Source organism: Neophocaena asiaeorientalis, unplaced genomic scaffold, assembly GCF_003031525.2.
Source record: "Neophocaena asiaeorientalis asiaeorientalis breed wild unplaced genomic scaffold, Neophocaena_asiaeorientalis_V1.1 scaffold14, whole genome shotgun sequence".
Classification (NCBI taxonomy): Eukaryota; Metazoa; Chordata; class Mammalia; order Artiodactyla; family Phocoenidae; genus Neophocaena; species Neophocaena asiaeorientalis.
Genome location: NW_020175192.1, coordinates 6913470 through 6985558, shown reverse-complemented (window position 1 = coordinate 6985558; position 72089 = coordinate 6913470).

The window sequence follows — 72089 nt, the reverse complement described above, 5'->3', positions numbered from 1 at the left end:
TTGCGGAGCACCAGCTCTAGGTGGCTAGTGGGCTCTAGGGCACAGGTTCAGTAGTTGTGGCTTGTGGGCTCTAGGGCACAGGCTCAGTAGTTGTGGCGCACGGGCTTAGTTGCTCTGTGGCATGTGGGATCTTCCTGGACCAGGGTTTGAACCCGTGTACCCTGCAATGGCAGGCAGATTCTCAACCACTGCACCACCAGAGAAGCCAGTCTCAGATAATCCACAGATGTGATGAATGTTAACTTTTTTTTTTTTTAAATCAAGTCATTGTAGAAGACAGCCTGTCCGATTCCATGAGAAGTCCCCTTCAAGTCCATAACGGCTCAGTTATCCAATGGGTCACAAATGTAAATAGCTGCCCAAATATCCCTTTTAGGCTGTGATTACCTTTAAAGCAGGGACCAGAACTTACTCATCTTTGCCAGATGTTGGGAATGCAGAGCATCTGGTTCTCAGTAGGAACCAACAGAATGTTTAATGCACTGGTCCTCCACCCTGCCAGTCTATTAGCACAGCCTGTGTAGCCTTTAAAAAATACCTGTGCCTCACCTTAGTCCAACTGAATCAGATTCTTTTAAGTGTTAGGCCCAGGTACTGATAATTTTAAAAAGCTCCTCAGGTAATTATAATGTATTCCTTTTTTTTTTTCCTGTACGCGGGCCTCTCACTGTCGTGGCCTCTCCCACTGCAGAGCACAGGCTCCGGACGCGCAGGCTCAGTGGCCATGGCTCACGGGCCCAGCCGCTCCGCGGCATGTGGGATCCTCCCGGACCGGGGCACGAACCCGCGTCCCCTGCAGAGACAGGTGGACTCTCAACAGCTGTGCCACCAGGGAAGCCCTATAATATATTCTTATAGTTCCAAACCACTGATTTATTGAATAATTATTGTGTGACTATGACTCAAATTCTTTTAACATGTCCATAAAGTTATCGTATGTTAAGTATACTTTCTGTGATTTTTCCTCCGTCACATTTTGTTTTTATTTATAATGTATGTAAATGTCTGCCTCTCTTCTTACCTGGTAAATTACTTAGGATCTCAGACCATAGTTCGTTCCACATTACAAAGAGTACAGTACCTTCCATGCAGTAGCTACTCAATAGAGGCTTAAACAGAATTAAAGAATGATGTTTATGAACACATATTGGAAGTGATTTGCCTGTTCTTGATAGAGGTCACTGATGCTCTACTGTTTTTATTTTGGTTTTAGTGACAATACACTCCTTTTGGAATTTATTTCTTTGGTGGTGTTTTAGATGGCTTTCTATTAGAGTTTTTTGTTTTGTTTTGTTTCTTGTTTGTTAGCTTGTGCTCCCAGCCTCTTGCTAAATTGATGGGGAGAGAACAGAAACTAGCCAGTATTTGGCAGAGCTATTTTGAAGACAGAGAATTTCACCATGTGTTTGTCATATGCACGTCTGGTGTTTATATAGTGGATATTCTATGTAAGAATTAAGATTATGTCCTTGCTGTGAATCCTTCTTGGCCATGGAAATTGTGAATATCAGGGTGTTTGAAGGCATATAGGAAAGTAAGAAATGCTACAGGAACGTATCAGAATGCTACAGTGACTTAGAATCGGGGAAGTCCAGAGTAAAATTTTTTCAGTAATGGAGTCATACATAGTTGATGCCCTGCTTGCTTTCTCTATTTTGTTATTACTGACCCAAACATCTGGTTGTTATGCTTAGATGCTCTTGGATAACCTGACCACAAAATGTGGAGTAAAGAAAATTCTCCATATTTCTGACAATCAGTTGAAAATTGCCCTCATGTTGGAACCAAATAAGTTTTCTATATAAAAGGGCTTGCTGTGGTATCTATTGAAGAACGTGATGTCATCAAGCTTGATCTCCTGGATTTATGTGTTGACAGATTTTTATTTTACCTTAAAAGAGCAGAATAATAATGTTGGAAGACACCATTTAACCTCACTTATCCTCATTTTCCTGATTAAAATGAAGGAATTCAACTAGGTAAGTGACTTTCCAAGGTCATATACCTCCTTAAAAGCACTGTCAGAGTTAAATCTGCATTTTTATATAAATATTTTTCCATCTACATTATGTGGTTTGCTTTTAGAAAAGAGGACAGACCTTAAAAGGAGGCATATAATGCTCTGTTTAGTTTATGAAATCCTCTTCAATGCCATATTGAGATATCTATCTTTTCCTACTTTCCTTAGATTTGACATTTGATTAACTTTTGAAATTACTGAAAATGTCCTCATCCTCAGCATGAAAATTTATATTATACAAAAGAAGTCATTCACATGGACAAGACTTTGTTTCTTCTACTGCTGGGGCTTCTATCAATACCAAAATTGTAGTGGTTTCTTGAATGGCATGTTTTGGGATCACAGGTTGTAACCAAAGCCACGACAGTCTTTTTTTCATAAGGTTCATAGACAAAATAAACAGTCAAACAACTTTAAAAAAAAATCACTGTCAAGATGATATCTAGGGCCTCCCTGATGACACAGTGGTTAAGAATCCACCCACCAATGCAAGGGACACAGGTTCAAGCCCTAGTCTGGGAAGATCCCACATGCTGTGGAGGAACTAAGCCCGTGTGCCACAACTACTGAGCCTGCACTCTAGAGCCTGTGAGTCACAACTACTGAGCCCTCGTGCTGCAACTACCGCAGCCCGCATGCCTAGAGCCCGTGTTCCTCAAGAAGAGAAGCCACCACAATGAGAAACCTGCACACCGCAACAAAGGGTAGCCCCCGCTCACCACAACTAGAGAAAGCCTGCGTGCAGCAACGAAGACCTAATGTAGCCAAAAAATAAATTAATTAAAAAAAATGATATCTGAGCTTTAATCAATCATAATAAGAAAAGCTGTAATTATTCAGTACAAAACACATATGCTGGATGAAATTTCCATGCCTCTTCCAAATGATATAATAGAAGTGAAACAATGAAACATCTGCTTTGAGCCAAAGTTATGTTATGTTGAAGGCAGCATGATCCAGTAGAAAGACTGAGAAATTCGAAGCCAGATTGGACTTCAGGAATCCAACCTGCATACTGCCACTTTCCAGCTATATGACATTGGAATAGTTGCTTGACTTTTCCAAGATTTACTTTCTTCATCTGCTAACTGAGAATAATAATACCAGGGTTATATTTAAAGTTAAAAGAATATACAAAAAATACTATGCATGGGGCTTCCCTGGTGGTGCAGTGGTTGGGAGTCCGCCTGCCGATGCGGGGGACGCGGGTTCGTGCCCCAGTCCGGGAGGATCCCACGTGCCACGGAGCGACTGGGCCCATGAGCCATGGCCACTGAGCCTGCGCGTCCAGAGCCTGTGCTCCTCAACAGGAGAGGCCACAACAGTGAGAGGCCCGCGTACCGCAAAAAAAAAAAAAAAATACCATGCATGAAGAATTCACTCAATGTTTCCCCAGAGAGACTTGATAGATTCATATTGACTATGACCAACTTCCAGGAAACAGATTCTGATAAGATTCTATGCAGGTTCCATGAATGCCTTATTATATTCATCAGGCCCAAGAAGTAACTTGTTCAGCAAAACAGTGGTTTTTTGTTGTCCATTCAAAAGTTCAAAGAACGAGTTGCTTTAGTTGCAACCTACTTATTTTTTGTACATGTCCATCTCATGTCACACATAGGCATGCTGACAGAACAAGCTTCTATGACTGAGAAAAGGCAGGGAAAGAAGTGGCTAGTGCTTTCCAAAACTTAGTTCCCTTTCCGTGAAACTAGGCTGACTGAAAATGTATCTTACATTTCAGAAAGTAGAGAAGAAAGCATCTTAAGGATTAATGACATTTTCATAGTGACACCTAACTCAACCAATGTATTCACTAAATGCTTATGATGGAGTTACTTAAGTAATTTGAAAATGCACTGAGAGAGATTATCTGAATTCCCTAAGTGTTGGCTTAGTATCTAAGAAGATGGACATTGGCCCTAGAGCCATCTATGCTGGTGAAGAGAGTCAGGACTCTAGGAAAGTTCAAGCCATGGACAAAAATTATAGTTACTTTACACAGTAGAGGAAATCCTCATCTTATCTGACTTATTTTTTTTTTTTTTTTTTGGTTACGAAGAATATTACTAAAAAGGCCACATGCCAACGATTTCTGTTTGTGGTCAAGATATAGTGACAAGAACCAGATTTACCCTCCTGCCTGAATCAACCAAAAAATGAACAAAATATATGAAACAACAGGTAACGAAGTCCAGGGATGAGGTAAACTCTACAGTTGTCCCAAATCATTGCCTAGAAAATGTTTTCAGGCCACGGTGCTAGAGGAGGAATCCAGGCAGAGCCTAGGAGAATCCCTGAGTTGAGGAGAGAGAGCTGCAAGTCTGGAAAGACAAAAGCAACTGAACAGAGTTCCAGAAAGGTAAAAACGGCATAAGAAAATAATTTCAGAGAGCTGGAGAGGGTTCCAGTATTCAGTGGAGTACTAATAAAAACGTGTTTGAAAAAACTACTCAAGTTTGGAGAAAGACCCACCCGAAATGATTAGAAATAATAGAACTTCAGACAGAACCAGAAATAGCGCCTGTTTTCAATAGCCAGATTGGAAAACTTCATAATCCATGAGGCACTGAGGAAAATACACAAAAGAGTCTAGCCTCGGTCATGGAGCATAAATTACCCCATACTAAGCACTGCTCTTATCCAGTCTTACATCTTAAAATGAAGACTGAAAGAATCACACTGATTCCAAGGAAATTAAATGCATTTTAGAACAAAGCTTTAAAATATTTGTAGGAATACAAAAACAACCAGCATGTAAAATATGCAATGTCTGGCTTCTAATAAAAATTCAAGGCATGCAAAGGAGCAGGAATATATAAAGAAATAACAATCAAAATTAACTCCATGCAAGCACAAGTGTTAGAATTAACAGAAAAGAACATTAAAACAATCATCATAATTTTATTCCATATGTTCAACAGTTCAGCAGAGTCATGGAAGATACATCCAAGTCCCATAATGAATTTGTAAAGACTGAAAACTTCAATGTGTAAGATAAAAAAATACACAGGATAGGATTAATGCCCAATTAGACAATACAGAAGAAAGTATTAGTAAAGACACAGTGATAGAATATATTAACACTGAAACACACAAAGAAAAGAGAATATTAAGAAAAAATAATAACAGAGCATCAGTGAGCTGTGAGACAACTTCAGGCAGCCTAATATACATGTAATTAAAATCCCCCAAAGATAGACTGGTGGGTGGGTGGATGGGTAAGCAAAAAAAGAAATAATTCAAGAAATACGAACAAAATTTTCAAAATTTTATAAAAGCTATAGTACAGATCCAATACACTTAATGAATGCCAAGACAAGAAACATGGATAAAACTATACCAAAACAGATTATAATCAAATAGCAGAAACCAGTGATAACGAGAAAATTGTAAAACAAATCAGCAAAAAAAGATATTATATATGGATTAACAAAGATATTTATTTGCAAACAGTGCAAGTGAGACAACAGTGAACCAACATTTTTAAAGGAAAGATTTCTATGCCCAGCACAACTTTCTTTCAAAAACAATGGCAAAACCAAAAAGTTTAGACATACAGTAGCTGAAAGAATTCACCACCAGCAGACTACTACTATAGATATTTTAAAGGAAGTCCTTTAGGCTGAAAGAAAAAGATAGAATGGAACCATGATATTCACACAAAGGAATGAAAAAACACTTAAAATGGTGACTACATGGATAAATATAACATATTTTATTATTATTTAAATATCTTTAAAAGATAATTTTAAACTGTTTAAACAAAATAACAGTATCATGTGTGCTTTATAATTTACATAAAATTAAAATATATGACTACAATAGTGCAAAAGTCAGGACAGGAGAAATGAAAGTCTGCATTTGTAAGGTTCTTATAATACAGGTGAAGTGTTATAGTGTCACTTGTAGGTAGACTATGATACATTAAAGTTTTATGCTAAAAGGCAACCTAATGAATGGGAGAAAATATTTGCAAATCATGTATCTGGTAAGGGGTTAAAATCTACAATATATAAAGAATTCATACAACAATAGCAAAAAAACCCAAAAAATCTGATTTTAAAAATGGGCAAGGACCTGAATAAACATTTTTCCAAAGAAGACATAAAAATGGCCAACAGGGACATGAAAAGGTGCTCAACATCACTAGTCATCAGGGAAATGCAAACCAAAGCCACAAGGAGAAATCACCTCACATAGAAAGATAGATAGCTATCATTGAAAAGACAAGAGATAATAAGTGTTGGTGAGGATGTGGAAGAAAGGCAACTGTTGTGCACTTTTAGTGGGAATGTAAATTGGTGCAGCAACTATGAAAAACAATATGGAAGTTCCTAAAAAAATTAAAAATAGTGCTACTACATGATCTAGGATTCCCACTTCTGGGTATATATCCAAAGGAAATGAAAACAGTATATTGAAGAGATGTCTGCACTCTCATGCTCATTGCAGCATTATTCACAACAGCCAAGATATGAAAGCAATGTAACTGTCAACGGATGAATGGATAAAGGAATGTGGTATATACATACAATGTAATATTATTCAGCCATAAGAAATAAGGAAATTCTGCTATCTGCAGCAACACAGATGGATCTCAAGGGCAGTATGCTAAGTGAAGTAATCCAGACAGAGGATGATAAATACTGTATGGTATCAATTATATATGGAATTTAAAAGTCAAAAAAAAGTCGAACTCATGGAAACAGGGTAGACAAGTAGTTGCCAGGGACCGGGGGTTGGGGGATTAGGAGAAGTTGGTAAAAGGGTGCAAATGTTAAGCTGTAACATGAATAAGGTCTGAGGATCTAGTGCAAAACATGGTGACTATAAATGATAACACTGTATTGTATAAATGAAATTTCTAAGAGAGTAGAATTTAAATGTTTTCATCAGAAAAAAGAGATAAATATGTGAGGTGCTGGACATGCTAATTAATCAGATGGGAGGAATGTATGTCAAGTATGTCAATGTATATGTATGTCAAGTCACCACAATGTACATTTTAAATATCTTACAATTTTATATGTCAGTTAAACTTCAGTAAAGCTGAAATAAAAATATATATACTATAAACGCTAAAAAACACTAAAAATTATTTTTAACTAATAAGCCAAAAATGGACATAAAATGAAAGAAAAAAGTCCAAAAGGAGATGGGAATGAAAGGAAAAAAGGGAATAAAAACAGTGGGATAACAAACAGATGGAGAGATATACCATGCTCTTGGATTGGAAGAATCAATATTATGAAAATTGCTATACTACCTAAAGCAATCTACAGATTCAGTGCAATCCCTATCAAGTTACCAGTGGCATTTTTTTACAGAACTAGAACAAAAAATCTTTTAAAATTTGTGTGGAGACACAAAAGACCCCAAATAGCCAAAGCGGTCTTGAGGGAAAAAAATGGAGCTGGAGGAATCAGACTCCCTGACTTCAGACTATACTACAAAGCTACAGTAATCAAGACAATATGGTATCAAACGTATGGACACCAAGGGGGGAAAGTGGCAGGGGGGTGGGGAGGTGGTGGTGGGATGAAGTGGGAGATTGGGATTGACATGTAGAGACTAATATGTATAAAACAGATAACTAATAAAAACCTGCTGTATAAAAAAATAAAATAAAATTCAAAAATTCAAAAAAAATAAATAGAAAACAAATAGCAAGATATTATTTTAAACTCATGCATATAATTAATCAGATTAGACATAAATGGTCAAAGTAAAATGCAGAGATTATCACGTAGGTTTAAAAAAAGTAAGATCCAATTTTATGCTGTCTAGAAGGAATGCATTTCGAATATAAAGACACAAAGAGCTTAAGAGTAAAGGATAGAAATATATGTACTTTTTTTTTTATATGTACTATTTTAACACTAATAAAAAAAAAAAACCTGGAGTGGCCACCTTTATATTAAGCCAAGAAAGTTCCAGAATTTCATAATAAAAGTGTCAATTATCAAGAGAGATTTTAATCCCTCTCGATAATTTATCAACCAATTAGCTCAGAAAAATAACTAGAGATATAGATTTGAACAACTTCATCCACAACTTCATCTCATGAATGTTTATAGAACACTCCACTCAGGAGAATACACATATTTTTCCAGTGGCCAGAAAACATTTATCAAAGTAGACCACAATCTGGGCCATAAAACGAACCTCAAATATTTAAAATAATTCAAATCATACAGATCTGCCCTCTGACCAAAATGAAATTAAATCACAAGTCAGTCACAGAAGTAATTTCTAGATTCTAAAAAACATATGGAACTGCAAAAGATTTGGAATTGCCAAAACAACTTTGAGAAAGAACAAAGGTGGAAAACTAATCCTGCCTGATTTTAGGAATTATTATAAACCTACAATAATCATAAGAGTGATATTGGTGAAAATATAGACACATATGAACAGAACAGAAATTTGAAAAGTAGACTCACACATATATGGATAACTAATTTTCAACAAAGTCACAAAAATAATTCAGTAGAGAAACTAAAGTCTCTTCAACACATAATGCTGAAACTACTGAATATCTATATGAAAGAAATGAGGAAAGGAACAAAGAGTGAACAAAAAACATTGAAATGTACTTCACACCATATACAAAAACGTAACTAAAAATGAATCATAAATCTAGATACAAGACTTAAAATGACAAAACTTTTAGAAGAAAGCATAGAGGAAAATTTTTATGGCCTAGGGCCAGGCAAATATTTTTCAGATATGATACCAAAGCTGATCCATAAAAGAATAAGTTTATATACTGAATTGCATCAAAATTAAAAACTTCTGCTCTGTGAAAGACATTGTTAAGAGAATGAAAAGACAAGACACAAACTGGGAGAAATATTTGCAAATCATATTTGATGAATGACCTCTATCCAAAATACATAAAGAACTGTCAAAACTTAATAACAAAACCCCATTATAGAATAGGCAAAAGATAGGAACAAATACTTCATCAAAGAAGACATAGAGCTGGCAAATAATCACATGAAACATCATTAGTGTTTTGGGAATTGCAAATTAAAACCCAATGATATTTCACTACATGTTTGTTAGAATGGTAAAATTATAGACTGATCATATCAAATGTTGGCAATAATGTGGAAGGATTAGAATTCCTAAACACTGCTGGTGGTAATGTAAAACAGGATAACCACTTTGGAAAAGTTAGGTATTTTCCTTACAAAGGTAGGCATATAACTATCATTAATCCAGCCATTTCACTCCTAAGTATTTCTCTAAGAGAAATGAAAGCATATGTCCATAACAGCTTTTTTCCTAATAGACAAAAATCGGAAACAACTCAGATGCTCATCAACATGTAACTAGATAAACTGTATCTGTATACAATGCATACAATGTATCTGCATACAATGCAATGCTACTCGACAATAAAAAGAAATGAACTACTGATAACCACAAAAACATGGATCTCAAAATAATTAATGCTGAAAGAAGCCAGAAAATAAAAGAACATATATAGTATGATTCTGTTTATATAAAATTTGAGAAAATGCAAACTAATCTATAGTGACTGAAAGATCAGTGTTTGCCTGGGGGAGGGCAAGACAGGAAGGGGTAAAAGGGGAAGGAAACTTTGGTTGATGGTGGGTATATGTTCATTATCTTGATGTGGTAATTATTTCACTGATATATACATAGTTCAAATCTATCAAGTTTTATACTTTAAATATATGCAGGTAATTGTCAATTCAAAACACAAAACCAAAAACAACCCACTAAACACACACGCTTCTTTATCCCAAAGAATAAATGCCTAGGCACTACAACAGCATTATCAAGTTGTATTTCTACAGCTTTCAATATAGAAAGCGCATAGGAGCATATATTTCATTAAATCCTCAAAATAGATCAATGAGATTCTGTATATCTAGTTTCTAACACCCTCCCCCATCTTAAATCTCACAAATGTATATAAAACTTGGAAATAAGAGATTCCTCTGAGGCATGTCTTTAAAATCAGCATATAATCAAAACAAAGGTATGCAAAATCCCCACTCAGCATCAAGAATGTTTCCACGTAGAAACACTTGATTGCACTTTAAATATCAACTTGACTGAATTTCTTAAGGACAGAATCTGCCAATTGTGAAGAGATTTGCCACCAATGACAGAAGCCTAGGCAAAGGAGCATTTCTGAGGCCTTCTTTGTCAGTGACCACTAAGCACTATCCAGGAGAGAGAGGCCCCAAGAACTTGACCCATCCAATTTTTGTGGCAACTACATCCTTGTTATGAGGTTGGGTTCATGGATCTGAGTGTATTGCTGGTCAGAGAACGCCAGGGCCCCTCGGCAGTTATAGTTTAAATTTAAATGAAACACGGGCTCTCAGGAGTTACACCTTCATCACTGTGTGAATGGCTAATGTGAAGCTTCACTGGGAAAACTGTCTTTCTCTTTGTCACTGAGCCTGCAAGATGGAGATGGAGAATGAGACTTTGTAACTCTCATGATAACAATGCAACTTCATGGGGACCTGGCTGCAGCAGTCTCAATATTTTCTATGAAAACTTTCTTTGGCTATATTCCCATTTTAGAATTTCTCCAATTAGGTAGTGTTAGAGGCATTTCATAGATGAAAAAACTGAGGCTCAGTGATGTTATATTTCCTCCTCAAGTTCACCCAACTGGTAAAGCAAGAAGCTTAGAATCATACTCAGGACTTCTGACCCTGAGCGCAAACTCCCTTTGTTGCTTCCTGCTAATGAAATGTGGTCACTGTCCAGAGATTTAACTTTGTGATACCCGCAGTCTCTCTGTAGGTGCTGGTAGAAGGCCCTGGGGGCTGATGACCGGGTAATGGAGGTGGAACAGAGAGGAAACATTTCTTAAAAGGCATGTGCTAAATGCAGTAAAGGCATTTAAGCCTTAACTTGTCAGCCTAAACCCTGCCTTTCTGATAGCAAGAGCGTCCATCGCCGAGATTCAGCTTCATGGCATTTGTTGACTTGTTCACACTCTGCAGGTCTAGGTTTTGACTCGAGAATAACGTGTGTACATGTGTGTGCTCCATCTGTTCCATGTATGCAAATGGATATGACTAGGTGACTGTTGGTGATTCTCTTCAGACATGGTTGGTAATTGGAAATGATTTGACTTCAGGATCAAATGCTGAGCTGGGATCTGACTGAGAGTTAGTCCATTCTGCACAGCTGGATAAATCTCAAGGGCTGGGATTATCGGGCTTAGTTTAGCAGCTAGCTCCATTACAGTTCATTATATATGACTGGATGTCTCGGGGGGCCTGGAGGGCCCTGCTAAGGCATTCAGGATGTATCAGCCTGGATAGCTTATATGTAAAAAGGGAGGAGTGACACAATTTTTTTCCATTGGGCTAAAGCTAAGGTAATTAAGCTTGACAGAGCTAATCTGTTGTTGGGATCAGTATGACAGTTGATTATTCCTGCATATTTAAGGATGACAGCTTCACCTCAGACTGTCTTCTTCCCAAATGGAAGAGTCAGCATTTACCTATCTTGCTTAATAAAATGTAGTACACAGATCTACAATCAACCCACCATCCAAGGGAGGTGAGGGTCTGGTGTTTTGTAAGGAAGTGAGAACTAGAATGTCAAAGTCTTTAGTGAAAGGAAATCAACTCTCAAAGTAATTGTCCTTTACAATGGAATTAGGGTCCAAATTCCTTGAGGGCAAGAACTGTATTCTTTTTTTCATTTTTGTATCACAGAAGAGTAACTGGTAACATAGTAGGTACTCAATAAAGATTTGCAGTATTTCACTGAAGCATGATTTCGAAAAGAAAGCCAAATCACAATTCAGAGTTGTAAGAATTTTGTTCCATGAACTTGTTTCAGTACTGTCCAATTCAATCCCACCTCCCTGTGCTTCAATACCCACAGGGATGGATTTACAATGGAAAGCTTGTTCTGGGTGGCTATCTTTACTTATATACATTTATTTGTATTATATTTTATTTATATATTTTACATATCTGTATATTTTAAATATATAAATGTAAATTTATTATTAATTCATAAGTATTTATTTATATTGAATTTATTAAAAATTTTTTTATTGGAGTATAGTTGCTTTACAGTGTTGAGTTAGTTTCTGCTGTACAGCAAAGTGAATCAGCTATACGAATATTGCATTTATAAATCAATGAGTGAAGCCGTGCAAATCAAAAAGGAAGTCTGTCTTAGGAGGATGTTATGGAGGAAATAATTTCCAATTTCTCAAGAAGCTTGGCAGATTATGCAACAATTACAAGTTAGCTGATTAGTTTTAAATCATTACGACCATACCACTGGGTCTCTAGACTTTGGCTTTGTTTCAAAATTCTATAAAACATTCAAATAAAATTTAGTCTCCTAGCCTTAACTATATGGTTTAGATTTTGTATACCTTATCTATTACTTTGCTTATTTTTTTATTCTTATATTTTATGCCATTTTTCATAACATTTTGGTATCACAGTTAAATTGATACTTTTCAACAGTAATTCTTACAAGGTGAGTTGTTTTACTTGAGCATTTATCTTCTCACATTTTTATATTCTTGAATTTATTGTTACTATCCATTATAATTATTATGTGCTATATAATTAAATTACACCTGTTGTATAGCACAGGGAGCTCAGCTCGGTGCTCTGTGATGACCTAGAGGGGTGGGATGAGGGGGTGGAAGGGAAGCTCAAGAGGGATGGGATATATGTATACATATAGCTGATTCACTTCGTTGTACAGCAGAAACTAACACAACATTGTAAAGCAATTATACCCCAATAAAAAAATTACATTACACTATAATTATGTTGAGTCTGCATGACTCCAGTATTTTGTTATATTTTAAAGTAGTTACAAATTAAGTCACTCATGATGCCTTAAATCATGATATTATTCATCATATATGTGTACAAGTGTATGTAATACATAAATATATTCAATACTTACTTAAGATATTTTAATCTATGAGAACCAATGACATGAGCATTGTTATAAAATTTTGAATATGGGATTTCAGGGACATGGAATACCTTCCAAGAAGTAAAGTATCTGACAAAACGATAACTTATTTGCCTGAGACTTCAGAGATAGAGAAGGCTAATTCATTTTTGATTCTGTGCTGATAGTAGCTAATAGCTTTGACCCTTTAAGTTTGAATTGTTGAAAAGTGAAAGGAAAGTATAGGTGTTTCTGTACATATATTTTCACCTGGGAGCAGCACAAATAATCTCAGAAAACGTACTAAAGGCTTTAGACTTTTCTCTGAATTAATTCATCCATCAATACATTTATCAATACCAACTATGTAGAATTCATTATGGCAAGCAGAAAGGAAAACACACAAAATAAATGGCACATTATCTGTCCTTACAGAGCTAATAGCTCACGTGAGGAGAAAAGTTCATGCAATGTACTTCTTTGTTTTGTTTTGCACTACCATGTAGAATGTTTTGATGGCTATAAAAAAGATTAAAACACAGACCTTATGCCCATGGCATCTGGAGCTTGTTGGTGGCTAGATAAGCTGAGGCCATTCGGAAGGGTAATAATCAGGGTGAAGCTAAATCCTGTGTAAAGAATATTTGAAAGGACAGTAGGTGTTTAGCCTGAAGGACAGAAGTCTTAGGAACACAGGACCTCATTGATAAGGATTCTGATTATTTTGGACGTGAATAGGAATAGAAATTATGGCATATATAGGCTGAATTATTCAAGTTTAAAGAGGTATTTTCTGAAAATGTTGTCCAAAGGAAAGGTAAGTTTTTCCCTTGGAGGATACCATTTATTCAATAAATGTTTATTAAATGTCTACTATCAAATAAAATTTCCCATAAATTGCTGTATCATATCACTTTTCAATAAATCTAATGCAGGATGAACTTTTGAGCAGTTTTGAGACAGACTTCTGTTTGATCAAGAGGACAAGTGAATAATAAAAATGAACATTTGTTGAGAAAAAAACCCCCCAAAAACCCCACTGACCTTAACTCAAGAGGCTTACAGTCTAGTAGAAGGGATAAAGCAAGCATATAAACACATTTAGTGATGGAGTATGAAATTCATTATAAAAAAGATCTAAATAAAATGTTATGGAATTTGAAAAGCAAAGTGTCCATATGTAATAGTGGTTTCATTGAGCAGGTAGCCTTTCAAATAAAGTTTGACAGACATAAAATACCAATTGCTTTCTAGTTACCTTCAATATTTCTAAGACACCTAGGAGATTTTTGACAGCCTCTCTATCTCTCTGAATAGTTATAATTCCAGACGGCTCAGGAGAGAAGTCATGATAGATTGTGATATAGTTGCGTGTGTGTGTGTGTGTGTGTCTGTGTGTGTGTGAGAGAGACATGGAGTAATAGGACCTTACAGGATACTGACAGATGACATCTACTTTTGCAATCTCTTCCGTGTCTGTGAAATTTAAATACAGTAAGTCCCCTACATATGAATGAATTCCGTTCCGAAAGTGCGTTTGTACGTCCAATTTGTTTGTGAGTCCAACAAAGTTATCCTAGGTACCCAACTAACACAATTGGCTATATACCACTCCTTTTATGCTTGCTTCTGGACATCCTGGGCTTGAAATAAAGATACTGTATTACTGTACTCTACACAGTACTATAAAGTACACAAAAGCACAACCACTTGTAGAGGATGCATGCATGTGACATGAAAACAGCCAAAGACAAGATGTAAAAAGTACATAAACAAATGAGTGTATCTGTGTTCAATAAAACTGTATTTACAAAAATAGGAGGTGGGCTGGATTTAGCCCATGGGCCATAGTTCTCTGATCCCTGGTCCAGATAAGCATAGATTGTACTTCTTTGTGCCCTTGAAGTTTGGTGTGGTCATATGACATTGCTTTGTTCAATGGGATAAGAGCAGAAGTGACATGAATCACTTCCAAGTACAAGTCTTTTAAGAGCTGCTGTAAAATTTGTCATATTCCCTTCCCTCCTGCCAAAGAAATCACTATTTCAGATGGTGGAGATGTCATCAACTTAGTTTCCTACATGAGTATGTCATGGAACAGAGCCCCTGTCTAACCTGAAATGGCCATGTGGTGTGAATGAGAAATGAACCAGTTTTTTAATAACTTTTTTGAGGTACGTTTCACATACCATAAAATTAATTCAGTGGTTTTTTTAGCATATTAAGGGTTGTGCAGCCATCACTACAATGTAATTTTAGGACATTTTCAATACCTCCAAACAATCTCCACATTCATCAACCGTTATTTCCTGTCCCCACTTACCCCAAACCCCAAACTTATCCCCATTAGGGGATCACTAATCTGCTATCTATCTCAGAACCTCCATTATCTACATAAGTAATAATTGGATGCTTGTTTTTGAAGCATAACTGAGCTGATGCATTCACTGGTCTTCTAGTGCTATTTATCTTTATATTAGCACCCACCACCACAAAAATCAGAAATTAGAAGTTATTCATGACACTACGCTACCTCATTCCTCACATCCAGTTAATCTATAGCTCCTATGAAATTTACTTCCTGGATATTTCCTGAATTTGTCTATTTTTCTCCCTCTCCATTGCTACCACTATAGTTCAAGATACTACCATCTCTTTCTTGCACTTTTGCTAGTGCTTTAAATTCCTGACAGATATTAAACTTCAGGATTTAGGAATAAGAAATCAGAATTCTGGGAATTCTTTGGAAATCCTGAAATCATAAATTATTCTTTATTTTTCATAACAATTTATGTCTTTTTTGGTAAGGGAGCTGTAATAATACTTTTTAACAACTTTGGTATGTACTTAAAAATAATGAATGGTAATAATAATAAAGCATGCATCATTTTTCTGTGACAGGATTATACTAAAAGTTTCAGAGATTTTCTATAAAAATATAATAATAAATGCATGCTTTACCATTTTTATGAGCCAACATATTGTGACAGGATTCTACATTTCAATAATATATAAAGATGGAAACAACCTAAGTGTCCATCATTGGATGAATGGATAAAGAAGATGTGGCACATATATACAATGGAATATTACTCAGCCATAAAAAGAAACGAAATTGAGCTATTTGTAATGAGGTGGATAGACCTAGAGTCTGTCATACAGAATGAAGTAAGTCAGAAAGAGAAAGACAAATACCGTATGCTAACACATATATATGGAATTTAAGAAAAAAAAATGTCATGAAGAACCTAGGGGTAAAACAGGAATAAAGACACAGACCTACTAGAGAATGGACTTGAGGATATGGGGAGAGGGAAGGGTAAGCTGTGACAAAGTGAGAGAGAGGCGTGGACATATATACACTACCAAACGTAAGGTAGATATCTAGTGGGAAGCAGCCGCATAGCATAGGGAGATCAGCTCCGTGTTTTGTGACTGCCTGGAGGGGTAGGATGGGGAGGGTGGGAGAGAGGGAGATGCAAGAGAGAAGAGATATGGGAACATACGTATATGTATAACGGATTCACTTTGTTATAAAGCAGAAACTAACACACCATTGTAAAGCAATTATACTCCAAAAAAGATGTAAAAAAATATATATATATATATATAATTGATCTCTGCCTGATAAAGACATTTAGTAACAGAGAACATTAAAAAAGGGATGATTATTACAAATTAAATGCCAAATAAAAATCATTTAAAAATTGAAATATGAAATCTTAAATAAGTTATTCTTCAAGTGAAATTTAAAAATAAACAAAGCATGAATTGCCCTGTTAGCCTAGATCTTTGACTCATAACAAATATTACAGATGTAGAAAATTTTCTTACATTGTTCACTGGCAGTCAAATTTTTAAGAGTTTGTCCAGAAGAATTTTAAGGTGGGCATTAAGGTACACATTGCTTCCTATAAACTCATTTCCTTTTTTATCAATAAAAGTATTCTGTTGCTTGCCCCAATTTGGGTTTTGCCATGAAATTCATATTGCTTTTGCTAGTTCAGACTTTTAGATCAGGTTCTAATTTTGTGTTGAAGTGTCTTCAACATCCTCTTCTCTGTACACAGCCTCTGTTAAAGTATTTACATTGAACCGTAGCCCATAGTAAATATTCAAACACTAGAAAACACTAGTGAATAATTTATTGCAGAGTATTAAAATAACACGACTACAGATCTCTTAGCAAGCTTAATAATACTCGAAATCATGTGTCCAAATTGCCAAGTTAAGGACTTTGCATCAAAAACGTGTTATTTTTTTGGAACATCAAACATAGGATTTGTATAAAGGATACTATGTGAATAAATTTATTAATTGTTTTTATTTGTAAGAACAACTCCCCCTTATCAGCATACAGGACAACAGATACACCCTTGCAATGTGACAAGAGCCACAAGCAAGACTGACTGATCAGACTGTGACCACTTCTCTCCCATGGGCTCCTGTCTCAGTTCCTAGAAATGTTGCCCTTTGCCTTCCACTCTGCGCGTCACTGTCAGCGTTTCCTGCTCTGGCTTTGCCACTTGATGTCAATGGATTCTATCAACCCAGCGGTATCTATGTGGATCGTGGAGCTTTAATTCTATCAGTAGGGTTTTGTGACTTTTTCCTGTTTTGCTGAGCTCTTGACTGATTATTCTTGGGATTCAGAAAAAACAAATGTCCTGAGAAATTCCCATATGGAGATCCTAACTCTTACAATAGTCTCCATGTATCTTTCCAGCTCTCCTTTCATCCTTTATCATATTCAGAATTATTTTCTAAAAACACAAACCTGGTGTGGGCTTTCCCATGTTGAAATGTCTTTAATGGCTTCCCCATTGCTCTTAGGATAAAAACCAAATCCTTAAAATGGTCTTTAGGGTGCCTACAAACCTCTCTGGGCTCTTCTTACACTATTCTCCCTCTCAGCATCTGTGTTACACCTGAGCTACCCAGGTCTCCTTTTAATTCTGTGCTCTTCCCATCATAGGACCTTTGCACTTACTGTTTCCTGCATCTGAAAATGCATCTCCCTGCTCATCCTTCTGATCTCAGCTCAAATGACATGTCTTTAATTAAGTTTTCTCTACCTCAAGTTATGTCAGGTTTCTTTGTTAAATGTCCTCTAAATCCATCCTCTTTCCTACAAAACACTTAGCTCAATTCATAATTATACAGTAATTTGTGTGGGGTTATCTGTCAAAGAGTATTCATAGCACATAGAAGGCACGTAAAAGCATATGTTGAATGAATGCTAAATGAATAAAATCATGGTTCAGGAAGAAACAGAACAGGATGTGTAAAATTTATAGTTTCTGGCAGATCATGGTTAAAAAAAAGATGTCCCATAATCACCTTCCAACAGTATAATCGATTAGCAATTATATGCCAAGCACTGTGTTAATTTCTGGAATGTAAGAGTGAACAAACCAACAACAAAAATCCCCATCCCCATTGGAGCTTACGTATCCTCATGGGAGGATACCTCAATGTGCAGAATTAGTAAGTATACATGACATACTAGATGGTGATAAGTACTATGGAGAAAAATAAATCAGGGAGGTGGACACACGTTCTGGGGATGGGAATTACACATTTATAAAGGATGTCCAGGAAGGCCTCACTGAAGTTGACAAGGGTGCAAAGACCTAACAGAGAGGGACATAACAATCAACTATAATTCAATAAAAAGTAAAATAAAAAAAGTTTAAAAGAGAGGAACAGAAAGAGTTAAGGGAATATTTAATTCTGTGATTCCAGAGCCAGTGAATTCCTGGAGGGTCAGTAGAGCACACAGCACAGGTACTCAGTAAGGGAGGAAAACTGGATGGGGGACTGGGCAGTGGGTTTTAGGGGAGAGGCCATCCCACGGTAAATATATCTAATTGGCAATTAGAACTAATAGGAATGACTACTCACAGTTACATATGCCGCCGACTTTCATCTTACAATTACCCCATTTTGTTTGTGTTATTGCCCTCATCTTACAGAGAAGGAAAGTCAAACATAGTGTTTAAGTAACCAGTCAAGGTCACTCAGGGGAAAAAAAAAAAGAGCTGGTTACAGAATCTAGGAAGGGCTTACACTTTTTCTTTCAGAGCTGATTTTTTAAAAAAAAGAATGATATTAAAAGGAGAAAAATGCAAAGTTGATGTCTGACAACTGAATTAGCACAGTAGTTTAGGCATATATAAATATTTCTTGTAGAACAGTCATTGAAAATATCTCAAGAGCACAAGGCTATCTTTAGCTGGCAGCAAAACCACAGCAGAAATCATTTAGAAAAAGGGCACAGTACCATCAAGGCCTGTCTGACATTTAACACTTATTTACCTCCTCTGGAAGAATAGAGCAGTGAGAGGAGAGAGCTTAGAGTGAATGAAAATGTGTTTTGTTCACAATCAAATGAAATGTTTTGGGCTTAGAGCCAAAAAAAAATTCTGTCATTGAATTTTTTTCAGATGCCGAAAACTAACTTGCTCAATTTTCTTTCCGCCCCCTGTACCCTTCGTCATCTACAAAATGAGGGCTTTTGACGAAATAATCTCTATGTTTCTTTCCAGTTCTTAAATTTCATGGCTCTATTCAATTTGTTAGTTAAGGGGGAAAAAGAGAGACTTTAACTTTTGGTAGGAAAATTCTATTTCATCCGAAAGATAAAACAACATGCCCTTGACTTAGTAATTCTTCATATAAAATAGTTTTCTCTTTGTACTTTATCCTTAACACATCAGTAAAAAGAGATTTAAAATAAAATCATTTCAAGCCTGATAGAGGTGGAAGGATCATAAGTATAAAAGATAAAACATCTACTCTCAGAATTTTAATCCTAGATTGGAAGGATTCTCAAAGATATTTTAAAATTAAGAAACAATGAGAATTTCTATATAATGAAAATTATCAAAATTCATCATCTTGAATGGTTGTTTAATCGGACACTCTAATGGTCAGTTTGATGTGTGGAACAGTTCATTGATTGTGTTGCAGAATTAACAGATTGATAACATCAAATCTATAAGAACATTTCACAAACAGTTCAAGTAGAGGTTTAAAATCATCTAAACATTTTAATGGCGATATGTACTATTATTTAGATACAAAAAGTCAAAGACAAGTTCATCATGTGAAATGCTAGGCCTTGGGGGTCTCTCAAATCCTTGAGAGTTCGTCAAAATATCTCATCCAATACAGGATGTTATATAATCCTATTAAGCTACAGAAAATTGAGAAAGAAGAATGTTCATGGGATTCCCATTACTAAAGCAAAGTGAAGTGTGTTATTGATAACATCATCAGGTTAATTAAGAATTATTAGTGATAAGAAAATAGGTACTTTTAGAATTCTGACATGACTGAAAACGTAGATATATCAGATGCTGGTTCAACAATACAAAATAATCTTAATGTGACAAGTTTTAAAATCTAATGCCACTATATTGTATAAATCAGTTAAGTTCTTTGGGACTTAAGTTTTTCATCTGTAAAAGGACCTTGGATTGGATGAATCCTTTCAGACCCACGAGGGCACATAATAAAAGTAAATGTTTATTGGACATTAACTATGTGTCAGGAATTTTTCTAAGTGCATTTACATGTGTAAATTCATATAGTTTTTAAAAACAACAGTATGAGGTAGTTAATATTGTCAATTCTGGTTTTATAGAGTACAAAACAGAGTTTCAATAACTTGCTTAAGATTTGACAGCTACTGAGTGGCAAGACTGGGATCTGAAGTCAGGCATCTGGCACGTCGTCCACGCTCTTAACCATGATGCAATACTGCTTGTTTTTCAAATAACATGTGCTGTTATGCTCTCCCCTCTCTTGAGAACATTGTCTGTAGTGGGCAGAATAGCGCTCTTCCTCCCTTAAAAGGTGTCCAAATCCTAATCCCTGAAACTAGTGGAAATGCTGAAAAAGGGACTTTACAGATAGGATTAGGGTAAGGATTTTTAAATGGGTAGATTATCCTGGATTATCTGGGTGAGCCAATGTAAACACAGGGTCCTTATAAGAGGGAGGCAAGAGTGTCATAGTCATCAGAGAAGGGGAGGTCCAAGGGATGTCATTACTAGGAGCCCAGGAATGCAGGTTGGGCAGCCTCTAGAAGCTGGAAAAAGCAAGGAACAGATTCTCCCCTGGAGCCTCCGGGAGGAATGCAGCTCTGTCAACATGTTGATTTTTAGCTCCATGAGACTCATTTCAGACTCTGACATATGAACTGTAAAATAATAGGTCTGTGCTATTTTAAGACACTAAATTTGTGGTAATTGGTTATAGCAGCAATAGGAAACTAATACACTACCATGGTGAGTTTCTGTTGATGGTCAGTGTGTTTCTCAGGTATGCTGAGCGAAATAAACATCATAAACCCATGGATTAGACAATCTCTAGGGTCTGCTCAGCTCTATGATCATATACATTAGGTATGATATGTATTTTGTAGCTACATGTGATAAATCCTTGTCTTAACAGTTAGCCTTACAAGAATGTACAATGGGAAAAAGGCAGTCTCTTCAGTAAGTGGTATTGGGAAAGTTGGACAGCCACAGGTAAATCAATGAAGTTAGAACACACCCTCACATCATGTATAAAAATAAACTAAAAATGGCTTAAATACTTAAACGTAAGACATGACAACATACAACTCCTAGAAGAGAGCATGGGCAAAACATTCTCTGACATAAATCATACCAATGTTTTCTTAGGTTAGTCTCCCAACGCAATAGAAATAAAAGCAAAAATAAACACATGGGACCTAATCAGACTTACAAGATTTTTCACAGCAAAGGGAACCATAAACAAAATGAAAAAAACTACGTAATGGGAGAAAATATTTGCAAATGATGCAACTGACAAGGGCTTAATTTCCAAAATATACAAACAGCTCATACAACTCAACAACAACAAAAAACCCAATCAAAAAATGGGCAGAAGACCTAAATAGACATCTCTCCAAAGAAGAAATACAGATGGCCAATAGTCACATGAAAAGATGCTCAACACTGCTAATTATTAGAGAAATGCAAATCAAAACTACAATGAGGTACCACCTCACACTGGTCAGAATGGCGATCATTAAAAAGTCTACAAATAACAAATGCTGGAGAAGGTGTGGAGAAAAGGGAACCCTCCTACACTGTTGGTGGGAATGTAAGTTGGTGCAGCCACTGTGGAAAAAAGTATGGAGCTTCCTCAGAAAACTAAAATTAGAGTTACCATATGATCCAGCAATCCCACTCCTGGGCATATATCCAGACAAAACTATAATTCAAAAAGATACATGCACCCCTATGTTCATAGCAGCACTATTCACAATAGCCAAGACATGGAAACGACCTCAACGTCCATTGACAAATGAATGGATAAAGAAGATGTGGTATATATACACAACGAACTACTACTCAGCCATAAAAAAGAACAAAATAATGCCATTTGCAGCAACATGGATGCAGCTAGAGATTATCATACTAAGTGAAGTAGGTCAAAAGATAAAGACAAATACCATATGATATCACTTATATGTGGAATCTAAAATATGACACAAATGAACCTATCTACAAAACAGAAATAGACTCATGGACATAGAGGACAGACTTGTGGTTGCCAAGGGGGAGGGTTTGGGGGAGGAATGGTGTGGGAGGTTGGGGTTAGCAGATATAAGTTATTATATATATAGCAGCACTATTCACAATAGCCAAGACATGGAAACGACCTCAACGTCCATTGACAAATGAATGGATAAAGAAGATGTGGTATATATACACAACGAACTACTACTCAGCCATAAAAAAGAACAAAATAATGCCATTTGCAGCAACATGGATGCAGCTAGAGATTATCATACTAAGTGAAGTAGGTCAAAAGATAAAGACAAATACCATATGATATCACTTATATGTGGAATCTAAAATATGACACAAATGAACCTATCTACAAAACAGAAATAGACTCATGGACATAGAGGACAGACTTGTGGTTGCCAAGGGGGAGGGTTTGGGGGAGGAATGGTGTGGGAGGTTGGGGTTAGCAGATATAAGTTATTATATATATATATAGAATGGATAAACAACACGGTCCTACTGTATAGCACAGAGAATATATTGAACTATATTCAATATCCTATGATAAACCAGAATGGAAAAGAATATAAAAAAAGAGAATGTAGATATATGTATAACTGAATGACTTTGCTGTACAGCAGAAATTATTATCTAAGATGATGCTTTAGAAACGACTTTGATGAAAACAGGAGTAACAGATTCCAATTCTATGTATGAGACAATGCCAGGAACTTAGAGTAAAATTAAACTTATATATAGGTTCAATATTTTTCATATTGCTTCATATATTCCACCAAATTATTTAGAACACTAAATTAACAAATGTTTCAACATAAAGGAACAGATTAAGGAGTTTTCTTTATGGGAAAAAAGAAATACCTAGTTGAGTGTATTTATGAATAAACTCAATAAAAGGGTTTAATGAACTCTGAGTTAGAGTCAGATGCTATTAAATGACAGTCCTAATTCAATATGGGAATATAGTGGAGGAACTTTTCGTTTTCCTTTTAGAATACTTTTTTCCTTTTAAAATACACTTTTTCTTTAAAGAGTTAGTTACAAGTTATAACATTCCTGATTCAGACTTATTGTATGCAGGAGTGTATTAATCTAAGAAGACTGATTGCAACCAAAACAGACACACATGGCATCCAAGGTAAGGTGAGAGAGATGAAGATGAGCTGATTAAGACGGTTTCAATCTATCTCACTCCTAAGCAAAATCTGAGTCATGCTGTTATAAGAAAACGACACAGGATTACGTAAAATTTACAGAGGGAAAAATCTATGTGCATAATTCTTCATGTATACATTTAATGGACCTAACATTTCAAAATATCAGAAAATTCAGAGCCGCTCTGAAGACAATATCTAGCTGATACAACTAATTTTGATATTGTCTTATACTCAGGTTGCATGTGAAGGGATTTTTCTCACTTACCTTCAGGGATATCAGAAGCAGGTTCTGAAACGAACTGACTGGTGAACCTTTTTAAGAGACACAGGCTCAGGCGCGTATAAGTTACAGTACAGCGTTTTATAATGCCTTACACAATGCTGAAATGATTTAGAGCATTCTGGCAAGAATCTAAATCTCAGTGGAGCTTTTTACATTTTTTTTTTAACGTCTAAGGATTTCCAGTCCATGCAGAAAAGTGGATTCTATTTCCTAAAGAGAAGGTAATAAGTATGTGAGTATTAGAACAGAGTTCCTTGTGTAGCTCAGCTGGTTTTACCTGGAACTTATTACTGTACAAATTGAAAATGATTGTATGCATTTTACAAAAACATTGTGTTGTCCTGAAGTAGCATCTGCCATCAGATGTGTGAGGTTAGGAAAGTCATATGGGTTAGCAGTTGTTTACGAAGCAGGGATTTATAAAGTGCATGTTGCATAATTACAAAGGGGCAAAAGAATGGTTCAAAAAGAGGAAGGAATATGGTTTCTCAAGGATCTAATTAGACAAATGTGACACAAATATATGAGCAAGATGGAGAAAAATGGAGCACACAAACAACTATACAATACTGTGATGTGGGCTGTGACCAGGAGTGCCGAGGAAAGTCAAAATGAAGAAGGTCAGTGTGAGTCTCAATTAGTGAGGAAAGGCTTCTGGGGGGACTAGTCTTGATTGGCTAAGTGTGGAGTTAATTCAGGATTTAGATGGTCTGAGGCAAGAAAGAAGAGAATCCCATGCAGATAAGGATGAAGAAACTAACCGACAGTTCATTTATTCGTTCAAAAAAACGCTGAATGATGCCCACATGGCAAAAGTCGTCCTTAGGTGCTAACAATACAGTGAATAAAGCAAGAAAAGAAAATCACTTCCCTTATAGTTTACATTCCATAAAAAGAAGTAAAATGAATGGTCTGTTAGATAAGTGCTATGGATGAAATAAAGCAGAAAAGATGATTTGGGACTGTCGTGAAGGCAACTTTAAATAAGGTAGTTAGGGTAGGTCTCACCTAGAATGATATTTCAGTACGATCCAAAGGAGGTAAGGGAGCAAATCGTATGGGAACCTAAGAACAGAGTATTGAGGCAGGAGCGTCAGGCCCTGAGGTACAATCACACGTGGTACTGGAGCAAGGTTAGGCAGGGGAATGTGGCCGGAGATGAGGTGAGATCTCTGTAGAGATGAGATCAGGTTAGTGTAGGCTCATGGGGGCCATTTTAAGGAGTTTGGCTTTTACCCTGCCAGAAGCTAGAAAGACCTTGAAGAGAGTATTCGTGAATGCTTACGTACCTTAAACAGACTGTTGTAGAAGTTGGGGCGGTCAAAGAGGCTCAAAGGAAAGAGAACTATCTTATTGGAAACTGAAAGGAAGGGATTCCTGTTAAGTACTGTCAGGGAGGTTAAAGACACTGTCACCTACAATAACATGGCAAGTAGAAAATGACTTAATGAACTGAGTGAATAAGCTAAAGTAATTTCTAGAGGGAATGTTGAAGGTGCTTCTTGCTTTATTTCTACTTAGAGTACAATGTGAGAGGAGAGACATAAATTTATGCAAGGTCTGCCAAGCCAAAGGAAGCTAGCGTTCTGGCTTTAAAAATTCCCAGCCTCTCCAGATGGTGAAAGATGTTAAAACAAAGAAATAGCTTCTGTATAAATATGAAACCAAAGGCTCTGCCAGGTCTGATGTTGAAGCTGAGGATGTGGCTATAAAATCTCTTAAGATTTCAGAAGGATCAATGGTGCTACCTCAGAAAAAAGGGTCCCTGAAGACCTGTATTCTCATAACTCTCCTCAAACAATATGGCTTCTAAGAAGCTTAAGGACTTTGTCCCTCAGCAGAAGCCCTAGATAGAGAGGAGCTTATTCTGATTTCTAGGTGTAGATTTATCTAATGGTTTGGAGCCCAATAACATTCACAGAAGACCCACAAAGTTTAAAGAATTATGTCAGCAGAAACACTGTCACCTTGGACTGAAACAGAGAGAGCTAGCGGTAAATAAAAAGAGGTCTTTGAGCCCCTCCCCACCCCCAAACTCTACTGACAGGAAATCAGGCTACTCAGCTACAAACACACATTGCCTTTCATGAAAAAGGAAAGATGGCTAAGAAGGCAAAAACAAGAATAGGACCAAGAGCCGTGGAGAATTATTCCCAAACTTTGAGTCCCAATCAAGACACTGCCAACCTCTGTTAGATTGGATTTCAGAATTGGTATGGACCAGTGACTCCTGGGTATCTTCCATGTCTATAGCGGTTATCACATGTCTATCCCACCACTGAGTGTAGGGCAAGGGAGAGAGCAACAATTTGTCTCTTTAGTTTTCAGGTCTTCAGTCAAGAGGAACGGTACTCAAGGATCTTACAGGACGATACCTGCGAACCTGCATTTGTGCCTCGAACTCATTTATATGACATCATCTTGGATTTCAAGCTAACACTGCATTGGGAGGGGGTAGTAAATGTGGGACAAATGTAAATAAATTATGGCCAGAGTATAAATTGTGGTGGTTTTAAAACACGTCTGTGGATTCTTAATATGTCTCTAACACGTAGAGCTTAATACTCTTCCCCTTGAGTGTGGCTGGACTTCAGTGATTTGTTTCTAATGAACTGAGTTAAGTGGAAATGACAGTGTGGCCCTGTGATGAGGATATAAAAGGCATTGTAGCTTTCTCCTTTTTCTCTCTCTTGGATTGCTTGCCTGGGGAAAGGCAACGGCCAATTCATAAGGACACTCAAACAGCTTTATGAAGTGAGAACTGAGGCCTCCAGGCAAATACCACTGAGTGAGCTTGGAAGCAGGTCACCCAGCTCTAGTCAAGACTTCGGATGGCTGAAGACAACTGACATTTCCATTTCTACCTCATGAGAGACCCTGAGCCAGGACCACTCAAATTCATGATCCACAGAAACTGTGGGATAATAAATGTTTGTTGTTTTATGTCACAAAGTTTTGGGGCAAATATACAGTCATAGATAACTAAAAGAAGACTCATCACCCTCTAGCAGGATCCCTGGAAACTTGGCCTCTAAATTCTCCTTTAGGGGTATGTGCATGTGTGGGACGGTGATAGGGCAGAATTCCATGGCTCATGAATGGTGCTACTCCTCCTTTTTCCATCTGGCTTTCCTCTTATGATTGCGGGAGGCTTTGTCCTCCGCCACACCCCATAGGCTGCTGTCATAGTGATATTCTTTTATTTGTGTCAATACTCGTCACGTTGAGCTGGAGAAAGTTTCTTCCTTCTCACCTGTGTTACAGTCTATCCCTAAAGCCATGAAAGACAATTTTTAAAATGTATTTAATTTATATCCTGGCCTCTAAGAATGTCACTCTTACTTACCTGCTTTTGGTTTCAGCCCCTTCTTTACTAGGAAGCTAACAGTTTGTTCCTGAAGGGCGAGGCTGGAAGACAGTCTGAGAGACAACACAGCCTAAGGCATTCGTGTCCTCTCTACCCTCTGCTGCTTACAACCACTGACCGGATCAGGTGCCTGTATATCACCTCTCTCTGAATAATCCAATTAAGTGTGTGTTATGTACAAGCTTAACACACGTACAACGATACGACTACGGAGGGGAAAGAGATTTTTTACATTTAAGAACTTAATAAATGCACAGTGTGATATGATCTAAAATATCTTACCAGATGACTTCTTTGAAAGGTACATAAAGTTTAGGATTGCCATAAATATTTATTTATAAGAATATAAAATGTCTTTCCTCAGCAGAAACTGTCCTGAAGGGACCAGTTGGCTGATAAGGACTCAGAATTGCATAGATACATGTTAGATACCATCTCCAAGCCATGAGAGCAAATTGACAACCTCAGTTCTCCTTGGCAAAATGACCAAAGTTAACTCCTTCCACACGTTATCAAACTTTGAGCCGCTTGACTCTACCACGCTGCCCACCAAAGATTATGCCATGGGTTGAAATTCTGTCACAAGCAATCACCTCTTGCGGCTACCCAGAAGTCTGAGGCAGTGGGACCTGAAAAGTCTAACTCAGTAGGGATGGTCTATCTAGACAATGACTGAACTTTCTAAGAGAGGATCTAATTTTATCAGTTACACCTGAGACACATAGCGAGATGATAACATGCTAAAGAAAGGCACAGATTCGGAAAGGGAAACGGAATGGCAAGAGGAACATTGGACTCTGTAGACCAGCACGTGGCCATTGCCGAGTGAAAGCAGAGCAGAGAGTACGGAGCTGGGCAAAGATGGGCTGTTAAACCCTGTGGGGATCCTGGGGCCGCAGGGGCGTGTGAAAGTCCCAGGTCTCCGTGAGACTCTACTGCACTACCAATGAGACTGATCACCCTCCTTTCTTACTTCCTATGTTACTTTACACTACACTCCTACCACTAGAGAGAACCAGATTATTTGGTTCTTTAGATGACTTTTACCAGACACGGCAGTCTCAGTTTTCAGGGCCAGTTGTTTACCTCATTATGTCCAGTTTGCCTTCCCATGGGCTTCCCCATGTCTTTATAAAAATGACCTCTGACTGTCCAATCCTCTCCACCTTCGTATCCGAATAACAGCAATGGTTACCTTTACTGAGCGTGGCATTGTTTGTAACACATGCCATTCCCAAGCCTACACTGGCCTGAGAGCTCCATTCACTGAGTCAAAAATATTTATTTTAGGATTTATCATCACCATTTTAATCATACAATTTTTTTTTTTTTTTTTTCAGTACGCGGGCCTCTCACTGTTGTGGCCTCTCCCATTGCAGAGCACAGGCTCCGGATGTGCAGGCTCAGTGGCCATGGCTCACGGGCCCAGCCGCTACGCGGCATGTGGGATCTTCCCGGACCGGGGCACGAACCCGCGTCCCCTGCATCGGCAGGCGGACTCTCAACCACTGCGCCACCAGGGAAGCCCCCTATGATCACCATTTTAAAGTGAGGAAATTGAACCTCAAAAGATTAAAGACTAGCCCAAGGTCACACAGGTAATCATTGTCAGAGTTGGGATTCAAACCAAGGACTATCTGACTTCAAAGTTTCATCCACCGATCCAATAGTTTCCAAACCTGGCTCCAGAAAAGAGTTTATTCATTCGATGAGTAGATACTGAACAAACAATATGTGTCAGTCACTGGTCTGGACACTGCAGATTTAGCAGTGAACAAAACAGACAAAAAGAGTCTATATCCTAAAAGATGGAGACAGACAAAATGGTTAACTGAAGGGTGTAAAAGCAAAGATTCCCAGGTATTAGCCCCAAAGATCATGCTTTTGTAGGTTACGGGGTGGAGCTTCGGTATCTAAATTTTTAAACAAGGATCCCAGATAGCATTTTGGTACTTGGTCTTGACTTGACTCCACTGTACTAGAGAATGCTGACTCCTTCTAAACATGTTTTAATTCATTTTGGTTATGCTGTTTAAGTCCTTAATATTCAAGAATATTAAGAAGTATTCCTGAATACTTCTTACATAGTGTTTTCTTAAAGTTAAATTTTGGGAGAAATGATATGATTTTCTTACAATTAGAGATTAACCCTGGGTAGTGCAAGGTTTGCCTATTGAAAATAGGGATCCTGTAATGCACACATTTCTAAATATCTGATTAGGACTGGAGAGAGATTTAGAGAGCCTTATTAACCCCCTAGCAAGGAAAGCACTGATCTTAAAGTTGCAATCATGGTTTTTTTGTTGTTTATTTGTTTAAAACAAAGTATCTCTATTGACGACTACTTTAGAAGTTTGAGTTTTGTAGGCACAGTACCTAGAGAAGAAATAACGAGATTGGGAGACCTGACCCTGGAAATTCGAAGTCTCTAGAAAGGGCATGAAATGAGGAGAGAGGGGCTTGAATCCAGTGACTAGTGTGGAAGGCATGTGGGAGGGGGAGGGGCAGGGGCAGGAGTAGGACAAGTGGGAACATTTGTTACAGGCCACCAGATGCTGACACATGCTTCGATGTCATATGGGAAGTGATGGGGAGATATTTCATTCCAAACTGGGAAGTAGGAAATAGGCAATTAGAGCACATGTCTGGTCTGGGGAGAGGAATAGCAACTGCCCAATTAATTCATTTGCTCAGGGAAAGAGGGACTGCTGGTGAGTCACCAGCCCTACGAAGGGCTCGCTTCGTTGTAAAGAGATAATTCCAAAACCCAGAGTTGAAGGCATGAGCCTTTAAAAATGACTTCACCCATCCTCTAATATTGTTTTTTAAATTTCCTGGGTCTCCAGCCTTCCCCGAGTGGCCTGGTATTACAGAAATGTGCTTAGCCTGTTCTGACTGTGGCCTGCCTATGAGGTGTAACACGGCCACGCTCAAATTAGGTTAGCGCCGTGGAAAGACTATTCTCAAACCCAGGTACTAAAAGACAAGCTGTATTTCTCAGTTTCCCTCTCCTTCTGCCTGGAGTCTAGAGCACACGTTGAATAATAACTATGCAAGAAATTACCAGCCTGAGTCAGTCTTATTACAGATGAACAGTTCATCGCTAATGTATTTAACTCAAGTTCTTGTTCTAATGAATTAACTGCGCTTAAGTGACCTCTGCAGCTGAGAACTTGTTTGGGGATAATGGCTTGAATGCAAATCCCATCTGTAATCACCCCTTTAAAACATTTAATACTTGTGCAATATTTGAGTCAAGGATTCTTTCCAAATCCATTGTCAGAACATCTTAAAAGGAATGTAAACATCTTGTGATTAAAAAAAAAAATACAGCAATATGCAATGCATGCAGATGACCATTAGGGAGAAGTAAAAATAAATGTAAAAGGCCATCTAATTGGGATCTCTTTTCCCCTTTAGGCTGTGAATGCATACTCCCGGGCAGCTTTATTTTGCCAGAGAAAATTCCAGCCAATGACTACATCCACGAGGCACAAAAATCATACTGTGGATCGGCTCTAAATCCTGTGAAGTCAAACAACCTTTATTTGATTTAACCACCGTCTATCGAAAGAAGATACACGTGTCTAAAGTGATCCTTGGGAGTTAATATCAAAAGCGCCATAAGATCATCTAATGTACAGTTCATCATGCAGCGATTTGAGCAGCATTTGGGAGCCTCATGTCACTTCATTGAAGAAGAGCCTATAAACAAACACTGCTTAAGGTCCTTTGCCGATGAGCGAACGATGTCAGTGATATCTAGAGAGAGCCTGAGTTTCTCTAAGAACCCACAGCAACTTCCTTGGTCAGTGAACATAGAGAGTTCTCACTTCCACTATTCATGTTTGAAGAGGGTTCAGCCAGGCTATACTGACCCTGAGCATGAAAAGGACTCATTGTCAATGACTCTGAAGTTCTCATAAGACACAGAACAGAGATACTATTCAAAGTTGGCCAAGACCTTAACAGAACACTGCACCAATTTTAATTTCAGTATGTTAAAAGAGATGTCTGGAGATTGGATAGAGTCCAGAGGCGAAAACAAGAGCGATGATTAGATGGTAGGGAAAATACTAGTTCTTAGAAAAGTCTAAAAAGATTGGGATTTTTTTTTTTTTAACTCTGAGGGAGATGGGAGCTGGAAAGTTTTTAAAAAAATCATCTTCCTTTTCATGACAAAATATTATAAAGGTAGATTGAGAAGTTGTACGTGGAGACAGTACATAATATCTGAGTTTAGATACAGGGTAAGGAAAACGTGTTCTCTGGTGTGAAAGTTTTTCAAATGCCTTATCACTGAGGGTGATAAGGGTACCATTTTCCCCCTAGTGTTTGAAAATCACTGGTCTCAGAGGCAGGACTGGTACCCACTGGGTCATCTCCACAATTAACTTTTGGCTTTTTGTCAGTCTTGGTGTAATTTCCTCCAGATACTTATTCATGGTCTCTACCAGACTCTTATTGATTATAATTTTTTTTCTAGTCCTGCTTGAGGGAATTTTTTTTTTTTTTACTAATTTTACATCTACTTAACAAATTAGATTTAAAACATCTGATGGAGCTTTATAAAGTATGGGAATCTGAATTCTTGCTCAGTCCAAACCACACACTTATAAACACCAGTGTCCTTCATTTTATATTATATACTGCAGACAAGCAACAAAAGTAGCTTTAATTTACTAGCCAACTGCATTCCCTCGCTATTCTTGCCAAGGAGATAGCTACAGACTGTAAAAAGTATTAGTGATTAATTCTGCCTATTCCACCTAATTGAATTCTCTCCTAGGTATAGGTCTTTTGACAAAACCATTATATAATGTAATTAGTCAAATAGCTTTATAAACGGAGAAGGAAAGAGACTAATTATCTCTTTGACTGAATGAAAGATGTGTCAAGATCATTCTGAATAAAGGAATATATGTATTTATAAAACATTTGTTGAATGAACGGACTGTTTTAAAGGTAGTATCTTAAATATGCGAATTACTCTTAAATCACCTACTGGTGAACAGTTCATACTGGCTAAGGTCCAGATTTCTACCTTTTCTCAATGGGTCACCAGATTATTTTGAGTTCAATGAAGACATTTTTTTCCATCTTGAATTGGTAATCAACTCCACCTTCCTTCTACCCATAACCATGAGCCATAGCAGTCAAGAATATATACCTACGATTGAAAAATCACTCTATAGCCATAGCTCAAGAGTGATTTCTATAAATAATAAATCCAAGATTCCCACTGTATCTCCCGTACCTTATTGAATCATCACACACTTTAAACTGCGCTCTGGTGTGTTTAACAAATCTTTCACCATGTCCCAAAGTATTACTCATAATTTAGTCTGAAACATTTAGCAATTTCATAAAGTTTTGCATTCTGGCTCTACAGCGAGCCTTTAGAACAGAACTGAAATGTTAAATGTGTTTTATGTAAGTAGAAGTGATGTGAATTCATACATTACTAAACGTTTTTATACTTTTTTCCATTTAACCTTTAATGCTTTCTTCCTGCAGGGCCATTAATTTTTGTTGTAACCAACAGATCTTAAGCCCCTTCCTGCTCACTTATAATGGAGCCCATAAGGCACGATAGGATAAAAGAAAATAGAAGAAGGTTTTAGACAGACCTATTTGGTGTCCTGAAATGGCTGAATAACCTTGCAGGGGCAGAACTCAGCCTGTGAGGAAAATTGCATAGACACCACTTGCTGGCGAGGCAGGGTCTCCCAGGCTGGTTGGAAGAGGGTAAACGGCAAAGCCATCATGAACTCACGTGTCTATGGAGTAGCCATGGAGCTGAGGCTCTCCTCTCCTTCCTTTGTCTGTTTCCCTTTCTGCCTCTTTCTTCTCATTCTCAGCCTCAGCGTCCCCAGCCAAATTCACTTAGTCTTTTACCCGCCCCCTCACCCAGCTTCCTTTCCTGAGGCGTTGATTGTCAGCAGATCCAGCCCCTCTGACTGGACGCACCTGTTCCCTTTGTTTCTGCTCCACGCAGACAAGCTGGCTGAAGAGGAGTAGGAGCAATGAGAATTTTGACTGAGATCTGTCCCATTGTTTCACAGCCATGTACTGCACAGCCTGCTCCTCCTGCTCTCATCTACAGCCTTAATTTAGAAACCATCTCATGTTTGTCTCTGTGAGTACAAGTTTAAGGCCAAAAGAAATATTTGAAAACTTTTAAAAATAGAAACTTACAAAGGTTTAGGAAAACACTTTAGTCTCTTAACATAATAGATTGAACATGGTATATTAGCAATATTTTTTTAAATTGGTGTATAGTTGATTTACAATGTTGTGTTAGTTTCGGGTATACAGCAAAGTGAATCAGTTATACATACATCCACTGTTGTTTTTTTTAAGATTCTTTTCCCATATACGCCATTACAGAGTACTGAGTAGAGTTCCCTGTACTATATATACAGCAGGTTCTTACTAGTTACCTATTTTATATATAGTAGTGTGTATATATCAGTTCCACTCTCCCAATATATCCCTCCCCGCCTTACCCCCTGGTAACCATAAGTTTGTTTTCTACAGCCGTAACTCTACTTCTGTTTTGTAAATAAGTTCATTTGTACCATTTTTTAGATTCCACATATAAGCAATATCATATGATATTTGTCTTTCTGTGTCTGACTTATTTCACTCAGTATGACAATCTCTAGGTTCCTTAAAAAACTAAAAACAGAGCTACCATATGACCCAGCAATCCCACTTCTCAGCGTATACCCAGAGAAAACCGTAACTCAAAAAGATACATGCACCCCAATGTTCATTGTAGCACTATTCACAACAACAATATTTTCTGTTGCTGTGTAACGACTTACATTTATCTGTTTCCATGGGTAAGGAGTCTGGGCCTTGCTTAGCTGAGTCCTCTACTCAGGACCTTGCAAGGCTACAAACAAGACGTGAGCCAGGGCTGGTGTTTCACGTGTGGCTTGAGTATTCTTCTAAGCTCATATGGTGGTTGGCAGAATTTATTTCCTTGTGTTTGTAGGAAGGCAGTCCTTATGTCCTAAATTAGGCTATTGCCCCACCCTTGCCCCACTCATTGGCTCATTGGCAATTCATCAGGAGGCGCTTGGCTTCTCAATGGCCAGCAAGAAACTTTCCCTGACTTCTCCATGCCCGACCTTTAGAGCCTCTTTTAATGGTTCACCTGAAAAGTCAGTCTCACTCAGGATTATCTCCTCCTTAATGAACTTAAAGTCAACTGATTAGGTATATTAATTACATCTGTAAAATCCCTCATTTATGCCATATAATTTAACAGAATCATGGGAATGATATCCCAATACCTTTACATGTTTTCTGGGCAGAAGAAATTATAGGTCTCATCCACACTTAAGAGTTGGGGTGGGGGGTTCTACCAGAGTGTGGGTCATTGGAGGCAACAAACTATCCTCACACATCTTTCATTTACTCAATTCTAAAAATTTTTTCCTAAGCACCATGTAAGCCATATGCTTTGCTTGACCTAGTTTTCATTACCAGCCAGAAATCATAAATGGACCAAATCAGAAACCGTTAATGCAAATATTCCATGCTCTAATCTCAGACTCTTATCAATCATACTTGTGTCCTCGCTCCAACTATGTCTACTCTTCCACTGCAGGTGGGTAAGGGCACCGGGACTGGTCCTTGTCTTCCAGATTACCGGGAGCCTCCTGGCTCACTCAGTTCTCTAAGTAACTAGTCTAAACTACTCACCTTATTCAATCACTTTCTCACTAACACCCTCAATTACCTTGAAACCCGGTAATTCCACTCTGCCCTCCTTCATAATCCCCACGTTATATTCCCTCCCAACCCCCTTGCTGCTTAGCATTGACGTCACATGTGCTTCTCAAGTCGTTACAAACCCACAGTGAGCAAGGCTCTTAATTACTCACAGTTTTAACATATTTGTTCTCTCTCCCACTTCTCTCAGAGACTCTGTGTCTTTGGCCTTCTATTCAAGCCCCCTACCCAGCTCCTATACCCTTTCATCGAAGTGAACATCCCACATTTCACATAGAAAGTTGAAGCCTTCAGGAGCAAACAGCCTGATCCTTCTACCACCTATGAAATGTATCCTTAACTGCACTTACTGCCAGCCATGTCCTCCTCTAAGATGATCAATTATCCTCTTTTCAATATAGTCAACGTTCTTCCCTTCCTTATCCTTACCTTCTGTATACGAATCTTTTATCGACCGAATGAGAATACAACACCTTCCCATCTTTTCTTATTACAACATACCCCCATCTTTTCCTAGCTCTAGATCATGCCCTCATCATCATTCACTGAGTCTGTGAAATAATGTCCCAACTTGTCTCCCTGTATTTACCATTGCTAGAATACTGCATATAAACTAAAACATATCACTATGTCACTGCTTAAAGACCTTCGATAATTCCCCTTTGCTTCCAACACAAAAATCCATCTTTAGCATTGCGTATATCACCTTCCAAATACGTGTCTCATCTAATGCCACCTAATGTATTATCTTCACCATTCCTGTCCTCTCTTTTTATGATTTACTGCTGCTGAGTATCACTCTTCCACTTACATTTCATGGGAGATTGCAGTATTTGTTTAAAATGTTTGTCGCCCTTCTTTGCGAGAGGCTATCACTCCCCTACTTCATTATGTTGGGCTTAATCACGTGATTTTCTTTAGTCGGTAGAATGTGGGTGAAAGTGACAATTGCCACTTCAAGCTAGAATCTTTGAGTCACTGATTCATGTAACCATTCACTCGTTTACCCTCTGCCATTAGGTTGGCATGTCCCACATGGGGGCTGCTCCTACAGCTTTTGTGTCAAAATAAAGAGGATGTGGGGCTTCCCTGGTGGCACAGTGGTTGAGAGTCCGCCTGCCGATGCAGGGGACATGGGTTCGTGCCCCGGTCCGGGAAGATCCCACATGCTGCGGAGCGGCTGGGCCCGTGAGCCATGGCCACTGAGCCTGCGCGTCTGGAGCCTGTGCTCCGCAACGGGAGAGGCCGCGACAGTGAGAGGCCCGCGTACCGCAGAAAAAAAAAAAAAAAGAGGATGTGGAGCACAGCCCTAGCTAATTAATAATGAGCATTAATGTGAGTGAGAAACCTTTATTGTTGTAAGCTATTAAAGTGTGGGTGTTGTTTGTTATGTAGTATAATCTAGGGAAATCAGACTAATATGAAAATTGGTGCCTCCATTTAAAGAAGAAAAACTAAAAAAAAAAAGAGAGAGAAAGAAAAACTAAGCCAGACAAATAGTGTATGACATCGCTTATATGTGGAATCAAAAAAAAAAAAAAAAAAGAAATGATACAAATGAACTTATATACAAACAGAAGTTGACCCACAGACTTAGAAAACAAACTTACGGTTACTAAAGGGGACCGTGGGGGTGGGGAGGGATAAATTAGGAGTTTGGGATTAACAGATACACACTACTATATATAAAACAGATAAACAACAAGGACCTAATGTATAGCACAGGGAACTATATACAATGTTTTGTAATAACCTGTAAGGGAAAAGAATCTGAATCACTTTGCTGTATACCTGAAACTAACACAACATTGTAAATCAACCATGCTTCAAAAAAACTAAATAAATAAAAAGAGAACTAAAATATATAGCTTTGGCTTCTAGGACACATAGTGGGGTTTGGTGAAATGAAGGAAAAGTGTTTTGTCATTATTCTTCCAGCCTCCGTTTTGTAAAACCATCACCTGTATGAACTCCGGAGGCAAATAATATACCTAATGAATTTGTGGCTTTAGGGAAATAAAGAGAAAAAAAGAATGTTGGTAACATGTTTGCTATTGGCTGTACTTGACAAAGTACAGTAGGGAAAAAATGAGCTCAGAAAAGAACCAATTGATTTACACAGAATTTTTTAAAAATATAAAAAATTCAGAACTTATGAGACTTGCAGAATTTGAAGACGTAACTGGCTGTCATTTCCAACTAGTAAGGTATAAAATCTAAGTCTATGAACACCAAGGACCAGTTAATACAGACTAATGGCACAGTCCAAATTTAGGGTACTGCCAACAAACTTTCTGTTAACATTTCTGAATTGATAGGGAGAACATAGTTAATTTTAGGCCCCAAAGATTTTACAGGTAGGAAGCAGGCTTAAAATGCTCTTGAGCCTTTAAGATGGGCACATTCTCCAGTGTGATCTTCAGGTGTAGCCAATGATGATAAAAGGAAGAAAAAGGATCTTCTGAAGAGTGGATCCAGAGGTTATAGAGGATGATAAACTGAGGAGCTGTTCCTAGGTTATAGAACTTGGGCAAAATCAAGAAAAGTTTCAGATCTCCAGGGTAGGGACCCCTCACAACGTCTACTCCGTGGAATTTTTGGATTGCTGAAGAACAGCAGCCAATGGATGTCTCCTTTCTGCCTCTTTCCAAATGGGAGGGTCTATTTTAGTTACATCTTCCTGTTCCACTATTACACATTGCACATATGAGGAAACATCACTTATCTTTGTAGTTTACAGGTCATTGAATGAAGAAGAGCCACATCTAGATTTAACGAAAAGGCTACCAAAAACATCCTAGATTTTGAGTCTAATTTAGACTTTTGGGTTGTCTCCCTTGGAGGGAGGGAGAGTGAGTGAAATTAGTGTACAAAAGTGAAAGAAGTAAATATTTGTGATCAAGACACTGAAGTTTTACTTGTTTGAAATATTTGCTACCCCTCCTTTAGATGACTATATATTCCTTCATTGAAGTCAAGCCTGCCCATGTGACTTTCTTTGGCCAAGGAAATATGAGAGAAAATGAATTCTGTAATTTTCACAAGTAGCTATTTGTTTTTTTCTTCTCCCTTAAGACAGGTATGTCTTATGTGAAGGCTGCTTTTTCAGCCTGGGGCTTGGAATGAAGAAGACTAAGAGAGATGGCGGCCAAATGCATTGAACATTAATGGGAGCAAAACACAACCTACATTGAGATTTTGCAATTTGTCATAGCATCCTCTATATAGCAACCTGACATATATACCCCCAGTGTGTTTGATGCTTTCTTTGTCTGAGACTCCATTCTTATCATTCTTTGTGTTCTTATGTCATACATATTGTTTAAGACTTAACTTAGTCTAGAAAGTTTGCTTTGGAATCCCAGGCTGAGAGAAAAGCCTTTATAGGCCTCGTAGAGACAAGTGTACACCTTTACTGTTAAACCCACCACGTGATATAAAAATTGTCAGTTATGCCAAGATAGGAAAGATGGTCTTAATCTTCATAGTACTCCCCCCAGATAGCACCATGCCTCTGATGGCTTTGTGGTGTGTCAACATGGCTAGGCTGAACTACATTTTCCAGAACTTTCTTTCTAGTGTATTTCCTGTTAGGGTGGGCCACAGGGGAGATCCTTGGGACGTTTGGGAGGCAGAAAAGCAGCAGCACCCATGTGGCGGCTTACACACATTGTCGGCCTGCTGACCCACCTTGCTGGCGGGAAGCAGCAGCTGGGCCTGTAATTGCTCTACCTTCCCCTGGATCCTCCTACGGCTGCTTAGACTCCTGGGCCAGGTGTGAGTGTGTCAGTGTGTGTGTGTGTGTGTGTGTGTGTGTGTGTAGCTCTGTGATGAAGGGTACTGACTTCTATAAGATCCTCTTATAAACAAGGACAGAGGAATAAGACAGACATGGGAATCAGTCTGTTCTTATGGGGTTCCAGCTCTTCATGCTTGTGGATTCCAGTCTACCTGTGATCTTCCCTTCCTGACCGTCCTCTGAATTTCAAGTTCCAGCAACAGATACAGAGACAACATTCTTTTTTTTTTTTTTTTTGCGGTACACGGGCCTCTCACTGTTGTGGCCTCTCCCGTTGTGGAGCACAGGCTCCGGACGCGCAGGCTCAGCGGCCATGGCTCACGGGCCCAGCCGCTCTGCAGCATGTGGGATCTTCCCGGACCGTGACACGAACCCGCGTCCCCTGCATCGGCAGGCGGACTCTCAACCACTGCGCCACCAGGGAAGCCCGAGACAACATTCTTATACAGACTTGACTGCTTAACCAGCTCCCTAAATTTCATTAGCCAGCTTTTTCTAACACACACACACACACACACACACACACACACACACACACACACACATTATATAGATATCTAGATATATCTTCTACTGATTCTGATTTTCTGGTTAAACCCTGAGTGATAGAGTTCCTGGAACAGAGCTAATTTGTTAATTTTACTTGAATGTTTAAAAGGCAGTTCAAGCTCATCATGGCCTGGAAATTTTTATTGTTCACCCAAATTTAGTCATCTCAGTGAATGGCAATACCGTTTATCCTATTATACAACTTAAAAACCAGATGTTGACCCACCAAGGTCATGTGACTTTTCTGTACTGTTAAACTTCATTGCAAGAAAATGAAAGAAAAAAAAAGATGTCTTTTTTGGCATCTCCTTTTCCTCTAACCTCCATGTGCAATCCATCGCTAAATCCTATCAACCCCACCTCTTAATTATCGCTCAAATATTCACCATTCTCCATGTATACTACCAATAGCTTGGCCTAAGCTACTATTATTCCTTGAATGGATGACCTCAAGAGCCACCTAATTCTTCTATTTGTACATATTGTGCTAGTCATTAATTAGTTCTCTATTTTGTAATATAGTGATGTTTTCTAAACACATCTATGATCATATTGACATCCTGCTTAAAACACTATAATGCCTTCCTATTGGTCTTAAAAGAGAGATCAAAATCCTTAACACATATAACAAAGTCATTTGTGTGCTGCTCTTATGCAACTTTCCATCTGCAGCTTTATTTTGTTTGACTTTCCCCCTTTTTTTCAGTTCTTTGAAAGTTTCACTCTCCCCAAACCAATCAACCCAGGGCCATTATACATGCCAGCTATTTCAGCCACCTATAAGGCATCTCCACCCCTGCCACAACCAACTTAACTTCTATCCTTTCTTACAAAATCAGAAAAATCACCACTTTTGATTGTTAGATAAGCAACATATCAAAATTTGAAACTAGTGAGAAATTTACAGTACTGTCCCCCAACACACATTGACATTACAAAATTATTCTTTATGAAATTTTCTATGAATCACCTCTCCTGGACTGAAATTCAGATAACTGATTGGATTCTTAGATTGAAATTCAGTTAATTCTTCTCTTGGATTTAAATTCAGATTTGCATGCAACTCCTTTAAAATTTAGCATTGTTTATTATGACACTATCATATATGAACTTTTTGTGGAAGAGATTTTACGGAATTGAGCTTAGAGATAAAACCACATAAATGATCATATGCAAAATACTTTAACATGAACAAAGGGATTGGTGATTTGTATTTTCCTACACTTCTGTGTGCTTCTTGAGGGCAGGAATGTGATTTTGTTATTCATTACTGTGTTCTGAAAGCACCCAGTACATTTTTTTTTGCACATGATTTATTGATAGATATTCAATAAATGTTTGGCATACTCAGTTTATTTCCAGTGTAGTATATCTCACAGTCTCTGTTTGTCTTTATTTGCTTACTTGTTCATTTGTTGCCTCCCACAAATAGACGGCAAGCTCCATGAAGGGAGGAAGCTTGTCTGCCTTGTTTATAGGTATACCATTAGTTCTTTCAGCAGTGTCTGGCACTTAACAGATATTTGTTAAATGAATAAATAGCTTATGTAAAAATATCTGGCATTTAGTAGGTGCTCAATAAATTAAAAGATACATTTTGGGATACCAGTTCAAAGTGAGAGAAAATTTAGTCAATTTCCTTTCAAATCAGCTTTTCTTCCCTTTTATAGAGAAGAAAGTTCTATACAAGAAGAATATATTTCATGACTTGAGAAACATCCATCAGAAAAGTTGCACAGACATTGCTATTTCTCTGGCTTTTGACAAAATCTAATGTCACATGAAAAAACATCTCGTTGAATGACACAAAGCATTATCCAAAGCACAGGGGGTGTCTTAGAAGGTAGGTTTAGACGTACCATAATATGATTACATTGTTTTGAAGTTTCATTACTTTTTCAGATGAATGAATATGAAACCTAGAATATTCATACAATGAAGATTGGCCATTGATGACCCTACAGAGGCTGCTCCAAGTTGCTGATCAAACATGGAATGTGGTAGCTTCCAATCTCAGAGTCATTTGTAGGTGTCTTGTCTGCAATCAGGATTTGCAGGTGATGGTGTGTGAACTGTTCTCTGGTCATTGTTATTCAATGCCATCACCTACCATTACCTGCGATCTTAAATGGGCTGTCTCATCTATCAAACCTCCCATCCTATCCTCACAGTATCTGAGATCAGCAAAGCATGTAAAATCAGCACTTCACTCAGTCCTTGAGAGGATGCTACTTCTGAAGCGAGCCTTCTTCCCTTCCCCACCACTCCCCATGACAACTTACAGCCCATTCTGCATTTGACTTTTGCAAATACCTTCCCCCAGATATAATGAGGTCCGCTGGGGTTGAAAGGTGAAAGGTGTTCTGAGTGATGCCATTTCCTTTTCTGATGCCTTCTTGCCTGAGTGCCAGGTGGAAGATTTAATATCAACTCTATTCCTCTGATGCATATGACAATATAATATCCTCTAATTGCATCTGTTATGTCTTTGTACAAGGAGGAAAAATATTCTTTACGGCAGAGCTACAAAATTACACACATTACAACTGAATTAGAATAGGTTTCCTGCTTGAAAGGGAAAGGAAGAAACTGGAAATTGTTTTTGTTTTTATTTGGCATTTCAGGTACCGTGGGCCGGAGGCAGCTGGATTGGGTCATTTTACAGGTGTTTTAAAATACATGGCTCCTGGATATTTGAGAGGAATACCTCGGGATAATGATGCAAATGTCCCTTCAAGTGAACAATGAGTAAATCCATGTTACATCATTTTTAGTGCTCTTAGGGTGACAATCAAAGGGTGATCGAATCGCCTTTTTAAAACCAAAGTCTGGTTTGCTTTTTACCACTTTTATTCATCCAGAGTTGACCTGAGTTGTGCTCAATCCAGGTAGTATTTAGTTAAGTGCATTTCATAGGTGTGTGAAACTATCTGGCTGCTTATCTGTCCAAATTAGACCATTTGCATGAACAAATCCAGTTAGAGTCCTTACACGTTCTTTTCTTTTCCCAAACAAGGTGCCTAACATTTTGTATCTGATCATACAAAAAAATCTATTAACTTGTATCTCTGAATAAGCAGACACCTACACACACGGAAATAATAACTTAGAAAAAGATGCTTTCTCACTAGCTTTGTTATTGAGTTTACTCTCAGCCTTCAGAACTACACAGAAACAATATGCTTGAGAAGTGGGAAGTACAGTTTATTTGTATCTTCTACTACTGCTTATTTGTATCTTCTTGGTCCTAACAGAGCTTATCAGTAATAGTATATGGAGCTCTAAATAGATTTCTCTTGGTCTTGATATGAAGCTTTAGGTTAGAACTAAGTGACAGAAAAGAATGTCAAATGTAACAAGTTTTACGAGTAATAATTAAAATCATGTTTTTTTGAGTCTGTGATGGGTGAGAACATTAATACTCTTAGAAAAATAGGGAACAATGACTTCACCCATCTTTATTCCTTTCCTTCATGTTTCTTAGCCATAACTAAAGAGTAAATAGCAAATTAAGAGCTTTCACACTCGAAATCAACAATTAGCTCTGTTATATAGTCCATTTGAAATCATTGGAAAATTAATAGGCTTCCCTGTATTCACCATAGCCAGACTATATCTATGATATCTAAAATGAAAATCTATGTCATTGTGTAAAAGCCTTCAGTGTTATCCTTTTTCATCAAAACTAAAAGTACAAGATCACTTGCATGGTGTACAAAGCCTTTCTAATATATGTTCCTCCCCGAATCCACCTCTTGACTGTTGACTCTGCCGCTTTATAAAAGAAGTACAGAGACTGAGGTTCAGGCCTCGAGTTTTCATGTCTACTCCATGCGCAGGCCCAGATGAAAAAATAAGATAAACTCAGTCTGTCCTTGGTATTTTCTTTCCTTCCAGAATCTTACTTGAGATATTTCCCTATCACCTAGGTTCACCCTAGGATTCCATAATGAAGTCCCCACTTTCAGCTGTCAATCTGATACAGTGGCAATGGAGTAAAAGAGTCATAGACTTTTACAGCCAGAAGAAGAATTAGAGACTATCAGGCCCCTCATTTTCAGATGAGGTTGTCAAAGTCTAGAGAGCTAATGACAGCTAGTACCAGAGTCAAGATTAGAACTTATGTGTCCCAACTCCAGGACAAATGTGGCATCTGTTAAATGATGCAGTCACGTATGACCCAGTGTGACAATGGGGTTATGTGCTCTTACTAATTTTACTAAGTCAAAAAGATTTTGTATTTAGCTTTGTTCTATTTTATTTTGTATTATTATTATTTTTTAGAAAAAATATTTTTCCTTGTGATGAGGACTTTTAGGATTTAGTCTCTTAACAACTTTCATATATATTGTAACATACAGCCATATTAACTTTATTTACCATGTACATTACACCCCTAGTACGTACTTATCTTATAACTGGAAGTTTGTACCTTTTGGCTGCCTTCATCCAACTCCCCCGCCCGCTACTTCTCATAACCACAAGTTTGATCTCCTTATTTATTAGACTGTTGTTTGTTTTTGAAGTATAGCTGACCTACAACACTATATTGGTTCCTCTTATACCACATAGTGATTCAATATTTCTATACATTTCAAAATGATCACCACCGTAATTCGTTACCATTTGTCACCATACAAAGATATTACATAATTATTGACTATATTCTCCACACAGTATATTTTATACCTGTGACTCACTTATTTTGTAGCTGAAAATTTCTACCTCTTAATCTCCCTCACCTATTTCTTTCCTTCTCTCACACTCTCCCCTGGCAACCACCTTCTTGCTCTCTGTATCAATAACTCTGTTTTTGCCTAGTTACGTTTGTTCATTTGTTTTGCTTTTTGGATTCCACATATAAGTGAAATCATACAGTCTTTGTCTTTCTCTGATTTATTTCACCTAGCATCATACCATCTAAGTCCATCCATGTTGTCAGAAATTGAAAGATTTTATTTTATTTTTATTCTAAGTACATCTTCTTTATCCACTCATTTTTCAATGTGCATTTAGGTTGCTTCCATATCTTGGTTATTGTGAATAATGCAACAATTAACATTAACATAGCATGTATCTTTTCTATTTAGTATTTTTGTTTTCTTTGGGTAAATGCTCAGGTATGGAATTGCTGGATCATACAGTAGTTCTATTTTTAATTTTTTGAGGAACCTTCATACTATTTTTCATAGTGGCTGCACAAATTTACACTCCTACCAATAATTCTCTTTTCTCCACAACCTCACCAACACTTATTTGTTGTTTTTTTGGATATAGTAGGTGTTCGGTAGGAGTTGTTCCACGTGTAGATGTATTTCTGGTGTATCCGTGAGGAGGAAGGCGATCTCCACGTCTTACTCTTCCGCCATCTTCCCGCCGACCTCCCTCATTGTGGTTTTGATTTGCATTTTCCTGGTGATGTGAGTTGAGTGATGTTGAGCCTCTTCTCATGTGCCTGCTGGCCATCTGTATGTCTTCTTTGGATAAATGTCTATTCAGATCCTCTGCCCATTTTTCAATTGGGTTGTTTGTTTTTTGATGTTAAGTTGCATGAGTTCTTTGTATATTTTGGATATCAACCCCTTAGTGAATATATCATTTGCAAATATCTTCTCCCATTCAGAAGGCAGCCTTTTCGTTTTGTTGATAGTTTCCTTCCCTGTGAAAAACTTTTTAGTTTGATGTAGTCCCATTTATTTATCTTTGATTCTGTTTACCTTGTCTGAGGAGACAGGTCCAATGAATTATTGCTAAGACCAATGTCTAAGAGTGCATTGCCTATGTTTTCTTCTAAAAGGTTTACAGTTTCAGGTCTTACATTTAAATCTTTAATCAATTTTAAATTTATTTCTCTCTATAGTGTGAGAAAATAGTCCAGTTTGATTCTTTTTTGCATGTGGCTAACCAGTTTTCCCAAAACCATTTATTGAAGAAGTTGCCTTTTCCTCATTCTTTCCTCCTTTATTGTAGATTAATTGCCCATGTAAGTGTGAGTTCATTTCTGGTGTATTTGTTCCATTGATCTGTGTGTCTGTTTTTGTGCCAGTGCTGTACTGTTTTGATTTCTGTAGCTTTGTAGTATAGTCTGAAATCAGGACGCATGATACCCCCAGCTCTGTACTTCTTTCTCAAGCTTTGTTCTATTTTAGACCACAGATCTGTTGAGTACATTCACATTAGTCTTTCCTATTTCTGCTAATAAAGTTTGAACTGCCCATTTGCTGTTGTTCATTATTCAATCAATATATAACAAATGTCTACCAAAGAGTGTACTAGGTACTGAAAATAAATAAATAGGGCAGGAAATGCTTTTGATAAGTTTGTAGTTAAGTGGATAAGGAATTGAAATAATCCATGTCTGATGGAATCTATATATTTTTTTAAATTTTCAATAGAAAATATGTGGCCTTATGCTAAACACTAAGATATAATAGGAGGCTTGAGGAAAGAGGAGAATATGTTTTGAAAGGTAAGAAATAACACATTAGGGGAGAATTAAAAGATTACCAAGCAGAGCTGAGATTCTAGCTGTGCTCTCTACCCTGGAACAGAAGAAGAGGAAAAGAATATTGTCTTTGTAAGGTCTAGTACATTGATAGCATAAGTCCAAGTACATTGCCAAAGTAAGCCCAATGTATAGTCAGGTAACAAAGGAATCTTTTAAAAGCCTGAGAGAATTCACTGAAATGTTTAGTCATGAGTTCCAAGCAAGTGAGAGAGGAAATGGAATTTAAGGGATTTCATAGGAAGTAGAAGAAACAGGATTCAAGATCTAAACTCAGTAAAAGCTTCAAGGAAAAAACAGTAGGAATTGAGAAAGGGGTGTGGTAGAAAGATAGGTAATTGTTGTCTAAGACAGGAAGGCTTTAGAAGTTTGAGATGATGGAAAATGATGGTTCTGAGAATGGCTCATTGAGATAGAGTAATGGTGAAATACATTTAAGGTGAGGAATTTACAGAAGCGTACAACAGAGCACTGGACAGGCCATTAATGTGACCTGGACACACACTCAGAACATTAGGATCACAGTGAGTGATCTGGAAGTTGGTGGATGTTGACTATGAGGATGGGAAGGAAGTGCATTTACTGATGTACTAGGCGCTGTCCTGGGCCCTAGAATATGAGGTCCAGGAAAGCTACATTCTAGTAGTAAACAAGTCAACAGATAAATAACATACTTTAAGGTAGTGACAACTGTTATCAAAATGACGCAAGGTAATGGAATTTAGAAGGACTGAATGAGGGACACACCAGAAAAGGAACGTCTCCCTAAGGAGGTGGCATGTGAGCTGAGACATGAGAAGACAGCCATGCTAAAAGCTGGGGAAAAGTATTTTTGGAGGAGGTAAAAATGTGTATAAAATTCCTGAGACAGGAAAGAATTTGTTGTGTTTAAGAACGAAGACGGCCAGCATGGCTGAAATGTAATGAATGAGGCAGAAACTGATAGTAGGTCAGGCTCGAGAAGAAGCAAGGGTCAGATGTTTGGGGCCATGATTATCCATAGTAAATAATTTAAATGTCATTCTAGGTTCCACTGGGAGTCATTAATGGCTTTCAGTGGATGGGATGGATTCCAAAGTAGGAGCGATTATTAAATAGAAGTGAAAAGTCATATTCTCCAAATGGTAGGTAATAGCCAAGCAAATGCTGCACCTTCGACTGGTCACAAGATACTGAGGGAGGGTAAAGGGAGAGAAGTGGGGAGACACGGGAAAATTAGGAGTCAGTATCTGTTTCCCATAACTTTCTTGGATGCAGAGTGTCAAAAAATCAGTAACAATCAAGCCTTTATTCATGTACCTCAGCAGTGCAAGCAGAGCCAGAAAGAGGTGTTGGCCCTCTTGTGTTCCATTTTCTCCCCAGAACAGCAAGGGGCAAGGGTCAGGTGGAAGGTAAGGGAAATCATCTCATTGTTGAGAAGCCCCAAACAGAAGGCTCTTGTCTCTGTATGGACCCATGAGCCGGGGGGAGGCCAGGAGTAGAAAGGTACAGAGTCAAAGTGGAAAAAAGTGCCTCAGCCCAGGCCCCTGGGAGACTGGCCTCTGAGTGGAGGTACCTGGGTTAGGCAGGCAGATATGCATAAGGGCAAGGCTGGGCCAGGGCCAGATATTTGAGTCCTTGACTGCAAATCTCTCCAGGAAACTACGGTGCATTGACTGTGCACCAAGTCTGGATTGGGGAGGGCAGTTTCTCTCTGTGAGGCCTGACAGGCAAAGCCTCATTGGGCCTAAAAGATCATAGCACAAAAGATTTTGGCCTGGAGCCACACTCCTCAGAGAGAAATCTATTTTTCAGTTAAGATGGAAAAACAAATCTGAGATATGAGAGTGAGAAACAAGGAAGGAAATATTTAATGATAAGTTTGTATGATGGCATCTCTGAAATGTACCCTTCTGGGGGAGAAAAGAAAGCTGTTTGTGTTAAGCCCAAGCGTCCTCTGGATGTGGGACTCAGACCTTCTGTGACGGCTCCACTAAATGTCCAGCTTCTGAGGAAGGGACTTCCTCATCTTTGGTTCCCTGGCATGAGCCCAGTTCATGACAAATGCTCAATTCACAAGAGAAGAATCAATGAATTATGACTTTGGCCTCTGTAATATTTCTCCACAGGGTGGTCTTTAAAGCGAAATTAACAGGGTCACAAACTCAAATGCCTTCAAGAACCAGGCAGGCAGGTAAGGTATGTGTAAGTCAGCCAAGTATAAGACGTGGGAACACAGGTAGAGTAGTGAACAATAGCATCTATCACCTGCCTAAAAGGCATTTAAGCTCAATGAAAACACCACCAGAAACAATACTATGTGAACAGAAGACCATTCTGCTTACCTTTTCAGTCTGGAGGCTGCCACTGTAGAACTCATTACCCTAAAAATTAATCTCTAAGATCAGCAGAAAAATAAAGACTTGCTGAAATCCCGAGGTATCCTAAGCTTTCCCTCTACTCATTAATTTCTCATTCATTCGCTCATTTATTCATTCAACAACTATTTTTTGAGTGTCTACCTTGTATTATTCTAAGTGCTGGAGATACCATCGCACAGAACAGATGAAAATTGGTGCCTTCACAGAGGTTACATTCTAGAGAGGTGAGACAGACAATTAACAAAATAAATAATATGAGATGAGAAGATGATGGATGATACTGAACATTAGATAAGAAGAATGGAGGAAAATACAGCACAGAAAGATAGACGGGGATTGCGTGGGAGGTAGGACAGGAAGAGGTTTCCATCTTAAATAGAATTGCTGGAGAAGACCTCACTGAGAAGGTGACAGAGAGAAAAGGCCAGAGGCGAGGGGGCAAGCTATGAGAGTCTGCAGGAAAAAGGGTATGTGGCTGAAGAAACGGCAAGGGTGCAGCGTCTGAAGATGGAAGGGTGAGGGGCATGTCTGAGCAGCAGCGTCTGAAGATGGAAGGGTGAGGGGCATGTCTGAGCAGCAGCGTCTGAAGATGGAAGGGTGAGGGGCATGTCTGAGCAGCAGGAGGAAGGCCAGTGTGATGAAAGCTGAGTGAGTGAGGGAAGGAGGGCTAGGAGATGAAGTTAGAGAGGTGGGGGGCACCAGCTCAGGTGTGGCTTCCTGGATTATTGCAAGTACCTTGGCTTGTGAGCAAAGAGAATCAGGAAGCTGATGAAGGGTTTTGAGCCGAAAGCAATGAAGGGATCTGACCTGTGTTTTAACAGGATGATTCTGATTGTAGGTAACAGATAATAGATGGATGGGGACCAAATTAGTAGCAGAGAGACCAATGAAGAAGCTATTAAAATAATCCAAGAAAGAGATGATGGTGGTTTGGATTGTGGTACAGGTGATATAGGAACTAGTCAGATTTGGGACATATATTAAGGCTACAGCTGATGAGATTTACTAATAGACTGGATGTGGAGTGTAAGAAAAGGAGGGGAGTAAGGGCAAGGCTAATTCTTTTTGAGCAGTTTTGCTGTTTGGCACTAACCAAGATGGGGAAGATCTAGAAGGAGCGTATTTGGGAAGGAAGGCAGATAAGGTGTACAGTTTAGTGCAATTTAAGTTTGAGCATACACTCAGTCCTCTGTTATGGAAGCGTCGGTACTTGGAACTTTAGCCAGCTGGTAGCAGCCAAAAGCTAAGAGACAATGTCATTCCCTGTGTCTTATGTCATCAAAGGACCTAGGCATCTACCCATCAGTGGAGTAACTTAAAGTTCACTCTATTCCAACTGCTTCTCCATGGCCGATGGAAAGGCTAACTGTTGTCAAGCAGATCTGATATTTTTTTAGAATGTGTTTCTTATTAAGTAAGAACCTACAACATGCTTACTTTTCCCCTATACATAAGGTAATTTTGTCCTCTATAATGTTCATATGTACCGCACATAGAAGGGAATGTACGGTAGCTTTTGTTGCTACATCTACCCCAAATCTCCACATCCCACATACACAAAAAGTGAGCAACTATATTAGACGACATATGCTACATTCAAGGACATAGGTGATGCTTTGGTAGTTGCAGGCACAGAAACAACATCTGCAAGGTTAAGGATAAATAATACGATTTTAATTTTTGCTTTTCAGAATATTACTGCTCTCTGGATGGCAGAGAGTGTGCTGAAGTGAAAAGCACCCTGGACAAGATGTCTAGAGATCTGGATTCTTGTAGAATCCAGATCTACAACACTGCGTGATATTGCACAAAGTATTTCTCTTTGGGCCACACGTGCAAAAGGGGCGGGAAAAACAAGAACTAGGTGACTTCTAAGATTCTTCAGCCTGAATAGTATGAGAATAGGCTAGAGTTTGACTACTCCTAAAGGTAACCTATGCATTTCAATAAGCGACTCATGGGGCTCAAAACCACCATGCATGTTGGAGAAAGCATTGGACAATTTTGTTGCCAACATAGGAAACACTTTAGAAACTAGGTATCCTTTTTTTGCTTTCCTTGGATTAAATCACAGAAGTTTGCCCTTAATTCACTTATTGCTGTGACTGGTTGGCCTTATGTTTCTCTTGGATGCTTGCTCTTGGTCAAGAAGAAGTGGTCGTCCTGGCAAGCAGCCAGGTCCAGATGTTTCTTGGTCCACAACAGTGCCCTTGTTACCTGTCTGCAGTAATCTGCTTGCTTACGTTTTCTCAAAACCCAAAGTCAAACAAACAAAGCCAAATCCTGTTTTCAGGAACAAATTTGATGAACGCATTCACCACTAAGTGTCACTGTGGTCACCAAACAAACAAACAAGCAAATAAAACTAGGCAGGGATAAGAGCCAAAAAAGCCATGACTACCTCCTGGTTGCATTTGGAAGTCAACCGTCCCCGTTGCAGAGAATAGGTCTGGGCTGTGGCTGAGGCACACTGGGATGGCAAATGGGATAGTAAAAATGTTGTAATTTAGGAGACTGTACTATCTTGCCTCAATTTACAAAACAATAATGCCTTATGTCATACTTTGTATGTTTCAAAACTTTGATATTTATATTCTTTCACTTAATAGCCCCCAAAAACTGTGCTAAAGGGGATAGTAGCCCTCTTTTAGAGATGAAGAAACTGAAGCCATGAAGTTCTACCTATGAGTACTCAGTTTCATTATGGTATATGAGGCAATGTGTGCTAATAGACCCTTAAATCCAAGTAGCTTTCACATTCACACAGAGTTCAACGTATATGTTTGCAATCAGGGAGAGGCATTCCACGGGGCCATGCAGGGACCCAGCATCCTTCCACCTGACCCTTCTCTAGACGATCTTCACAGTGTCCTCTTCATTCTGCAGATAGGGGAAGAGAAAGTTCATTTTTATGAGCCAAGCATGCAAATGGAAAATATGACTTCCACTCACATTCCATGATTCCATGGGCCAGCACTCAGTAGTATGGCCGCTTTTAACAGCAAGGGAGGCTGGCAAGTGTAGCCTAGCTTGTGGCCAGGAGGGAAATGAGACCAGTTTTGGCGAGCACATGGCAGTCACTGCCACAATCAGTAACAGAACACAGGATGTGCCGTCACAGGGTGCTCTTTACATTGGACTAGTCACTTTTGACAGCAGTCACTCCTTGCCCCAATTTTAGATTTAGTTTGTTCAATTCCTCAGCATAGGGAACATCCCTAGAAGAGAGGGCATATTCATAAATTCCATTCATTTCACCATCCACCAAGTCATTCTAAAAGTCACAGCTTCTCTCAAGAGGATTTCAGAAGCAGCCAGAAAACAGAGAAGCAAAATTAGCTTTGACAATATCTGGGAATTTGAGTTCCGATGGGGACACCTCAATGCCGTTAAGTTTGTCATTGCTCTGTTAAGTTTTGTGATCATGATTTAATACAAATTCTAGCAAGGTGTTTTGCCCAGTTCTGTGATTTTGTAGATAGGAGCTCTAGTAGGTGAAAGGGAAAAAAGTGCCCCCCCTCTTTGCCATTTTAGTCCCAGTATCCATTTTGCTTCCAGGAAAGTGCAGGGAACCCACAAAGGGAGCCCCAGAGCAACTGGGTAACTGCATTTCTCACTTTCCCCGGGTTTCTGTGTTCCCTGTGCTCCTCCCAGACTGGAGTGTTTCCTCCCTATGGTCTCTCATCTGCTTTCCAATTTCAGGTCTCATGCAGGTGTGTGTAATTTTACCCAAGGCTTTCTCTAAACAGAACTTTCTTCTAATTTGTGACTTGGCCAACTTTGTCTTTCCTTTTCGCTGACTTTTAAGAGCTCTGGGACTCAAAGAATGAAAGTAGGGTATTCAGATGAGAAGCAGGGTAGCAAGCCACGGGGGAAAGTTCACATATATATATTTTAGGCATTTTTCAGGAGGAACCAACTTGTCTTTACCATAGGTGACGACCCTTTCAATTTTCACTCGCCTTGGGCAGCTGGGCAAGTGATTATCTGCAAAGTCGGATAAGATTTAAGGAATTTGGCCTTTTCTTTTATTGGCTGCAGAGCCCTGAGTCCTGCTCTGGCATTAATAGTCTATTATAAAGGTAAAGGAGGAGAGAACGTTCCCGCCCCCGTCATACGGTGCAAAGCAAGGGAAGTCTCCATAAGCTCCTGGGACTCTGCTTTTTATGGGGTCAGGCTGTTTGTTCTTTTTTCTTTTTTTTTTTGCGGTACGCGGGCCTCTCACTGTTGTGGCCTCTCCCGTTGCGGAGCACAGGCTCCGGACGCGCAGGCTCAGCGGCCATGGCTCACGGGCCCAGCCGCTCCGCGGCATGTGGGATCTTCCCGGACCGGGGCACGACGGCAGGGGGACTCTCAACCACTGCGCCACCAGGGAAGCCCGGAATTAGAAATATTTTAAGGTAAGTTATTATTTCCTAATTTCCAGAGGATTCAGTCTCAATCAAAATGAAGATTTTCTCTTATTTGCTTCAACTCTGTATTGAAAAAAATCATGCCTTCCCCAGGAGATTCACTACCGTATGAAAGAGTTGGGGCAGAGGGAGAGTCAGAGTAGGATAAAGATGTTCCAAAATACGAAGGTCTCTGGAACAGGCCTTTTTATGTTGTCTCATGGTGTGATGAGTGTAGGAGCTCCAAAGTGATCAGACAGTAAATTTAGAGCCAATAAAAAGGAGACACTTCACAGGGCATGTATCTTGCTTGCAGGAATCGCTGACACGGAAGGTCAAGGAATTAAATACTGGAGTTGGATTTATATTAGAGCTGACTGTTTTTATGGCCAGTACAACATTTATTGGTATGCTAAGATAAAGTTAAGTCTGCGCTTCGTGGTGGGGAAGGAAAGATTACCTCTTGAGAGTTCGGGAGGCGTCTTTCCCAGAACCCCTCCGCACACACACTTGTGCAGTCACTTAGTTTTCACTCCTCACTGGGAGTTATTAGAAGTTCAGAGAGTATTCGATGAACCTATGGGCTTTAAAGAAAAGGTGAGCGTCACTCTGAAGCTGTCACATTTTCCGGGGTGCGTTGTCCAAGCATTTTTCATCTTTAAACAATTTGTCTCAAGGCAGAACTTAAGCTTTAGTTCTGTACCTACATCTTTGCATAGTCAACGGCCAATATCTCAAGTTCTCTAGCTCCTTTAAAAATGAGGTGTCATACATTTTAGGGGTGGATGGGCGGTTGGATTAGGCTAAGGCTTATAATCTTGAAGTATGTCCTCCAATCCAGTGCTCAAAGATACATGACCATTTTAGAGGGTAGTGTTGGTACCATGTCATGTTGACAGTTAGCCACACTGATAATTCAGTATTTGGGGAAGGCACAAGCAATTTATGGTTTGGATTTTCACAAAGACATAAAAAGTTCTCATCACATGGTTAATGACCGGTTATTTTGAGCCTAGTGTTTCACAGCTTGAGTTAACTGGATTAGAAATGGTTGAAAGTCGAAGGCTAAAGAGGAGTAGGGTAGCCATTAGTGAGTAGATTGATGTCATGGAAAAAATAACTAGCGTTCAAATCCTGGCTTTGCCACTTAGTCTCCCTGTGTCTTTGGCCAATGATTCCTATTTTGATCTCAGCATCTTTCTTTATGAAGTGGGGGTATTAAACATTAACTTGGACTGCTGTGTAAAGAATAGGTTTAATGCATGGTACTCAGTGGGGACTGTTTTGTCCCTCTGGGAGGATTTGATGATGTTTGGACACGTTTTTCGCGGTCACTACGGTGGATGAGGTAGGTAGATGCTACTGGCATCTAACGGGTTGACACTGGCATAAGCCAGGGATGCTACTAAACATCCTACAGTGCTCAGGGGAGCCTCCCATCCAACACCCACAAAGAATTATCTAGACCAAAACGTCACTAGTGCTGAGTTGGAGAAACTGTGGACTTAATTTATGTAAAGCAACTAGAATCCTACCCAGCAGAAATGAAGACTGGTAACTGTAATATCCTGAATCGTGTCCCCTCACATGTATATGCTGAAGCCCGAGGCCCCAGTATCTCAGATATAACTGTATTTGCAGAGAAGGTGTTTAAAGTGGTGATCAAGTTAAAAGGAGGTCTTTAGAGTGAACCTTAATACAATACGACTGGAGATTAGGACACAGACAGACACCAGGGGTACTTGCTCACAAAGATCACGTGAAGACACAGTGAGAAGGTGACCATCTGCAAGCCGTGGAGAGGGGCCTCGGAAGAACCAAACCTACTGACACCTAGATCTTGGACTTCTAGCCTCCAGAACTGTGGAAAAATAAATTTCTCTTGTTTCAGCCACACGATCTGTGATATTTTGTTATGGTAGCCCTAGCAGACTGATACAGTAACAGCTATTATTATCCTTATTATTAAAAAGTAAGCATTTGATTTGGAAAAAAATTACCACAAAACTCAGAACTAGCATACCAACTCTGTATTGCTATTTTAACAGATTGTAGCCACTTTAGAAAAACAGTAACTTAAGATGGTTGAAGCAAATTAAAAAATGGAAACGCTTAGCTCACAGATGTGGCAAAGTGCAGTATTAGCAGGAATCACAGCAGTAAGACTTTACCCAAACAGGGTTTACACAGATAATCCTCTTTGAGTACTTATTTATATTTTTTGAGCCCGAACTGACCAGGATCTGATGCCATGAACCTCATAGATGTCTGCTGCTGTCACAGACTCCTGAGTGAGTTCTGCACAGGGCACAGAGCCAGCAAATGAATATTCTTATGAAAAGCTGATTTTCTGGTCCCAAGCGCTCTGTGGAACCCTAGTCCTGATCCAAATCTGGGCATCTGCTGGGCATGAGGATTCTTTGTGCCTTGCTATGCTCTTCACGGTCTTGGCCCCCAGCTCACACCTTCATTTGGAATGCTAAGTTCTTACTGCTCTGATGATAAAAGCCAGAAAAGGCATGGAGGCTAGAGTGTTTTTCCTGAAGACTAGAGCAGAAGTTGCCTGACCCATGTTTCCCTAAACATCCCCTTCAGGCCTTCTCGTGACTTGTTCCTTCCAAAGGGAAGTTGATCTCAGACATCAGGCAGAAGCGGGGAGGATGTCACTAACAATTAGTGAACATTAGGTGATGGTTTTATGAGGATGAAGCATGGCTGCTGTCACCATGTGCTTGTATTCAATTAGAAGGAAGTGGTAATTATGTGAAAGCACAGTTCAAGAGAACATAAAACATGTACCAGTCTCACTTCCATTTTGCTGGAGACAGTGAGTAGAGATCATTTAGGGCAGTACAAAGGCTAACCATGCGGCAATTTACGAGAATTAAAAAAGGCATCCCTTTTGGTAGGCACGTGGAACACTCATATTCTTATAAAAACCTGCCTCTGAAAAGTTTGGAAAAGATTGCTTTTGATTCTGATAGGCAGAGCCCAATATGCCAGGCTGGCTGAATTTCAGTCCTAGAAGTCCCCTCCTCCAGGTGTCCTAGTGCCATTCAGACCCTTTGCTGCAGTGCTTGAACCTGGACAAACGTCTCCACGAGCAACAAAATACAAAGAAACTAGGAGGACTAAAAATAATTGCGTGCATGTACAGTTGGGGCAAATTCTGGACAACAAGATAAAAAACGACCAAAAAAACCTCAACTGCCACTTCTGAAGAGCTGGGAACAAAAACAGGGTGTCGGGAGCAAAAGTAGGTACTACACGTGCCCCCTGCACACACCACCACCAAAGGGGTGGGCAAACCACCTAAGCAGCCCACTGGTTGGGGACCCCTGGTATAGATGACTATCTAGGTTTTACTTAAGAAGACTAAAATGTTTATTTCAGTCTTTACCAAATCCAGCAACTCTCAAATTTTCTTTTAACGAGAGAGCACTGGAATAAGTTGTATAGTTGCAGTAATACAGTTAAATGAACTTTTGAAAAGAGATGAAGGAACAAAGATGCTAGAATTTGATAACAGAATTTAACAGAATTTGTTAACTGTGAAAATAGAAAAATAGGTCACATAGCAATACAAAAATTAAAGATTTGAGGTTACTCAAGTCCTGGTCCAAGACTGAGCTGGTCCGCTTACTATTTATGATCTTGGACAAGCTACTTAGTCTCTCTAAACCTTATTTTTTTCAACTCTAAAATGCAAAACATGATATTTAACTTACTGAGTTCTTGTAATAATTGGTGAGAATGTATGTAAGCTACCTTGCGTGTCGTATGTAGTACTGAGCAGTGAGGTAGATTGAAAAAATGCCCCTCTTTGAATCCACAGCATTTGGGAGGTAACTTTGCTGTGGTACTGTCAAACCATGAGTCTAATTCGCCACGTGGTGAATTGAGACTCTGCCTGTGATTTGCTTTGGGTTAACAGTTATTACACCAGTTTTGAATCAAGGCCCCTGCTTGCTTTCTTGGACTCTTGTAACCACATGTAAACATGCCAGTGCTAGCCTTCTCGAAGGAGACAGAAACACAGCCCAGTCACTCCATCCCAAAGCCAGACAACCCTAGCAGCAGCACAGCTTAGCTAACATGCATTTGACTGCAGAGGGAGGCCAGCCAAGGCCAGAGAAAACAGGAGATGAAACGGCTTACATTTCCAACCCCCAGGACTGTGAACCAAATAAATGCGTGTTGTTTTAATCCACTGTGTTTTGGGATGATCTATCAGGCAGCAACAATGAACTGATACAAAGCAGTATTTTTATTAGAGTGTTTAAATGATCAAGGACATTACCTTAAGTTAAAACAACTCCAGATATCGTAATTTTCTCACGCACAAAAAGGAGATCAGGGCTTCCCTGATGGTGCAGTGGTTGGGAGTCCGCTTTACGATGTGGGGGTCGCGGATTCGTGCCCCGGTCCGGGAGGATCCCGCGTGCTGTGGAGCGGCTGGGCCCGTGGGCCATGGCCGCTGGGCCTGCGCATCCGGAGCCTGTGCTCCGCAACGGGAGGGGCCGCGGCAGTGAGAGGCACGCGTACCACAAGAAAAAAAAAAGGAGATCAGCAGAATTTTCTTTTTCAGAGTGTAGAAGCATCTTTACTCAAAATTTTAATTTGTCTCTGAAAGTATTATTTTTGTCCAAAATGTCAGGAGGTAGCACCAATAAACAACTACAGCAGAGAGCAGGTATAAATGATAGCCAATAGACTGGTCATACATGGCTATTTCTTGCAAAGTCTTTTAAAAAAATGTTAACAAGGATTTGAAAGAGCAGAGGAATTATTGGAGAATGATTTGATGATACCTTGCAGATATTAATTACTCATATTCACTCTAACACACCCCACCCACACACTGAAAACACACCCCCCACACCCCCCCACACACACTGAAAACACACACCACACACACACCACACACAGAATCACTCCTGGTCACAGCTTTTCCAAGGGCAGTTGGTAGATTACAGTCCTCTTTACCCTTCTCCAGAAAACAGTATCAGCCTCAGGCCACCCATTGTCCCCAAATGTTTTCTGTTTAGTCCTAGTGTCAGAAACAAGTCCATTTATCCTACCGGACACTGACCTCTGCATCTTCAGATGAGATCTGACAGTATAGCTTGGCCCCTGCCTCAGACTGAGACTCCAGAAGGAAGCTGTGCTGGGCCTCCATGCCAGATGTCTGCCTAATGGGCAAACGGGGTCTGGTTTGCAAACAGAGATGGAGACTCTTGAAAGCGGTTTGCTTTGGCTCTCGCTGGGAAACCAGAGTCCAGACGTCACAGAGGACTGAAAAATCAGGTCACATGTGATGAGAACTTGAACAGAAGCAACTGTTGCTTTTTAAAATCTGTGTTTATAGATTTTTTTCTCTGTAGAAATAGCTTTCAAGAGCAGCAGGCATGAGAAAGTTTGGCAGACGAGAAAGTTTCTTATTTCTTTTCAGCAAATTCTTCTTGGATATATCTTCGGCTGAATCCCGGACCAAAGGCACCTATCAGTTTCACCTGAGGTTTTGATTAAAAAATTGAGTTACGAAAGAGAGTTTGGGATTGCAGATCATCTCAAAGTCAAATCCAAGTAATCCACATAGGGAGATCAAAGAGAACGGTCACCCAATTATTCTACATAGTCATGAAGATTTCATGAAAAAATTAAATTATATTTACTTTGAGGGGGCAAAATATAAAAGATCAGAGAATTAAAGCATCTTAGATATTCAGTATGCCTTAAAGAGCCCAGCATTTTACAGATTAAGAAACTGAGGTCCAAATACTTGAAGCTGCCTAGCAAGTACTTTCCCCAGAAAAGCAGGTCAGTTTAGAGATCTGGGGTTGTACAAAGTTAATTGTGTAAACTGGAACATGGCATATTAATTTCTCAATATTTTCTTAGAGAACTTGGCAAATGCAATTTCTGAGTTGTAGAAACAGCATCTCAAATTTTCTGCCCTCACCAACTTTTCATTTCTAGCAACACCACCTGAATATTCTGAACATTCAATACCTAATTCTAAATTAACTAATAACCTAGTTACTGCAGAAACCAACCCTTCAACCCATAAAGTAAATTCTACCTGTGTGTGTGTACGTGTGTCTCAGTAGTCACTGCCCTCAGACTCCAGAATCGAAATTCTTCAGTTATTAGAGAGATTAACTCATCTGTGACTTCCAACATTATCATTTCCTTCAAAGCTACACAAAGCTAGGCATGACAGTTTTCTTCTAAGCCCACAGAATGAGCACAGAATGGCTGCTGTTTAGGATTTTTTCCAGAACTGATCCTCCCAGTGGTCTGCAAGATCCCGTGTGATCTTGTCTTTGCCAGCATCTCCAACCTTACTCTTTGCCAGGAACTCAGCACCTCCGGTCTTATTTCAGTTTCTGGGGTCCAGCAAGGTCAAGACTCAAGGCCTTTGCACTTGCCATTCCTGCAACCTAGAAAGCTCTTTCCCACCTGTGTTAGGAGACTGGCTTCTTCTCATTCTTCAGGTGTCGGCTTGTAAATCTCCTCGTCAGAGTGGCTTTCTCAGACAGCCCAATCTAAATCTTCCCTGCCTAATATTTCTACCATAGCAATCTGTTATGTTACCGTTTAGCCCTAAAACAGTTGGTTCTCAAGTGGGAGTGATGTTGCCCTCCAGAACACACTTGGCGATATCTGGAGACATTTTTGGTTGGGAGGGGAGGGCTTGCTACCGGCATCTAGTGCAGAGAGGCGAGGGATGCTGCTAAACATCCTGCAATGCACAGAAAAGCCCCACAGCAAAGCATCAACATCAGTATCAGGAGCGCCAGTGATGAGAAACCCTGGCTGTGGAGGAGGTCGTTGACAGGACGTGACCGCGGGTTGACCTGCGAGCTGGATCCGGGCAATCTGAGGTTCCTCCGCCACGCCCCATCCTGGAAATGTACCATCTGCCCACCATTCCCACAGTGGGAGCCATTTTTAAGGAGGCAGCCCTGGGAGAGCAGCGAGCTGTAGAGCCCACCTGGGTGGTGTACGTGACTGAACCCTGTTAAAGCCTCTTTAAAAACTAAACATTCTGGCCGGAGGGTGCTGAGATCTGCTGTCTGGCGGTACCAAGACAAGCCTCGTATGTAAGTTCCCTTGCTTATTAAACCTGCTGCCCAGCAGTGTGAGTGGCTGCCTCTTTCTTCGGTCTCTCCCTGCCCTCTGGTTACGGGGACCAATTTCAGATTTCACTGGGGAAGCTCCCTAGGAGGTTGGGGAGCAACAGTTTCCGAGCCAGCCAGGAGACCGAAGAAATGGGCTTTGGGAAAGAGGCATCCATGGCGGGAAATCCCGGGTTGGCTATGACCTCTTTGTGGGCACGGGTGGCTCGTTTGTGAGATGTTTGTGGTCCAACATGTGACTTTGGGGATGCCCTGAGAACGTCAGCTGCTTGGATGCGCTTGGTTGAGGAATGGTGCGTAGTGCACTGTGACACAGAGGGGGACATGGCAGGTAGTTAATAAGTATTTGATGCAGGAAAATATAACACAGCCACATTTAAGTACAATGGCTAACAGCCTTTCTAGGCAAAAATAGGAAAAGGCCATAGAGAAAAGATACATTGTAAATTTAGCGGGAGACAGTATTGTATGCGGCATTAGTGAAACGATTCTTCTCAGTAAAATCAAGAGGTTTCGGGCTTCCCTGGTGGCGCAGCGGTTGAGTCCGCCTGCCGATTCAGCGGACACGGGTTCGTGCCCCGGTCCGGGAAGATCCCACATGCCGCGGAGCGGCTGGGCCCGTGAGCCATGGCCGCAGAGCCTGCACGTCCGGAGCCTGTACTCCGCAACAGGAGTGGCCACAACAGTGAGAGGCCTGCGTACCGCAAAAAAAAAAAAAAAAAAAAAAAAAAATCAAGAGGTTTCTTCAGGATTTGATACGTAATCTGTTCTGGGTCAGGAGAAGACCTGTGAAAAAAAATACTGGTTCAAGGGATAGATTAGTCAAGGTGGCTCAGCCCCTAGCGCCAAAGTACCTGGAGTGATCACTAAAGCCAAAAAAGGAACTACAGCGTGATTGCTTGCAGTTGTAGCATTTTTTTGGGAATATGCACCCTGGTAAATGTATACATATTTATTCATAAATTATATGCATATGCATATAATATTGGCATTAGTGTACATCATAAGGAACCTAATTCACTTAGGCTAGAATTCCTCAGGAAGCACAGCTAATGACATCCATTGATAGTGGATATAAATCCATATTTTCAAGGCTTTTCTTAGTAATTTCTAAAAGCTCTGGTAACTTCTTGGGAGCCCTCATTACATTGCCATTTTTTTCCCCTTGTAAAATTTACAAAGAAAATACGCAGGAAAGGTAGATCGTCAACTCCACCAATTTTTGTTGTTCCCTTGTACTTGCATTATGGCCTTTAGTCAGCAGTGTTTTTATTCGGGAATATATTAAGCCAGTTGTATATCTTTAAGGGTTAATTTAGTTAAAACTACGCAATACATGGCATGAATCCACATGCATAAATTAAGTGGGCAAATGTAACTGTGCAGTATTGCGACACTCTGAAAACAAAGGGGATGCCCCTGTTGAACCATCTGCGTGGCGGGCTCCTCTTTCTTCTGCGCACTTCATACACCATGTGATCCAATGAAAGCAGGAAAAAAGTGAGAATGAGCTCATGTGATTCTATACATAATTTTTTTCCTTTCCCTGAATAAAAAATATTAAGGAACGTTCTAATATTTTTTCCCATATTCCAGGGAATCATCTTCCACAATGAACGAGGCGTACATGCCTCTCTTTGGGTGTCATTTACTTAAGAGGACAAGAAAGATGACCACTGTGTCCTTTGACCAAGTGTGGAGCAGACCCCAGAGAAAGCACAGCCCTGGGTTCATGTGGAATGCCTTATCCCATCTACTTTCAGCTCTGGGTAAGGAAACTGATTTCTTTCTGAGACTGGAAACTGGTCCCAAAGGAGCTCAATTAATACTCCTTATATGAATGAAAACATAAATGACTACACAGAGAGAAAATGCATTGTGAAATAGCCTCACCAATGAGAGGAAAAGAAAACTATCTCACGTGAGGGTAGTAAAATCTAGTATAGTGATCACTGGGTGTCATACACAAGCACAGGTATCTGTAGCCAGTGACTTTTTTTTTTTTTTTTTTTTTTTTTTTTTTTTGCGGTACGTGGGCCTCTCAGTGTTGTGGCCTCTCCGCGGCATGTGGGATCTTCCCGGACCGGGGCACGAACCTGTGTCCCCTGCATCGGCAGGCGGACTCTCAACCACTGCACCACCAGGGAAGCCCTGTACCCAGTGCGTTTTGAGGCTCAGGAAGTACATACTCCCCCCACAAAAAAAGAAAAGTACAAATCACTGTAGGAAGAGACAAGGAAGAAGCCCCATAGCTTTTCTTTTGCTTTGTTATATTTACAGCTGCCTATCTCTGCCCATATATATGGCTTCCATAAATCTAACAGACCATCTCACATAGGAAATGGGGAAAAAAATCTAAAAAGTGTCAATATTATTGATGTCTTTATGAACTGAGAGAACTATGATATAACACAGTAACAAAAAATTATATGTTAAATAACCTTGTTATTTCGAGTAAATCCTGGCCCCAGAATATTTTATTTCTAGAATGATTTAACTATGTCTTCTTAATTAAGATATAACAATGAACCAATAATTAAGTTCTTGTTCATCTTAAGAGTAAATAAACCAATGAACATTCAAATCCTGCTTCTGAGTTTAACGCTCTTGGGAAAGATGGGCCAGTGTGGCAGGCATACTTTTTTGGGTGGACAGGGCCAGGGCCAGAAGAACCAAGGGAACTGAGTATTTATCAAGTTGTAAAATGGAACTGCTATTATTGGCATTCTTCTTATTTACACAGTACTTTGAGATTCTGACCTTTTTTTTTAGAAGGCTCACCAAAAATCCAGCACAATCTTGCTACAGTCAAGAGGGATCACTAATCTTCACTCTGTCACCACATCTGTCGTAAAAAAACCATACGATTTCATCAACAGCTTGTCCTAGGGCAGAACTAGAAAAGGAGAATCATGCAGTTGGTGGTACTTAACCTTTGCCATCGCCACCCTCAAATAAGCCCCCTTTCCTTCATGTGAGAACTATCTACTCAGTAGACAGGCCAATGTTGATGAGGTTGGACGGATGAAATAAGTCATTCCCTCTGTCTTCTCACTAATTCAAGGCCATTGGGGCATTACATAAACTGTTAAATAGATCAGCATTTGAAGTACCCTAGTAATGCTTTTTTTTCCATTTTTTGTTTACAAATATTTAATTTTTGCTCTTTGCTCAAGCCTCAAGATAAAGAACTCCTTTATATATTTTAAGACAGAATTTCCTTGATGTAGAGGCCCTACTATACGAATGCTCTATAATGGTGTCCGTTCAGGGGCTGCTACAAAACTGTCATCCTGGCAGAGGTAATTACTATTTAGAACCAGAACAGACCTGGCATGGAACTGGCTATGTCCCTCGAGTGCTTTACTTATATATAGGAATTGCCCATAATGTATGTGTGTTTCGTGATCTCATGGGAAATGATGGTTGGTAACACCTGTGTTATGCACAAAGACATGATCACTGAAGTATCCACAGGTGCTCTGAAATTTTGTACTCGGTAGGTGATTCCTCATCTCCTCTACAAATAGAAATTGTCAAACACAGATCATTAAAATATATAAAAGATCTGATTCAGTGAACAACCACCTGGAGGAATCAGAATGTGTGTTTGGGAGGTGGGCGCGAGCAGGGAGAGCATCAGGTAGAAATTCTTAAATATAAGAAAATGACAGCAATTTCTGTCTTAACCTCTTCAGCTCTGGTTGCTAAGTTACCATGGCATACCACTGTGTGTGCTTTTCAGTTTTTGGTCTTGGGCCTGACAGTTTGATTAATTCTCTGGAATGCAAAATCTTCACATTGAATATTTAAAAATTACACACGCATGCACACACACCTACCCACTCACCCAGCACCCCATTATTGCTTCTTATTTATAAAATCTGTTTTATAATTAAATTGACATATGTAGGTGGAAGCCTGAAATGATGCTTCATTCTGGGGAGAGAAAATTCTCTACTGTGTGATGTTTCTTGAGATTTTTCTTTAACCATACTACCCAGTTCACTCTTCCCTAATAGCACACATTTTTTCCCTTTTAATGTGCATTTAACCCTTAACTTCATGCCTAAGAAAATGTAAAAATAAGTGTTATTTAAGAAGTGCCATAGCTTTTCCTTCTTCTGTATGCCTTACTTGCTGTGTGATTGAGTTCAAAGGTGTCCATAAATATTACTGCAAGCTGGCTGACTAGTGGGCTGTGGGTTGTCACGTGTATTTATAAGAAGATATGTCAGTGTCAGTTAGCTAGACCAGTGGTGGCTCAAAATCCCAGGGCATTGCATTAATGGTAATGTAAAAAATTTTTTCAATGTTTTTTAAAAAAGCATACCAAAAATGGCTTCCAAGCCGTGCTCTTGTCCTGTTCCTCAGCATTTTGGTTCAGAGACTCAGTAGTCAAGATACAATGCGTTTCTCTCTCAGTCTGTGTGTGTACTTCCTGGTTTTTAGAGTTTTTAAGCAAAAGTGACAACTTAAAATCCTTATCACCGGGACTTCCCTGGTGGTCCAGTGGTTGAGAATCCGTCTTGCAATGCAGGGGATGCTGGTTAGATCCCTGGTCTGGGAACTAAGATCCCCATGTGCCACAGGGCGACCCGCACTGCAACTAACAAGCCCGGGGGCTGCGGAGCCCGTGGGCCACAACTAGAGAGAAGCCCACACGCCCAAAAGATCCTGTGCACCGAAACTAAGACCTGATGCATCCAAAAGATAAATAAATATTAAAAAAAAAATCCTGATCACTAAAACAGTGTGAGTTTTTATAACACTGATAAGAAAGGATTCATAGCACCAGGTACATAAAATAAGTGAGTAAATGCAGGCAAAGCTATTCCAGATGCTGAACAAAATTTACCTTTTACGACCACTGCTGCATTGTTACCTGAAACGGATATCTGATCTCCAGAGAGTGGCTAGAAAAGTTAGAATCTCAGACTCTGCCGATCAGGTAGCAAGGAGAAAATCTGATAGGTTTAGTCTTTGACTTTGTTATATCAGTTTTGTAGTGGAGAATTAGGACTTGGTTGCTCTTCTGACCAAGGAGAGGTAGGTGAAGTCTGGAATTGTCTTATAAAACTAGAAACTTACCTGCGCCCATTCTCCTTCCTCAGTCTTCCTACTACAACTAGCTAAAGGCTCCCTCCTGTTATCAAAATCCGATCCCTTGTCTGTGTTCTAGATCCCATTCCTTCCGAACTTCCCAGGGTGATTACTCTTACAGACAGTCTTGCTATGGACTGCATCATTAGTCAATTTCACCTTTATTGGGCCATCATGAGCAGTAGATAAACATGCTTTAGAATCTCCCATCTTTTAAAACCCTTCCTTGATCTCCTGTCCTCCTTGAGATCTTGTCCCCTTCCTCTGCCTCCTTCAGAGACAGAGATCTTGGAACAACCATCTACACTTGCTATCCCCGCTTGCCCAATTGCAATTCACTGTTTATTCCCCTTCATTTTAAATTATTTTTTAACTCCACACTTTTTTCCAACTCCCTTTTCTCCTCCTCCAAATCCCACCATTCAAAGGAAACTGCACTTGTCAAGATGGCCAGTGACCTTCGTGATTACAGAATTTGGAGACACATCATCTTCCTCAGCCTCTCCAACACAAGTGACCGCCCCCACTTCCTGAAAACTGTCTTCTGCTGGCTTTCATGTAACCACAGTACACTAGTTTTTTTGCCGACTCCTCCTCTTCTATTCAACATGTAAATGTTGGAGTTGCCAAGGACTTTACTTATCTGCACTCTCTTCTCGGGTGATGTGTTTCATTCATTTGACTTTGGACTCTATGTATATGCTTATGACTCAAAGACTTCCCCCAAGTATCACAACCAAATGTGAACTCCTGATTTCTCCTCCACCTCTGAATTTGTTCCTTTCTCAACAGTCCATACATTAATAAAAGGAATTGTCATCTGCTCCGTTGCTCATGCAAGATCCTTAAAGACATTCCTTATTGCGTCTGTACTTTATATCCTCCATCCAAGCTAGTGGCAAGTCCTATTGATTCTACCTCTGAAATATATTCCAGATGTGTCGCCTTCTGGGTGGAGATGTGATCAAGTAAATGGTCTTATTGCTTCTACTCTTATTCTGCATCCTCTCCATTTCTGCATTCCAGAAGCACATTTTTAAAATGTATCACATTATTCCCCATTTAACATGTCAGGTAACTCTCTATTTAAAATCCTTCACTGGCTCCCACAGTATTTAGAATTTATCCTATATTCTTTACCTTCAAATTCTGTATGTTTTGGTTTCTGCCAAAATCTCTCCAAATCGCATGTTATGAATCCATTCATATCATCCTCCAGTCACTCTCCTGATTTCTGCTTCGAACTTGCAATTCTGCCCAGAACACAGATTGTCATCCTCATGCCACTTCACAAAACTGGCTTCTTCTCACTGTTCTCAACTTAGAAAAGCAGTGTGTAGCCACCTTATTTAGAGTACTCCCTTGTGCGTTCTCTGCCGCAGCTCACTTTACCCGCTTCGTAGTGAGTAACATAACGTTTTAATAAATATTCCTTTATCTGTTCATTTACTTGTGTGTTGGCTTTCTTCTCATTAGACTATATGTTCTGTGAGAGCAAGGACTATGCTTGTATTATTCACCGCCATATCTCCAGTGCTTAACTCAGAGCCTGGGGAATAACATTTGTTGAACAAATGAATGGATGAAGGATTGCTGTTACAAACAGACATGGGAAACACTAGGGAGGTGAAAGGGACATGAAACGACATGAATCAGCTTGGGAAGAAGAATTTTAGTTGAATAGTGAGCATCTCTTAGATATCCTCTGCTGAGGCAGTGATCACTTTTGATTGTGGATACGGGCCCATTTCTCTTTGAAGAAGAGAAGATAATCTGTACAAATATATGCATTTCCTTGACAAAGCCTCTTAGACCACCATGTGTGGCAAAGTTAAGTATTTGCCTCTCATCTTATCTTTGAGAAAAAGTGCACATTTTCAACAGTATGGAATCAAGGTCTAGGTCCTGGACTGTAGGATATGCCATATTTCATGGGGGATTTCTGTGTACCATAGCTCAGGTGAAGTCCTAAGCCAGAATGACAAACCACATGGAAAAAAGTTGATAGAGAATTCAATCCGTCAAATCCTCAGGGAGGAGTGGTGTTTCATTTTCAGAGAGAAGAGAGCCGACTTCTGTAGAGCAGGGCTGCTCCCCCTCTTTTGGCATGATTCTACCAAACACTTTCCAACACGAGACATAATTGATGTCTGTGATGGGAAGGGCATGATGCTTTATATGTTAGATCTCAAGTTTTTAATACTGAAAGTTGCAGAATTACATTTAGAGAGCTGTGTTTTTTCACTTATCATTTTTGATAAGTGAAGAACCACAGATTGCTTCAGAGTATACAGATTAAACTCTGTTTCTAGTAGAAAGGTAACGAAGCCAAATAGAAAAGACCATTCAGGCCAGCCACTCTCAATAAGAGGCGAAATAACACATTGGAATGTGGGTCTTATTTAGCTTTCCTGCTTGCGGTTTGAGACGAGTCAGAAAGCCATCAACAATGAGAACCAACCAAAATGTACCCCTTGCTCAGGTGAATGGATCTGCCTTTCCTCAAGAAGGAAGGAAGCAATGAAGAAATGAAAGAAGGAAAAGCAATCAAGATGAAGTCCATGAAAACATTTGCAATATAAATGAGAATTTAAGGTGCAGAAGAAAAAAGTACTTCCAAAAATTATTCATAGTTGGATATAGAAATACATTTAATTAAGTATGTGGTTTATATGCTCAAGGATATTCATGAAAACGGATTGCAAAATAAGAGAAGAGAGTTAACAAAAAATAATAACACTGAAATTTAAAAGATGTTAATTGAGAGGCAGAGAATTCGTGGAGGGGGTGCAGGAGGAGTAGCAAAACATGCTATTTTCCTAATATTTATAGACAAGAAGCAGTAAATTATGTCCTTTGTTACACTGATGAATTGAAAGTATATGATTCTTGATATTTGAGAGTATGTACTATTAAAATACTTTATATATTTTCTAACTTATTAGGAAAATAGAAAAAGCAAATAAAAGATACTTAGTTTTTGATGTTCTATTTTATTTTATTTTTAAATTAATTTTTATTGGAGTATAGTTGCTTTACAATGTTGTGTTAGCTTCTTTTGCACAGCAAAGTGAATCAGCCATACATATACACATATCCCCTCCCTTTTGGATTTCCCTCTCATTTAGGACACCACAGTGCATTAAGTAGAATTCTCCGTGCTATACAGTATGTTCCCATCAGTTGTCTATTTTATACATAGGATTAATAGTGTATATGTGTCAGTTCCAATCTCCCAGTTCCTCCTATCCCAACCCCTTTCCCCCTTGGTATCCATATATTTGTTCTCTATGTCTGTGTCTCTATTTCTGCTTTGCAAATAAGGTCATCTATACCATTTTTCTAGATTCCACATATATGCGTTAATATATGATATTTGTTTTTCTCTTTCTGACTTACTTCGCTCTGTATGACACTCTTTAGGTTCATCCACATCTCTGCAAATGACCCAGTTTCGTTCAAAAGATATTTATTAAACACAATATAGTAAACAAAAGGAAGCATAAAAACTAGAAGTGTAAGAAATATTTATGACACATCGCCTTTTAGAGGCCAAAGGCTCACATTAATTAAAACAACCAAAACACAGCGTTTATATAGTTTTTACAAGTACAACTCTAAGAGCATTTCAATCAGTTAAAAATTGGGACAAAGATACATCAGGCAATACCAAGGAAAAGAACACCAAAGCTGCTGAAAGAAATCAATTCCAAAAGCAATAAGTGGACAAAGATGCTGATTTTATTTTGATGGAAAATTCCACAATGAAGATATAACAGTTACGAACCTTGATACAGCAAATAATGTAGAACGTAAATATATCCAATGAATGCCTTTAAATATTCATGGAACAGTTGATATAACTATAGTAGAGAGGGCTTTTTAACACATCTTTTAGTTTTTGAGAGATCATTTAGGGAAAAAGAATAAACAAGAATAATTATTAATTCATAGAATTACAAATATTTCTTAAGTATGCTTGGCATTGTGCCAGGCTTTAATGACGCAATAGTGAAAAGGACAAATACAGTCCTTGTACTTTGGAGCTTAGTGTATACTGAAAAGCTTACTCATAAAGTTGCATATATATTGAGAATGTGTATTAAGAATATACATGCATATATTTGTATCCTCTGGAGAATATATTACCTTATAAATATTCATGGAAAATTATTTAAAATGAAGATAAATGAGAAAAATAACTTTTCCTTTATTATATAGTAACATTCTATCACTATCATGTTCTAAGAAGAAATTGATTGCAAATAATTGAGGAGACAAAGCTTTATTAACTGGAAAAAAATCAAATCTCCTAAATAATTGAAATGTGCTAGTTGCAACCTCAGATTATTTAGGAATTAAGGTCAAGAAGAGCTCTATATTTGTATGATCATGTAGAGTATATGGTCAAATCTACATTCAGAGAAAAATCCATATTCTGAAACATTTATTAAAAATGAATTGGTCATTGTATTCTCAATATAGAAAGAGACCAAGAAAATATACTGGAGAATTTAAAGTTAAAAATAGATATTAGTGTACCACATCTTTATCCATTCATCTGTTGATGGATATTTAGGTTGCTTCCATGTCTTGGCTACTGTAACTAGTGCTGCGTTGAACATTGGGGTGCGTGTATCTTTTCAAATTTTGGTTTTCTCCGGATATATGCCCAGGAGTGGGATTGCTGGATCATATGGTAGTTCCCTATTTAGTTTTTTAAGGAACCTCCATACTGTCCTCCATAATGGTTGTACCAATTTACATTCCCACCAACAGTGCATGAGGGTTCCCTTTTCTCCACACCCTCTCCAGCATTTATTGTTTGTAGATTTTTTGATGGCCATTCTGACTGTGTGAGGTGATACCTCATTGTAGTTTTGATTTGCATTTCTCTGATAATTAGCAATGTTGAGCATCTTTTCATGTGCTTTTTGGCCATCTGTATGTCTTCTTTGGAGAAATGTCTATTTAGATCTTCTGCCCATTTTTTTTCATACATTGATTTATTTTTGGCTGTGTTGGGTCTTCATTGCTGAATGGGGGCTTTCTCTAGTTGCGGCGAGTGGGTGCTACTCTTCATTGCGGTGCGTAGGCTTCTCATTGCAGTGGCTTCTCTTGTTGCGGAGCTCATGCTCTAGGCGTGCATGGGCTTCAGTAGTTGTGGCTCATGGGCTGTAGAGCGTGGGCTCAGTAGTTGTGGTGCATGGGCTTAGTTGCTCCATGGCATGTTGTTTAGTTGCTCCAGGATCTTCCTGGACCAGGGGTTGAACCCGTGTCCCCTGCATCGGCAGGTGGGTTCTTAACCACTGCACCACCAGGGTCCCTTCTGCCCATTTTTTGATTGGGTTGTTTGTTTTTTGATATTGAGCTGCATGAGCTGTTTATATATTTTGGAGATTAATCCCTTATTGGTCACATTGTTTGCAAATATTTTCTTCCATTCTGTGGGCTGTCTTTTTGTTTTGTTATGGTTTCCTTTGCTGTGCAAAAGCTTTTAAATTTAACTGGGTCCCATATGTTTATTTTTGTTTGTATTTTCATTACTCTAGGAGGTAGATCCAAAAAAATATTGCTGTGATTTATGTCAGATAGTGTTCTATGTTTTCCTCCAAGAGTTTTATAGTATCCGGTCTTAACATTTAGGTCTTTAATGCATTTTGAGTTTATTTTTGCACATGGTGTTAGGGAGAAGATGTGGTACATATATACAGTGGAGTATGACTCAGCTATAAAATAGAGCAAAATAATGCCATTTACCACAACATGGATGGACCTAGAGATAATCACACTAAGTCAGACAGAGAAAGACAAGTATCATATGGTATCACTTCTATTTGGAATCTAATAAAAAAAAATACAAATGAACTTATTTACAAAACAAAAACCGACTCACAGATCTCGAAATCAAATTTATGGTTACCAAAGGGGAAACGTTGGGTGAAGTGATTATTAGGAAATTGGGATTAACATATATACACTAATATATATAAAATAGATAACTAATAAGGACCTACTGTATAGTACAGGGAACTCTGCTCAGTATTCTGTAATAACCTATATGGGAAAAGGATCTGAAAAAGAATGGATATATACATACATATATATGTATACATAACTGATTCACTTTGCTGTACACCTGAAACTAACACAACATTGTAAGTCAACTACTATACTCCAGTAAAAATTTTTAAAAATTAAAAAAATTAAATACAGGAAAGGCTGTCTCTGCCCCCTCCAAAAGATATTAGTGGATTAGAAAACAAAGTATAATAGTGATATATAATAGCACAAAATATATAAACATACAGGAATAAACTTAAGGTATATGCCAAAACTATATAAAGAAATATACATAAATATCTATGTAAAATATTGTTACACAAATGTCAAGGAATAGCTTTTTGTATATTACTTAGAAATAAATTTGACAAGTCATATACAATATCTATATGAATAAAACTACAAAGAAGCCATAAACCCTGATGTATATAAATGGAGAGATATATCATGTTTCTGAAAGGGAAAGTCAATACTGGAAATATATCATTTCTCACCACATTATTCTGTACTTTTAAGAAAATGAAAAGTTCCAACATGAATTTTGTTTTTTGGCTGTGGTGGGTGGGGGGTGTTCAGGAACTATTGGCAGTTATTTTAAAATTTATCTAGGAATAAACTGGTGAGAAGAGTGAACTAAAATACTACTTTAATTTTACTGTGGTAAATGCACACCCAGCAATGCACACATCAGTCAACATTGGGTTCATAATTCATTGAATCAGAGGAGACTGTACACCATGGGGGACAGGGGAGGGGCTCAGAAAGAAGGTGTCATAAAGGACCTGTTATCAGATTGGGGCTTCGATTGGGTGGTTTGTGGGAGGGTCTAAGAAAAAAGGAGGTTTATTGTGGATTCAATGCTGTCAGAAAATGGGGATAATTTTTTAACTGAGTATCTTAACAAATCTTAGCTATAAGTATGGCAGGCTAGTAAGACACAAAAGCTGAGATTGTTAAGAGACAAAAGCACATTCACTCATATTATCCAGGAGGGGGGGATGCTTGGTATTTTGTGGGTGGAACAATGACAGTGACTCTATTTAGACCATATTATAAAGTGGTCTTATTTCATCTCGCTTTATCATGGTCTCACAGCG